This window comes from Centroberyx affinis, unplaced genomic scaffold (assembly GCF_046629955.1).
Source record: "Centroberyx affinis isolate AG114_WGS23_722 - 3 ecotype Tasmania unplaced genomic scaffold, CSIRO-AGI_Caff_v1 ptg004764l_1, whole genome shotgun sequence".
Taxonomy (NCBI): domain Eukaryota; kingdom Metazoa; phylum Chordata; class Actinopteri; order Beryciformes; family Berycidae; genus Centroberyx; species Centroberyx affinis.
Window position 1 is genome coordinate 4,064 of NW_027282309.1, and position 72,089 is coordinate 76,152.

A 72,089-nucleotide genomic window follows, 5' to 3' on the forward strand; every position below is an offset into this window, starting at 1 on the left:
AAGAAACGCCTTTAGCAGCTCAGAGGGCCGATGCTTACCGAGGCATCAGTCATCGGTCCTGTTGTCGCTGTCCAAGCTTGAGCACAGTTTGACCAATTGCTTCACACTTACCCTTTTGCTATTGTTGTTTACTCCAAAAACAATGGTTTGTGGACTGTTTTGTTTTGTCTTCTTTTATTTCCTTCTTCTTTTTTTTTTTTTTTTTACTTCTTTGTCTTTTTACTTGAATTGAAAGTTTATGTGATCCTTTATATACTGGCCAAGTTCTGTGGGCTCATGATACCTGTTAAACACTCATTGGATATTTTCAACGATTCATGGCTCTAATCTGGCCCATCTGACCTGATCTAAGACCATTTTTTAAAATTCCTAAATAGCTGACTTTTTGGGGTTTCCAACGATAGGAGATTCAAATACTGCATTCAAATACTTGAGCATTCTGTTTTCAATAGTGGATGTGTATCAGCACAGCCAAATGCATCTTTCCTTTGTTGGCTCCATGCGAGCTATCCAAATATATATTAGCAAAAACAAGGACAAAAACAGTCATTCTCAGAGTCCAAATGCCAGAAAATAATTAAGGCATTATCCAGTGCTTGTTCATTAGGAACCCAATGTTAATGAATTGCAGCCTTTGGCCGCATGTGTACAAAATAGCTTTATGTTTCTTGGCTAGCCTCAAGAAATATTCTCACACTGTTGGGAGATTTAACAGGTCCAAATATCACATCATCAATAATGGAGGAGGTTAGTACAAATGGATGAAGTCAGAGCCAAACATTTTCCATGCTCCGACACAAGGTGTTAAGATTTCTGTTGCAGGAGAGGACAAAAAGACTCAGTGCATGTCTTTTGGGATTATATCAGTTTTAGTTTTTTTTCTTTTTGACAATTTCTTGCCTCCTCTCTCATCCACCCAAACTTGTCTGGACCCCCTACTGTGATTCGGATGACAGAACTTCACGTTAGAGATTCATAGGGAGCCTGACAGAGAAGTGTAGTACTCTGTATTACACTCCCCTTGCTAGAGTTGCCTCCTTTTCAGACGAAAAGAAAACTCACTTTAGAAAGTTATATTCCGGTCTGTCTTTGATTACTCCTTCCTTCAGCTGTTTGAGGATTTTCCTACAGAGCACAATGAAAACACACAACTAATCATGGTACTCAGTAGGGAACTATAATAGTAATAATAATAATAATAATAATAATAATAATAATAATAATAATAAGAACTTTAATAACTGATAACTGACTGTCCAAAAAAAATCCTCTATCTTGACATCAAAGAATGCAAGGGGAGTGGAATGCAATCACAATGTGAGCTGTTTCCAGGCTTGTGTTTTTTATGAACAACATTACATCAGAAACACAACATACTGGCTAGGCTGCAGCTTTCCAGTGGCTAAACTGTTATTTACAATTATTATACAATTATTATTATACTATACTCTTATTACTGAACTATTATGGCTGTACTATTTGTGAAAACAAGATTATCACATCCTCTGTTTGTTTATTTCCAACAAATCCGTCAAACCGCTCTCATTACAATGAAGAGCAGCTTATATTTTAATCATCGTGAATCATCAAAGACTTCCCAATTAGACCAGTGACAATTAGCTGGCTAAATAATCTTGGTAAATGATCACTGCGCACCCTGCAGAGATCTCATGCAGATGAATAAACTCCATTTTTGAGAGCGAGAGAGAGAGAGAGAGAGAGAGAGAGAGGGAGGGAGAGAGAGGGAGGGAGGTAGAGAGATAGATTGGAGCTCAGCCTCAGAGGAATAAAGAAATGTGTCAAAAGGAAAGCAACTAAAACGCTGGCCTCAGACTAGTCAACAAAAGTTGCTGGTTGATTTATGCAATAGTTCCATCAAGTGGTTGCATGACAGCACTGCAACCAGTAAGGACCCATCGACTCTTTTGGGGCGTTTTCTCCTTCAGTATTTCCCACTGGCAGTTCTTGTAAATACGCTGACTAAACCAACCAGTTCTGATTGCTGGTTAAAGAGCTTCTCCTTTTTTAAAATGTAATTCCTCTTTATGGTGATTTTTGAATGCAGCACAGTCACTCACAAACTCTTGCAATTGTCTTTGCAGTGCGGTGAACAATGGGCAGTGGCATGTAGAGAACTATATTTAACATGTTTTAAATAACTATCAACCAACCCGTGAAACGTTTTTTGTTCTATTTTGCAAATAAGTTCATGCAGGGAAGTGAATGAACTATTTTGCACTGTGACATGCACACACATGTATTACTGTTTGTTGCAGCTCAGTCTGGCTGGTGTATGAGTTTTGCGGAATAGTTCATTCTGATTGCTGGCTGAGTCTGGCTGTCATTTCTAGGTGGAACTTGGTAGCAGAACCAGTTTCACTTTCCTTTAAAAAAAACAAAACTGTGGAATGAGGAAGAGAAGCCATAAATTTACAGTGTTGCAGCGTCTCTGCCCAAGTGAGAGATGAGGATATGACGAAGACAGCCGTGTGCTGAGGAGACTTTGATGTGAGTGTGTTGTTGTATGCCTTTAGTACGTTTTAGAATGAGTATATAATATGACGTAGCCTACACATAAATAGCGTTGGTGTGTTGGTGCTCATTTCTACAAAACAGGTTTGGTGTTGGTAATGATTAATTCATTTATCCCGCCGTATTTGATGAAAGGTTGTGACTGACAATATGAAAGTAAATGAGCATGAAACGCTTCGTGGGTAGCAGAAAGATGATGACATATGGGTGCTCGTTGCCAGCAGTGGTGACGCCGGAGGCAGTGTGTGTCGGAGGCCCCTGAGGATGGAAGCTGGCAGTCAGGAAGCATGTTTGCCCAGGAGCTGGTGCTGAGACAGCGAGCGGAGATACTGCGCGCCCTGTGCAGCAGCGGGTCAGCTGAAAGTCTGGAGAGGGTACTGGACATGTTGCTGGCCCATGGAGTACTTGTCTGGGAGGACTACCAGAACATACAGGTAGCAGGCAGGGCTCTGTGCACCAACGCCCGGAAGTTGCTCGACCTGGTATATACTAAAGGTGTGGATGCCTGCGGGCTCCTCCTAGCTGCTCTTAACCAGGTCCTACCTGAGGCACAGAGAGCTGGCCTCTCCTTTGGAGGGTGCTGCTCAAATCTAGAAGAAACAGAGGAATTACATGGCACAGCTACCCTGACCCTTCTGACCGAAAGACCAGGTCTGGTCAGCAAGCTACGGGAATGTATTGATGGTGCTCTAGAGGCCCTGGTTGAATCAGGAAGCTTCACCTCAACGGAGTGTGACGAAGTGCAGCTACCTGTCTACACACCCTCTCAGCAGGTAAACACCATAAACTTTATATACACCATTTAAATATGAACTGGACAACTTCCTATGACAAATTAATGCATTTAAATTATTGTTGTTGAAATTGAGGATTTTGTCCTTTGGTTTCAAGCCTTCAAATTCACTAGCAAGGACCACACCATCAACAAGATGCGTTTAAATGATTTATTGAAGAAAGAGATTGATGAGCGTAGTTTCTGCTTGCTGAATGCGTTGTGGGGAGGCCCGCAGCGCCCGGGCGACAACGGACCCCCTCAGGACCCTATGAGGGGGAGGAAGGAGAGGAAGAACAGGAAGAAAGAATAGGGTGGGGGGGGGGGGGGGGGTGCAGAATACGAGAGCGATAGGGGAAGAGAGGGTTAGTTTGGTATTTAAGGGATGCTGGAAGAGGCGCGGTTGAGGTGTGGTCCTGCTCCTGAAACTCGCTAGATGAGCTTCAATAATTGAGATTAATTCCTTATTTATATGTTGCTTGACTTTTATTTTTGTGCCTGACCATTTTATGTATTGAGCTACCTGTCTTATTCATAATACATGAAAACCATATGTGGCAAAGCAGTGTTTTTTACTTGTTCTACTGCCTTGGCATTGTTGCTCTGTTCCTTCTACTCCATATTATTGACTGCTTGTAATGTTTGTACATGAATTTAAGCTTTTTCTAGTTTTATGTGTAGCGTTGGTCAAACTGGACAAGAGCATATACTTGAGTAGAAGTCTAAAATGTAAAGATACCATTTTATTTGACGATGCGTTGAAATGCATTCAGTCCATTGCTCATTTCAAGTGGGGGGGGGGCATGATATGTTGAAGAAATAACTTGCTGATGCCATTCATATGTCAATCAGGCAAGGCATTTGCTTGACCATGTCAGATCAAAAGGTGAGTCTGCAGCAAAGGTCCTACTGCAGTACATTCAGCAAAAGGAGGAGGAAGGATCACCAGTGAACCAAGAGAAATGGACTCCTCCTCAAGGTATTTCATTATCATAATCACACTGAAAGATAAAGCTGTGTAAGTATGTGCAGTCTTTCGCTGCAGTATTTCTATTGCATATGCCAGGTCTTCCATAATCATCTAACTAAAATAAATAAGCAGAAATGGTCTTCTCAGCTCATCATATAAAGTAACAGGAACTATATACTGTACATGCTATATTATATTCTGAAGTGATCATTTTGCCGTGCTATTATCGTTCATTATAGTTTATCTCATTTGTATGTCTGTCACAGAGTGCTTAAAGTATCAAAAGAAGCTCAGCAGTTCTGTGTCTGCCCAGTGCTGTTTTCTCAGCACTTACGGAGGGACTGGCAACATGTCTCTGGATGACATCTACACCGAGGGCCAGCTGGAACTAGCTCACGACTGTGCTGATGTCCACGGACCTTTGGGCCTGGAGGACATAGTTGATGTGGTGGGTACATTGAATGAGGAGGCTGACACGGTGTTGGTGTCTGGGGAAGCAGGCTGTGGGAAGAGCACCCTACTCCAGAGGCTGCACTTGCTGTGGGCACGGGGGGCGGCCCTCCATGACTTCCTCCTTCTGTTCCCATTCAGCTGTCGCAGACTGAACTCAGAGCACAGGGAGCTGTCGGTCCAAGAGTTGCTGTTTCAGCACTGCTGCTGGCCAGACAGAGAGCAGGACCAGCTTTTCCAGTTCATCCTGGACCACCCACATCTCATCCTCTTTACTTTCGATGGCCTGGACGAGCTCAAGCAAAGCTTTTCAGATGAGCACCGGCACTGCTGCCCCACCCAGCGTGCACCTGTTCCTATACTGTTGTTCAACTTACTTCAGGGTTCCTTGATGAAGGGGGTGCGGAAAGTGGTAACTAGTCGCCCAGAGGCGGTGGGCCCTGCACTGAAGAAGCACCTTCGCAAAGAGGTCCTCCTGAAAGGATTTTCCCCAGGTGGGATTGACTGTTTTGTGAGGAAGCATCACAGTGACCCCGCTGTAGCCACCAGGGTTTTAGAGTCCCTACAGACCAATACAGCTTTACTGGGGCTGTGTCATACTCCAGTCCTCTGCTGGATTGTCTCACAGTGCCATAAGGAGCTGCTTGGCTGTGGAGAGGGCAGCCCACAAACCATCACAGATGTTTACTTAATGATCTTACAGCACTTTTTCCAGCACCAAAACCCTCAGAAGAACACCTTGGGCATAGGTTGGATGCAGGGGCACCTAAACACAGCCTTGCATCTGGGACAGCTTGCCTTTGAAGGGATAGGAACGTCCTGTTACATCTTCTCAGGTAAAGACCTGCAGGCAAATGGTGTAACTGAAGAGGATATCTGCATGGGCTTTCTCATACAAAACAAAGATATCCCCTCCACCAGCTGTAAACGGTATGAATTCCTACATGTGACCATGCAATGCTTCTTTGCTGCTCTGTACATTGTTTTGACCAATGACATGGAGCGTTCGACCATCCCTAAGCTCTTTCAGCTGCAGGACATGAGGCAGACAGGCCTGCGCAGCACATGTTTTAGTCTCTGCTTGCCCTCCACTGTCCTACAAGGGGTTTCAGAGGGTGAAGCCATGGCAGCGGAAACACCCAATCTGCAAATCACTGCCACCTTTGTGTCTGGGCTCCTATCCCAGCGGCATCAAAGCCTTTTGCTCCAGTGCTGCTCCAGTCCCACCCTGAAGAGCAAGGTCAGACAGGTGGGGAGGTGCCTGTCCAAAGGCATGCAGAGGCACTTTAAGTCTATCCCTAAGCCAGTGGAGGGGGAGAAGAAGAGCATGCACGCTATGCCAGGCTTTGTCTGGCTCATCAGATGTATCTATGAGATGCAAGAGAGCAGGATTGCTAAAGATGCCATGACTAAGCTAGAAGTGGAGCACTTGAAACTGACCTACTGCAACATTGGCCCTGTGGAGTGCACTGCACTGGCCTATGTGCTCCAGCATCTGAAGAGTCCTATAGGCCTCCAGCTGGACTACAACTCCGTAGGTGATGTCGGGGTGGAGCAGCTTCTTCCCTGCATGCATATTTGTAATTCCCTGTAGTGAGTATGAGAGGATTTGTACTGCTCCTCTTTCATTAATTCATCCATCTATTCATATCTAGTGAACAAGGTCTCCACAGTAGCTTTTACTGTAAGAGCAGGAAAATACAGGATATGCTCAAGCCTCCTTTCATTTTTTCCTCCATCAGCCTCAGAAATAATAATATATCAGATGAGGGGATCCGCAAACTGATTGCTAAGGGTATCCAATGTGAGAGCTTCCAGAAGATTGCGTGAGTATCGTCAAGATGAATTAATGGCATCATCACAAAGTTACAAATGACATTTGATGAATTACCTTGCATAATCATTTTGTTTGTCTCCAGGCTCTACAACAACAAGCTAACCGATGCTTGCACGCAGCACTTTTCTCATCTTTTGAAGACCAAGCAGAATTTCCTCGCCCTAAGGTCAGCAAATGTTTTCAGCACTCGTTAGATGTAGCGCTAATAAAGAGCTATAATAATTCAGCGTTAGTTCTGTGCACTGTAAAAGGAATAGCAAATGAGCTCCTCCAATATGTTGTTTCAGGCTAGGCAACAATAATATAACATCAGAAGGGGCAAAGCAACTGGCAGAGGGACTGAAATCCAATCAGTCACTGATGCACTTAGGGTAAGGCAACTTTGTCTGTTTGTGAAATCCCACCCATCCTATTGATTGTATATTTCCTAGTGCTAAACTTTGTTTTTGTTGTCAGGCTTTGGGGGAATAAGATAGGCGATGCAGGTGCAGAGGCCCTTGCCGGCGCCCTAGAGGGTAGCAAATCTCTCGTGTGGCTTAGGTAATATTCACTGTAAAATGTGGTACATACTGTATGAGGCAGGCATGTAATTATGGAAAATGTGTTACAAACACTGAAAGTATTAAAATAATACATTTATATTTCTGAGGTCACATATGACCACAGTTGTATTGACAATATACAGTATTTCTAGTTGTGAAACTGGTGTCAACTTCCTGCAGATAGAGATAGTGTACTTGACAATTTAAGTGAATCTGATTCTGATGTCATCTAACGGCAGCCTGGTAGACAACGGTGTAGGGAGTGCAGGAGCTTGTGCCCTCGCCAACATTATCAAGAAAAGTACCACACTGACAGAGCTTTGGTAAGTGTTGGAGTAGATGTTCACAATAACTTGTACATTTTTATCCGAGTGGTTGATTTGACAGTTCACCATTTATGGCATTACTATACTCTCTCCACCCTCATATTTCCTCGAAAAGGTTAACAAAGAACTGCATAACCAGAACAGGGGTGGAATGTCTGATTGAAGCCCTAAAACACAACACTGATGTGAAATCAGTATGGTAAGCAGCATGATGAGCCATAAATCAGCTGAACATATTTTAGCGCCTTGCAAATACAGTTATTTGCAGTGTTTACGCTGTTATTTTATGTAGCACTCCTGCTTGGGGGTTGTTTTAGTTTTGGCTCCAGATCCATCCTTGATTTGGACAATTTATGGTTCTACTGCTGGTTTCAGTGCCAACAAATGCTGTTCTGTGGATACTACATTATACTATTTATCGGCTAAATAAATCGTGATATAGAAGCAAGTGCATTTCGATTGATTTGGTATTTTCGTATTACAGGTTGATAAGCAACGAGCTCAGTGTGGAGGAGGAAGAGGAGATGACACAACGTGAATCACGATTGATCTTCTAATTCTGGCAAAAGTGCACAGTCAAGGAGAGAATGTCTTACTTTGATGACAATGTTTGTAATTTATTAGAATATTTTTATTCAAGTGTGAAATTTAAAAGGTGTTTGCTAAAGTTTATTTCAGTTTTCTACTCACAAGATTAAATTTGTTGTAAATCTACAAAGTATATATCTTTTTCTTGGGTTTCTTTTGGGGTGGTGGTGGTGGTGGGGTCACAGTATAGCTACCTTAACACCACATTATTGTGACAATAATAATAATGATAATAATAATAATAATAATAATTTATTATTATTATCATTATTATTATTATTATTATTACAGGCTGTTAATGGTGCTTGTTAAACAATCACCATTATCACCATCATCATAAAAATAATAATCTCTATACTATTACTAATAATAATAATATTTGTTGTTGTTGTTTGTGGTTCTCTTTAATTAAGCTGGGGTACATTTTCTTCTCAAAAACAGACATAGTTTGTCGTGCAAAATAATTGGCTGAAAATAATTGGCTTCTATCCCAACTCGGCATCATCTGTCTTGGCAGCTACACTCCAACCTAACTATCTGCCCGGCTATGGGAAACCCCCATACAGAGGGACTTAATTACAGACGCAATGAACAGCCACTTAGCACTTGAGAAAGACGCGAATGACCAATGCCTGAGCAACGAGTGCGAACACGTCAAACCTTCATGTTTAGTTTGGTCGTCTTCTGTAAATAATCAATTTCATAGCTATATACACCATGATTTCGCATATTTCTCTGGGAGTAGAGATTGATCTAAATGCTGTCAGCATATTGTAGAGGTTGGCAGTTCTCTGCCAGCCTGCTTACTGTTGATCATCTAGCTAGCTAGGCTAACTTTAGCTTGATACTTAGTGGCTAGGGCGCTGACACTAGCTAGCCAGCTAGCTAATCATAGGCTATCACTAGTGGAATCTAGTTTGTTTTCAGCAACCTAACGCTAGTTGGGATGGACATTTGACATGACAATCACCTCTAACTTCTAACTGAACTGAAGCGTATCTAAGGTAAGGAATACATACCGTTAGCACTACACGTAAATGGACATTTGTGTGCATTTTAGCTAGCTACTTCCTTCTCTTGAAGGGCCTTTGACTGGCAGCCTTTAACTGATGATGACACTGGTTGTCAGTGAAAACGTTTATTAAAACATGGGTAGTGTCACTGTCAGTGGCACTGATGGATTGTACAAAACTTGTACTCGGCTTGATAGTCGTAAATTCAAAGAATTACACAAAATATATTCACAAGCAGCTTACGTCAGGTCAGCGTTAGCCCATTTCAAGTGGAAATGATTTAAAAAATTTCTGCCTGTGTCTTTAGTTAGCCTTGTACCTAAGTACGACGTTAGCCAGCTAACGATAGCTAATGTTATGGACGTAATGATGCTACAGCGCTACACCAAAAACCAACAACATAAGTAACGTAAGCCGGTGTGTGGTGTCATGCTTGGTATAAAACGCTCGATATAATGAAGATGACTGCCATACTCTGAGCCCTTGTACTTATTTGACTGGGTGGCTAATCATCATGTCTAAGGTTATAGTGTCATCAGGGGAAATCCAGATGTCTGCTATCTGCACCATGCCCTGGGTGTCGGAATAGGTCACCTGCTTGCTCACCATCTATTTATAGAAAATATTCAAAGCAGCAGATATGAACAATATCACACTGGGGTGGGTAAAATAATGAGAGGGCAGCAGAAGGGCAGAACGCACATGGGATGGGACCTCAAACAGTATCCACTGTGGGTTTGAAACATGAGCCATTTACCATTCAGGGTCTCTCATCTCCCTTCCAATATCCCCCCTTACAACAAGAAGTAAAACCAGGGATCAGTGATCAGCAAGGCTAACTCGGATGTATAGAACCCAAGTGTAATCAGGAGGTTAGGATTACCCTACATAACATATTTGGATCTATTTTGCAAGTATTTTAAATTAATTCTCCATGAAAATTCTATACATACATGTAAATAAGCACTCACAATTCAGAAAGTATCATTGGTGTTAATTCTACAGACTGTTTTAACAAAGGTGCCATTATGGTACCTGTTGTTTTTTGTTTTGTTTTTTTACCTGTTGTTGTGTCTAACTAACCAGACCTGACCTACAGTCTAAACTACCGTATAATACACATACAGGCTGTTAAATAGTATTAAGCATTTTCTGCTGGCATGCCTGCCAAATGATTCAAGAACCACAATGGAAAGTCATTTGAATTCAGTGCATCTTGACATTTTCATAATGTTGTTTTCTTGGTAGAATATTGTATTTTAATTTATCTAATAAAATCAATTAAACAAGCAACCAATTAACCACTTATTAACAAAGTATCAGTCTATCTATCTGTCTTATCTACATGGACTGTCCTGATGAAATTTTCGCAACAGAGACAATAATGTGTGTTATCCTTGTGTACAGACCACAGGTCAAGCTCGCCTTGACGTGAGACCCCGTGTCTAGCATGCAGCCATGAGCTCTGCCCTGTGGAGCCAGGAGAAGCCCAGCGGGGGCTTCAGGGAGGACTGGCGCTTCTACATGGTAGTGAAGGAATGTACGGTGGAGAAGCCTCCCCAGAAGACCCTGAGGATCCCCCGCGGCAGTCTGGGCCAGGCCTGCCAGGAGCGCAACAGCCTGGGGCGCACGTTGCCCCCCTGCAAGGGCAAGAGGAGTCTGCGCATCCTGGACCAGACCAACGTGGTGCTGAGCCTGGACGAGCGGGACGTTCTGGAGCTGGACGAGAAGCTGGCAGAGCTGCTCTTCCCCATCACCAACTGCGAGGAGCGGTACGCCCTGCTCTGCAACAAGGCTCGGCTGGACCGCGCCCGCGACATCGACTGTGGTTCGAAGGTGCGCGTCCAGCTGCGCTCGGGAGATGAACCCCTGCCCGGTGTGGTCCGCTTCAAGGGCTCGCTGCTCCCTGACAGGGCCCTCTCTGGAATCTGGTTTGGAGTGGAGCTGCTGGTGAGAACCCTTGTGTTGGAGACAGTGATCCGCTAGATGTTTATTCAGTGTTTCCTCTGTGTATTCATGCTGCAGGAGCGACCCACTGCATAGATATTAACACCACTACTAGAGAAAATGTTTAAGTTAAGTTAAAGTCATATAAAAATTGTATAAGTTAGCCAAATCTCCATCTTGAAACATTGAAGATGTGTAGTTCTGAAAAAATTGGGACCGAAATGGGGACAGATGTCGACCCAAAAGTAAAATTGGAAAAAATGGGACCAAATGGGGGACAGATGTCAGATGGACAGATGGGGACAGATGGGGACAGATGGGGACAGATGTTGAATCAAAAGTAAAATTACAACCAAGCATGGTACTGTACATAAATTTGCATAGGAAACACTGTTGTAAATGGCATGAATTGAATGATGGCAACTCAACTGTCTTAATCTCAACACTAAATCCAGTCATACAATGCATTCTGTAATGTATGTAAGTAGCGAGATACAAAGGCTTGTTTATTGCAGCACAATGTTGTGTTTATTCTACTGAGTTCAGCCGTAGGCTCCAAAAGTGGGCTGAAGGAGTACAGGCGGTCTGACCCTTGCTCAGTATAAAGGGCTTAGAAGTGAGCACATACTTATGCTTCAGATCAACACCCTGATTTCACGTCCCTTATCAAATGCAGATTACTGTGGCATGGCCTGTCATAATGTTTGCTAATATATGCCATCAGTTTGAGAGATTTTGCCCTTTTTAATATGTAAAGAGCCTGCCTGAGAGAAAAGAACCACAATATCCTGCGTCTTGTAACGACATCCTTGTACTAGACATTATCGAAGGTAGCTGCCACAATAAGTCAGTCGTATGCCACTACTCGGCAATTAGACATTTGCAGCAAGCCGTTAAACGCCTGCCGTAGCAATCGATCAGATGCCCTCACAGCTGTATGATGTTGACTTCCCTCCCTTCCCCTGCAGAATGCTGAGTAAGCATCTTAGCTACCTGCCTCCCTGTTATGACAATAAGTTGCACATCTCTCTTGCTCTGCCCCTCTCTCTCCCTCTGTCTCTCTCTCCCTCTTTCCTTGGCTTTATTCCCCCAGGAGGAGGGCCGGGGCCAGGGCTTCACAGAGGGCTCCTACCAGGGCCGTCAGCTTTTCCGCTGTGAGGATGAGTGTGGCGTGTTCGTGGCCCTGGACAAGCTGGAGCTCTGGGAGGACGAGGAGGAGGAGCTGGGCGAGCTGGAGGTGGACCATGTCACCCTGGTGGAAGAAGAGCAGGACTTCCCCCCGCTGGAGATCAACTCCAGGGTCCTGGTGCAGACCAGGGAGGGACCCGAGAGAGGCACCATCATTTTCTGTGACCTGCTGCCAGGCAACGAGAGCCTGGGGTACTATGTGGGAGTTGACATGGTAAGGGCACCTCTAAATAAGTAGAGGAATTGCACCCACTTCCCAGACAAGCTTCTTTCTTACTCTAGACAGGTGTTGGAAAAAGTGGTAAACCATTAATTACAATGAAGCTAAATGCCCAAACTGTAAGGCACCCAGCGCAGTCAGTTAATTAGCACCAAATGAAGTTTAGGGGCACCTCTAAGCCTTTATTGAGCCCCCTGAGCATTTGTGAGATGATTGTTTGTAGCTTATTTTTCCCTGAATACAGATCTTTACCTGCCCCTGGTGGTGGAGGAGGGTCTGTTAGCAAAGCATTATTGTACACATTAATGTAGTGCATAGAACCAAATGATCAGGGGCAACAAAAGTATACTTTTGTTGCCCCTGGATCTCAGGCTGTCTGAAAGCCTCGTGCCGTTTACAGATCAGGTTTGTATAACCATATGAGCATATGTGAGGGAAGGTGTAGGCTTGGCTTGCAGTTGCCAGCGATCAGAGCAGCTGGTATCTATGCCTACTGTTGCCAGGCGGGAGTGATATTGTAGTCATGGAGAGATTGAAACACATAACTGAGGCATTTGACTGCTGATCGTTAGCAGCAGCAGCAGCAGCAGCCCACTCAGTGCATCTGAGCCACCCACACAAAGGCAAGGCAGTCACGCGGGGAGTGAGGTAAAGACTTAGCGCTGTATGACCCAACAACATGGCAAGGGGCCAGCAGGCAGCCGAGGAGAGCCCACTGCTCTGCCTCACTCTGTTTCCAGCCTCGCCCTGCCTTTTGCTAGCTAGTAGCACTGGCCTCACGCTCATCTTCGATTATCCTGCTGGAGCCGAATCCTCGGACCCTCACTTAAAGAAGAATACAGTGGTTGTGTTTGCAGAGGAAGTAGAGCTTTGGGGGGGAAGGACTTGGGTTGGACGAGGTCTGTTGCTCAGCTGGAGTAGATGAGATGAGCTGGGGTTATCACAATGCTGGGGATCAAGCTGAAGTATCATTTTTAGATAGAGTGACAGGACGATAGATACTTTATTGATCACCAGGGGGATATTGGGGAAAAGAGTTGCTGTGACAGGCAGGCACTTGCATGACACCATCTTGATCAGTTTTACCGAGATGAGGAACGCCTGCGGGGGGTTATAAGGTTCTCACGTCTCCAACTCTTTCAGGACAATCCTATCGGGGACTGGGATGGTGTGTTTGACGGGAAACTGCTGTGTAATTTCGCCAGCTTGGAGCACACACGTCTCGTCCCCATCTGTGACGTAATGCCAGGTGAGCCACCTAGTATTTATCCCTGTTTAATGCCCTGCAATATATTGTCAAATTGAAGTGTTTTCCGCAATACAAGTCGTCCGGCAGTGCTTCTCTTAGAACGGCTCTTCCATCTGAGAGTTGTGAGTTTGTGTTTTGCTTGCAGCAGGAACAGAGAGCCTTTTGTGTTGATGGCTCGCTTGTTTTTGAAAGTCAAGTGAGATACTCAGGCTCTTTGTTCTCCACATTGGCGTATTGATTTGTTTATGTGTACTGCTGTCTCCCCTTTGCCGATTTGCCGACTTCTAACCATGAAATGTCGAGGATGGGGATTGTTAATTTTACTAATGTGTCATCTCTGTTTGAAACCCTCCTTTTGTGCTTACAAGATTAATTACAGCCCTATGCTCTGTAGATACGCTTCATAAAGTTTACTTTGACACTGAGTGAAGCTGTACTTCAAAATCTACCCTAAAACAGAGTTTATTTGTTGTTTCTTAATTTGTCAGTCCTGTGATATTGGACAGTTCAATCTTTATTTGTGAACATGTATCCAAAGTTAGAGGCAAGAGAGCTTAGACTATAACTCCTGCACATCACTTACTTGCAGTTAAAGTACATTTTGCGGGAAAATGTACAACAGTCACTGTCTATTAACAATGAGTGGGACTTTGTAGACACAGTGACCATATCCATGGTGATTTTTGTGGAGATGTGAGCATATTTTCTTTAATATTTTCTGGCTTAGCTAATTGTTTTAGGCCACATCTCACTTCATTGCCTCTTGCACTACACACTGTTCCACATGGCAGACCACATTAGCTAGTGTATCCTAGATTCAAATGCTGTCTCCTATGACTCAAGAAACTAACATATTGTAAGGTACTGTGCCAGAGTCATAGATGAGAGATATGTAATGCATTAAATCTTTAAGCCTTTTAGACTAGTTGTTTTAATATGACATTGCTTCATCAGAATTAGAAACATTTGCAAAATACAATTGCACCAGTGCAGTGACATATTGAGAACTTAAGAAAAATGGTACAGGGACAATACTATATGACCTAACATATATATTGCAAATGGGCTGTAGAAGACATATAGTAGACATTTGGTGCATGGTAGCTCAATGTGTGCTGATGGGGCTGCTGTGCCTCTAATGTGGGTGTATTTCTGGGCTGTGCAGAATATTCCATGCAGGACCAAAGGCTGCCAAAGCACAGTTTTGCCCCCAGAGGCACCAGCAGTGACAAGTCCTCTTCTGGCCAAAGCAAACCAAAGAGCAAAGGTACTGCACTGCTGTCATGATACCAACCTAACAGACTTACCCACAGCGTGGTGTGGTAATAACTCTTAAAGGGGAATTCATTTGAAATTAAATTTTAGGCTGTTACTCTGCAAAAGTAGAAATATATTTGTCTACAATTTTTGTTTTAAGATGTTTTGATTGACCAGAGAAGAGAAAACAATTCCATGGCATTATCAAAAATGGCTCAGATGGTTGAGAGGAAATTTTATGGAGTCATTATTTGTGTATCAATATTATACACAGGTACAATTTTAATTCTAGATGCTGAATATAAGTGTGCAGAAAATAACTCATCTTTCTTTGTTATGGGGAACGTTTTAGGAAAATATCTACTTTTGCAGAATAGCAACCTAAAAGTCAATTTTGGTGGACTTTCCTTTTAATCTCATGTAACAGAAATACAACGATAACAACAGAGGGCATGAAAACTGCATTTTAGGTGAATTCAAGAGATTCCTGTTGCAAATGTGCTGATTTGATGTGAATTGTATGGAATGTGTGACTCCCTGTTTAATGTTCTTGTAATTGGTTTCTTGCATGGAGAAAACTGCCTACGGTTGCTGATTAATGTGCCTCTTTCTTAGTGCTATTCTACCCTTTTATTTCTCACCTATTCTGCTGTCTGCCATGAGTGAGGAACACACACACACATACACACACATACACTTTTCTTATTATCTGTGTTTTGTTTTTTGTTTTTTTTCATTTACTTGTGCTATTTACAGGCTTAGGTCATCAGTGTGGCAGTAGAAGCAAGTCTGAATTTTACTATACTTTAAATGGCAGCTCTGTCGATCCCCCAGCCCAGTCCAAATCCAAAAGCACATGGTACATTGATGAAGGTAAAACATGAGCACTCATGGGACATCGACTGTCTTAATGGCAAGCTCCTGTTCATGCAAAGCTATTCACTAACTTTTAAAGGTCCTGTGTAGCATGATAACACTAACAGTGCCAGGGGTAGGAGTTTGATTCTCACTGGATCCACCCGTGCTATAGAAAGTTTGCACTCATAGTACTGTGAGGTGCTTTGAATAGAAGTCTTCACAAAAATTGCTGATTTTTTTTGCCAGTTACAAACCAAAATTGCCATATACTACACAGTAAATAGTTTTTTTGCAGTCCAGCACTTCATCTGAATCAACTTAATAAACTTTATTTGCATAGCTCTTTGCAAAACAAAGCACTTTTGCCAAAGTCCTTTACAGACAATAAAACAATAATACAAATGATGGCCCTAAATGTATTTATGTATGTATAGGCTATATGTTTATGCTGGGAGACAAAGAAGTCCCCTTTGGTTCTGCATAAGGAGGATGACTAATATATCAGTTGGTTAAAACTGAGGTTAGCAGCCCTTGCAGGCATTTATGGCCCAAGCACCGATTCCAGAAAAACATATTCAGTAGTTTGATGCAGTAGCTTGCTATCAAGACCTTTCCATTTGAGTCTTGTCTTTCATTCCCATTCAGTGTGAGATTCCACCTGCATGGAGTTATGGATGTGGCACGGTTTTCATCTGAACACAATGGCTTTTAATAATGCTCAGTGCTGGAAATTTCTCACTGCTTACTCACAGCTCACGGTTGTTGTTTGGCGGAAACAGAAGTCAAAAGATTTGGCACGCTTGTATCAATGCAATTAATGTGTTGAATTTTGAAAAATTGCATTGAAAACTGTGCAGAAATCTTTTACTGGTAATGCTCAGTGCAAAAGTTCAAAATTTAATGTAAGCAAAGCTAAATTATGTAGCACCTGCTGAATTAGGCTCATTGAGTTTCTGTGTAATAGGACTTGCAGGCCAAAGCATTGGTAAAAGCCTTCATTTCTGGTGGGGGAGGTCTAAGTGTTGCGATCAGCACATTGTCACATTGTTTTCATATGTCTGTATTACAGTTGATGGTGTGGGGAGACAAGTATGATTTATTAGAGGCTAAGAGGAAATTCCATTGCTCATGTCATCAGCAATACAGCATGATCTGATGCATATCAGATGTGAACGATTTTATGAGTTCCATGATAATCAAATCATATTGTGTCCTGCAGTCTATTCCATTGACATTTGAGTGGGATGTAGAGTATCAATGAGTGTATTTACATGCACACAGTATTCTGGATGCTAAATCATTACCCTGGTTAAGGTCATATTGAGGATAAGCTGTATAGCTGCATCTTCATATTCCAGTCATGGATAAACACAATTAATTTTATTCAAAACAGGACATGCAGACTTTAAAACAACAAAAAACAAACCCTAAGATATACAGAAAACCTTTTTTATGTATCAGTATCATGGCTAATATTGGCATGTCCCAACTCTCAACTTTGGGTTTCTCAGAATCAAAATAAGGGGTTTTCTGGGTTACTGTAAATGGAATATGATATTTATATCTGCCAAGCCAAAAATAGAATACTTTAGTTCCTGAAATAATTTAGGGATGTCGATGCATGTGAGCACACGTAGACTATCTGTATTGAAGAGTGAGGGGGAGCCCAGTCATCTGGTCACATGTGTGCAGTTTGATCACAGCTGCTTATTCATCCTTTCAAACTGTAATCATTTTCATCTTCCTCAGGACCACTTTTCACATTTTGGGTGAGGGTTACTTTTCTTTTATAATGTTGCTTTGATTTTTGTCAGAGAGTCATCTGGCTTGGATCCAAACTCCTCTGTGATTTTGTCAATGTGGAAACAGATTTAACAGTTCAACAACTTTCATTTTGCCCAAATTTGCTTAATAAATACATGGAATTAAAGAGAATGCTTAATTAGTGTTCCAAGAGGTGCCATTTGGCCTATAAAACAGAAAATGATCAAATAAAGCTGATTTGAAGTCTGACATCTCATGAAATTGTGAATTTGATACTGCGCCTGTGTTGACTAAAGGCACTAACGATTACTTTGGGTGCGGTGGGACAAAATCATAGCTCAAAACACCATCAGAAGGGCAAAGGAGCCTGCACACAGCCAGTTAGGGCATCAAGCCTCAATAAGGGACATTGAGAAGCTGGGTAGTAAAAAAAAAAAAAAAAGTGCTTTTAATTTGAAATGGTAAAAAAAAAAAAAAAAAAAAAACGTGCTCCAAAGGTGCAGAAATGCAAAAAATGCAAAAAACTGAACTTAATTTTTAAATTGTTTACACTTTTAGAGCACTTTTTGTACCATGTCAAATTAAAATAACCTTTTTCCTTTTACTATCTTAGCTTCTTGATGTCCTGTCTTGAGGCTTGATGGTTCAAGTGGCTGGAGTGTGGGCTCCTTTTTCTCTTTTTGTGGTGTTTTGAAGTCTGACATCTCTACATCGATAAATTCAGTCTATGTTACATAGCACGCTGTTACCATACAGTGGTGATTAAGTTTCGGTCTCTCGTTCTCTCCTGCAGTTGGCGAGGACCCTGCCAAGTCGCTCACAGACACGCCCCCTGACTTCAACCAAGCCTCCCCGCCCTCCAGGGCCCCACCCTCTGCCTCTCTGTCCAGCGACAACAAGTTCCACTCACTGCCCTTCAGCCTCAACCGCAAGACCGGGCCCAATGGCAGCATGAGTCATGGGCCCCTCTCCCTTTCCGTCCAGTCGGTGATGGGGGAGCAGCCCGAGCCTCCGTCGCCCGCCGCCCCTCCCTCGCCGCGGCCCCCCACGCCCCCCCGCGGGCAGCCGGGCCTGGAGGTGGGCTCTCTGGTGGAGGTGAAGGAGAACCCCCCTCTGTGTGGGGTCATCCGCTGGGTGGGCCTGCCCCCCGGCCTACTGGAGCCTTTGGCTGGCCTGGAACTGGTGAGACACCACAGTCACAATGAAACAGCATTTTGACAGCATCTCACTTCCTTAATGTGGTGTATTTTCTGTTGAAACAGGATATTGAGGCGAGACATAATCCACGGAGGGATCATACAGAAGTGTAAACCAATGTTTACACTTCTCCGTTTGTGTCTCGCCTCAATATCCTGTCTCTGGCCTCAATATTCCAGTTAGGGAGTGAAATCATTTGATGGCAGGGGCAGAGGCGTGAGATTATGAAAAATCTGTGATGGTTTTATTGGTTGGAGTTTTTATGTGCGCCTCCTGGTACGCAATGAGGTCACCACTAAAGATTTTCCATTTTCCAGGAAGTAGAAATAATTTGATTGATGTAAAATACAAATGTCCAGTAAGTGTATGGTATGATAGTTACAATGAGCTTTAAAGGCAAAAAAGTCATTTTTCATTTCAATGTGACTTTAACGCCAGATTGATATAGGATTTCAATATCGATAATTGGGGAAGAAAATTCCAGATATTGGATTTATTGGCTGACAATGGCTTTTTTGGCTGTCATTGTTACTCAGCATAAATAACCTTTATAACCCCTTCCAAATTCTCCTTTGGAGTGCTAAAACACACCTTTTCTTGGTAGTGTTGCATGGAGTATTGGTGAGTGAGAAACATATACTAGAGTTTTTCTTGGACCATTCATGTATTTTGCAGTGTTTCATACCATATTTATTTCCAATTCAATTCCAATCCAATTCTTGGATTTTGTTTACTTATTTTTCTCAAAGGTCTATACTATAGCAAACATAAAAATAAAAAAAAATGCATATCAGTGGTGGAAATGCCAATACAGTAAGGGTTGCACTGATCTATTGGCCACCAATCATATTCAGCCGATTGACGTTCTAAATAGGTCACTGGTGATCAGCCAACGTCTCAACTACTCGATCACATTACAGGTGCACATTCGTTATTTATGCTCATGTACTATTTGACAGTAATTGAATATGGTCTTTTTTTTTTTTTAATAGAGAATGGGCCCATCCGTTCTTTAAGTGACCATGCTGGTTTTAACTTCAGGAGAGACTTGGTCATTTAATTTTGCTCCTTTCTGAACAGAGTGTTTTGAGAGAGATTATTGCATTTATTTGCTATTTTCAACTGTTAATGAATATTGACAGCTCACATATATGGATTTCTGACATTGTGTTCTAAATTCCTTAGCCTATATTATTAGAAATAGTTGATTGTATTGGACAGAAGGCATAGCCTATGCTGCCTTAATGAAGACCATTTTCATGTGCTACCGGTGGCAGGAGGTGAGTAAGCACCTCAGTCATCAAGCATACTGACTGCTTGTTCACACTGTGAGCAACTTGGTTGATGGGTTGCTCTATTCTGATTGTGGGCGGTGTGAAAGGCTCTGATTTCATCTATGTAGTGGTCTGCAGCTAAGTTTTGACCAAGAATGTTAAGCTATGTATTTATACATTTCTGCATATTCTCACAGTGATTTTAGGTTGTTTTGTTTTGTTTCTTATAGAACAGTTATCTTTAATAGTATAAATATATATATAGTAAAAATATACTTCACTTCCAGTTAAATTATTTTCCTCCAAGATTAGGTCATTTTGAAGGGGGAATTTGCTATATATTGCATTGGGAGCAGGCTCTAGCTCTCTTGTTTCCAAAAATAAACTGAAAGCAAAAGTTACTAGCTGTCAGCTCCCCATCCATTTTGGATGGGAAGCTACTGTTCACAAACAGAACTACTGTTCACAAAACGGAACTACTGTTCACAAAACAAAAATCACATCAGTAGGGAAACATGGGAGTGTGGAGATCTGATTGGCTGATGACCACAAAATATTCAGAAATGGCCAACTTTTCTTGACCAACAAGCTTGTTCACTGTCCACACATCTGAGTTTCCCTGGTCACTCAAGAGTGGACTTCTGGTAACTTGTTGATTATTTTGCTAGCAGTGTGGGAGCATGGTAACAATAACTATGTTTGGATAAAAACTATGATTTGTTTCCACAGCAATTTCACGCAGCCATGAGAATAATTTGTTAAAAACACAGTACTGTTTTGAAATTTCATTGTTTATGCTTGGTAATAGAAGGTCTGGGTAAACTGCATCATTTCAAACGGTGATCAGCTTACCACACTGTTAAACAAGTAAACAGTGGACAGGTCATTTCCTATGAATGATGCCAAGTTGTAGTGGGGCAATAAGTAGAAAATATGTTACCTCATGTTTCTTGATTGTTAGTGGCAACAAAACGGGAAGAGGAGGTGCCATTCATTGGCATCCAAGATATTGTGCAGACAATAAAACAAATCTTGTGCTGCCCCCCTTAGGCCAATCAGTGTAATTGCTGGAAAATGCTGGAACAGAGCAATGACACACATCATTCCGAGGAGTTTCATCAAAATCTGATCAGTGGCATCCGATATATTGTGAATGACGTTGATTTCATTGTGGGGGACAATAATCAGTTATCAGAATTGGCACCAAAATATCTGATCATGCATTCCTAAGTTTATCTGTGACAGGCCAATATCAATCAGTAAGATCAGCACAACCGCATATCAGTCCGGCCCTAGTGTAAACCGCGACTGATGTTAGGGTCAGTGTACCACTCAGTGTAATGTGAAGGGAGGGTGAGTAAATTAATAAATGAGATTCCCTGGTGTAAGTTTGCGTTATGGTTTGTGTTGTTTAGTTTTCTCTCCACTCTATCTGCTGTAAAGCACATGCACTGCCTGACAGTAATATGGTGATGTGATGTTGCCCTGCCCTCCCAGGAAGAAGAGTGCGTTGGCTGCACGGACGGCACCTTCAAGGGTACGCGCTACTTCAGCTGCCCGCCCAAGAAAGCTCTGTTTGTGAAGCTCAAGTGCTGCCGGCCTGACTCCCGCTTCCCCTCCCTGCACCACTCCTCCAACCCCATAGAGCGCTGCAACTCCATCGGTGAGTCACTGGGAAGGGAAGGGAGCGAGTAGGCGACTCATCAGTTTAATCGCTGGATGATACAGTAATACACAACTAAAGGGCTCCAAGTTAACCGGTGCTCCCAAAAGGCTTCGGGTTTAAAATTCCGCTTTGTGTGTTCATGCAGCATTCGGAGGTTACCTGAGCGAGGTGGTGCATGAGAACACCCCTCCCCGCACAGAGAACGACGGTCTGGATGTCATGGTGGGAAAAAAGAAAGGCATCCAGGGCCACTACAACTCCTGCTACCTGGACTCAACCCTCTTCTGGTCAGTACTCGTTTTGCCCATCCACTTTTGATCACATTTCTTATGCTGCATTGTTTTTAAAGTGCTCAAAACAAACGGAACTAAAAAAAAAACAGGCACAAGCTACAAAACTACTGCACTCCGTGAGCTGCTGTGCTCTCACTAGGGTTCGACCAATATGGGTTTTTGATGGCTGTCACCGATGGATTGAAGTTGGATTGAAGCTGCCAATAGCTGATATTTACTGCCAAATATTCAATAGCTTTGGTTGCCAAAAAATTCAAAAAATGACAAGTATTCAGTGTGCCCCAGAATTTTATTCTTGGCAGGGTTACAAAGCATCTGAACAACATTTAGACTGTGAGACACGAAGGGTTAGGGATATCTGATTATTAATGAAAGGCCAATATCGGCTCAATATATGGGTCAAACCTGTGACTGTGTGTTTAGGAGGGCTATCTAAAACGGCAAATTCCAGTTGACTTGTGCACATTAGCAAAATAAAGTAATTTTAATTTGAATCTGTGTATCCTCTGCCGCCCTCCCCAGTCTTTTCTCCTTCAGCTCCGTCCTGGACACAGTCCTGCTGAGGCCGCGCTTGAAGACTGATGTGGAGTATTACAGAGAGACCCAGGAGCTGTTACGCACAGAGATAGTCAACCCCCTGCGCATGTGAGTCTCCAGCAGCTCCTGAGCAAGGCACATAATACACTTGTCAGATTGTAGTGCTCTGAAAACACACTGTGCTGCAAAGGTTTTTGACAATGACACACTGATTTTGGCTTAATGTTCTCATCACCTTTTATACAGGCATTTGATTTGATCTATACAGGGAGCAAAAGACTCCTATTCTAGACTATGATGCCAAGTTTGACAAGCAGTTTTAAAAAACAACTAACAAAATTTGAATTGAAATTAAACAAAACACAACGCAGAGTTGTGGTTTTTAATCTCAAATATTATTGGTTGCATTATTCACTTATTCAAACCCTGAATGTAATGTCTCCCCCTCTGTTTGTCCTCCAGACATGGGTATGTGTGTGCCACTAAAGTGATGAAGCTGAGGAGGATCCTGGAGAAGGTAGAGGCTGCGTCTGGGTTCACCTCTGAAGAGAAAGGTAGGAGAATGACACGGGTTTCTGCCAGTCCGTCTTAGTACTATCCTTAAACATTTTATTGTGCTCTTTCGTCCATGTGAATTTGACTGTATTGTGCTTTTGTACATTTTTGCAGCTTTTTTTTTTGTCTTTATGCTGCTTTCTTGGTCAGGTCTCCTTGAAAAAGAGATTCTTGATCTTAATTGGATCTACCTGGTTAGATAAAGGATTAATGAAAAAAATAAAAACCAGCAGTTTTTAAAAATACAAGGAAAAAAATAGACCTCAACATACCACATAATTTCAGCATTAGTGCACCACACAACTGCAACCAACAGTAGACACATACTGACTTTACATAGAGAGCACAGTTGCAGCATTTTCACGAGCCTGGTGGCCAAGAGTGTTACTTCCTAGTGTTTAAAATCTCACTTGTTCATTTCTTCTACTCCAGATCCTGAAGAGTTCCTCAATATCCTTTTCCATCACATTCTTAGAGTGGATCCCTTGCTCAAGCTAAGGTTAGTGGGCCAACTGTCATTTGAAAAAATTAAAAACCCTTTTGTATATGATTTGTGCTTAAGGCCACAAAATACATGATCTAGGCCTGGCACAATTTTGCAGCTGTTAGTCTAGTATTGTTTACAAACACTCAGTACATGGAGATGTTACTACTTGGATCAGTTTTGAGGAGTAAAAATAGCAGTTTATTTGGTGACCAAAAACAGGCAGAATTGCTTGGACCCTGACTGTGTACATCTGCAGTTATAGTGGTTTTCTATCTTCACAGTCCCTCTGGGATCAAAATGATACAGATGTCATGGAAATTTGCTCATAATCTTTCAACCAGTCAAGTGTTTAAAATCAAGCTTGACTGCTGGTTGATCTAAGTGCCTTCAAAGGAATAATAAAATACCAAATTTCCTGATTGCATGAGTGATAGCTGTGGTGAGCTAAAACAAGACCTGGGATTCAGCAAAGAATCTTGCATTTGAACATAGATGCTAACAAATATTGATCATAGAAATTAAAGATAGGTCATGACAGAGTCATAGAAAAGTCATGGAATTTGTGGGAAATGTGGAAGAATATGTAGAGCCTTGTATCTTCCAAACCTTCATCAGTGGCTGCACAATCATTTTAAATCCTGGGAAAATTCATTGTACCAGATATTCCAAAAGTAAGCCTGCAGAAAGTGTTTGTGCTCCATTAAAAATAAATTTCAGTTAGACAAACCATGTTTTGAACTGGTCTTCATCAGGTGTTGACTATGTTTTCATCACTCGACAAAGTCCTATTCAGCTCAAAACCTTGTTGGTTTTTGTGGAACAGTAATGCCATGTTGGCCTACTGTTGAAAATTCTCAATTTTATCTTTGTCTGATACCAGTGATGTGAATAAAATTTAAGATAAATGAACAAAGAACTTGTTGGTGTCATCCAGGTCAGCAGGGCAGAAGGTCCAGGACTGTTACTTTTACCAGATCTTCATGGACAAGAAGGACAAGGTTGGCGTTCCAACCAGCCAGCAGCTCCTAGAGTGGTCCTTCATCAACAGCGACCTCAAGTTTGCAGAGGTGAATTTTATTTTGTTTAAAATTTTCTTTTAACCAGGTTAGCTTATGCCAGTTAACAAGTAATTCTGGTAATGATCATGGCTTTAGTTGTCTGACTGCACCTCTCTTGAGCTGTTTTATAGAGGGCTTCTGCAGTCTAGGGGGGAATCATCAGCTAACTGCAATAGATGCACATAGAGATGTTGGTTGGGTATTCTCTTATTCCCAAATCATAAATTCCCAAGTCACATATTTTTAGATTATCTGTGAACCAAATCGAAGTAGGCTATTTGAAATACTACTAGTAGTATTTTTGTGAGCATGTCATATTGTTAACCATGTTAACTTTTGCATTTTTGGCTGTCAGTAAGCTTTCAGTTGCCTGTCCACTGTCAATAGACTGTAAAATGCTAAGATTTACTGTTGTAATGATTACAGACGTAACGTTAAACTGCTAGCATTCCTAGTGAGCTAGCTGTACCTCAGAATAGTTGTTCTTGTACATCTATCAAGAAGAAATGTAAACATTGGAGAGATGAAACTCAACCAGAATTATGACCTATCTTTGGACAATTTACTGTTATAAAAATGAAAAGACTAGTGCCTTTTCATAGTAAAGACCAATATTGTAGATATCATGTACATAGTGGAGACAGTCCTCTTCTGGGGAACTGCAGCCCCTTTTGCCCGAGTTGTCGTTTCCTCTGAGCAGTGAGATTTGCTGATGTGTCATGCTTCTTTGTTGACAACTACAAAAGCCCTCTCTGTTTTTACTGACCACCAGGCTCCCTCCTGCCTTATCATCCAGATGCCCCGCTTTGGCAAGGACTTCAAAATGTTCAACAAGATCTTCCCCTCGCTCGAGTTAGACATCACAGACCTACTTGAAGACAGTGAGATGTAGCCATTATTTGTCTCCACTGTGTCTTAGTTTGATGTGTGTGTGTCTCTGTGCGTGTGTGTGTGTTTGTGTGTGTGTGTGTGTGTGCATAATGGAGGCGTTTGTGCAGATCAGTGGTGATTCGGAGCTCTGTCACATTTTGTAATGAAACTCCATTGAGTTGTCACTGCAACTCAAACAAGATGAAGGAACAATCCTGCTCTAAACTTTTCAAAGCGCTATACTTCTGTGCAGCATAAGTGTCAACCAGAAAGGCCTAAAGGCATGTGTTTTATTCTCCAGCTCCAAGGGAATGTCGAATCTGCGGAGGCCTGGCTCTCTATGAGTGCCGCGAGTGTTATGAGGATGGGGATATCACCGCTGGCAAGATAAAACAGTTCTGTGAAAAGTGCAATACACAGGTAAAAGACAGAGGGCATTATTGCAGCATCAATAACACATGGAACACATTGTAAAGCATGGGCCAGGATGAACCACTTGGTGGCGCCAAATGCCAAGGAATAATACAGTCTCATGGCATCTGTTACACAAGAGTGCAATGAAAGCTTCTACAGTAGTCCCTTCAGTTCCTTACTTACCAGTTAATGGTGCATTTGCTGAAATACTGTAGGCTTTATATATATATATTAGGTTGTATAATGTATATGGTATGATTATATGGCAATATGATTAATTAAATTCAGTAAATAGTTTTTATTTTGATCTATGTTGTGCTGTTAATTCCCTGAAAAGTGTTTTTAGACATCTTGTGTTCATCAAAAGGCCACAATCTATAACTGATAACTTTGTGTGTTTGTATCTGCTTGCTGATTCAGGTTCACCTCCACCCGAGGAGGAAGGCCCATCGGCACGGCAAACTGTCCGTCCCCAAGGAGCTACAAGAGGGCACGGGCCGGCAGGGCAGCTTTCCCCGCCAGAGGATGGAGCTGTTTGCTGTGCTCTGCATCGAAACCAGTCACTACGTGGCCTTCGTCAAGTATGGCGCCGCAGATTCCGCCTGGCTCTTCTTTGACAGCATGGCCGACCGTGATGGTATGTGCAGCGGCTTTTAAAGGCTTCTTTACATTTAGCTGTGGGATAAAAGTAACTCTTGAAAAGAAGTTATCAGGCAAACAAGAATTTTTTAAATTGCCAAGTACAATAAATATACAGTAATTTGACTTGGGGACATTGGTGCAGAGGCATTTTGACAGCAGGGTTTCACAGTTCGTACTGACACACATAGTACAAGGATAATAGGACCTCACATGCAGTATAACGGCACAGTGCAAGAAACCAATGAAGAATAGACTATAACTATTAATCTCTATACAGAGTACATTTGGCACTCTACACTACACACTGCAATTTGTGTTGTGCATCCTAAGTCACACTTTGAGCCAAAGTTATAATGGTTTGTCATATTATAAAACTTGGGGATATATTGTGACTATATACACATACAACATGACTACGACTGTACATTAAAGTGAAGTTAGTTCTAATCTGACATGGGTATAAAAGCATTTGCAAATGTGTTTAATCCACATATCCACAAAAGCCAGATAAGACAATCGAATGATTGCTGGAAAAATTAAAAAAATAACAGGAAAGTAAAAAAAAAATAATAATTTGTTATGCATATCTGCCATTGACAACTTATGTGATGCTATCAAATTTGACCTGATGCAAGAAACCCCACCCATCTAGTATTCCAAACGCTAAGAATCAATTGTGACTACAACTTGACCTAGGCCTGGCTCTAACAATGCATTGTGTTGGTTCTAATGAGTGTGTGTGTGTGTGTGTGTGTGTGTGTGTGTGTGTGTCTCTACAGGGGGGCAGAATGGCTTCAACATCCCCCAGGTGTCTCCTTGTCCGGAGGTGGGGGCCTACCTGAAAATGAGCCCCGAGGAGCTGCACGCTCTGGATCCCAAGAGCATCCAGGGCCAGGCCCGACGCCTGCTGTGCGACGCCTACATGTGCATGTACCAGAGCCCGACCATGAGCCTGTACAAGTAGCACCCCCTCCTCCCCGACCCCCACCCTTCTACCCCTAACCCTCAGCCACCCACCTACCCCACTTCCAGGGCAGGAGATTCCCAGAAAGACCAAAAAAGAAAAAAAAGAAATTGACAGAAAAAAGACTGCCAGCCACCAGGGGTGCAGTCCAGAGTTAACCCTTTCCACCCCACCTCTCCTCCATGCCTGCCCACGTCTCGACGTCGAGAGACGGAAGAGAGGAGGAGGAGGAGAAGCCTATTTGCACTGTGCATTAGTTGAAGTGTTGTGTTCTTCACGTAGTCCTCTGTAGCTTCCCTGTGCCTCGCAGCTGAGCGTTGGTGGCCGACGATGAAGCAAAGATAGGCCAGATATGAAGATTCACTCCCCATCGGGGGGGGAGAAGACGGGCGGGAGGGCGTCGTTCGCCTCGCCTCGTCTCAGCTGACCAAACACGTGCAACAAAAACAAGATGAGCTAACGGGAGGACCGAGGCCACCTCATTTACCTTCAGAAAGGGGGAGTCCTGCTTTTCTTAATCAGTGTAAAAGACGGGAGCTTTCCATAACGCCACATTTAGGAAGTAATGCAGTGCGCAAACCCTCATCCAACCTGTGTGTACTGTTCTAAAAGCTTGTGTAAAATCTATTAGTAGCATAGGATTCTCCATGTGTACCATCAACAGTATAGATGTCAACCTACTGTACAATTGCATTAGGACCAGAATATTCTGCTCGTAGTGAACCGGTTTGCATATTCCCCCATCATGCTGCGTCAATGTTTTTTACAATATGTTTTACAAAAACGGACAATGTACAGATGTAGCCATTGTAGAAGTCTCACTTTGTACTGCATGCGTGCCGAACTAATGCTGCACTTTAGCTCTATCCCGAAAATAGAACAGTTCTCTTCTCCCATTAGAAGTCACAAGGAGTGGTCTGGTATTTTGTTGGTTGGGAGATATTAGAGTTTTGTGTTAAAGAATACAAATTTGGTTTCACTGTATAGCTTTAAAGACAGAATGGTCTGCAGGACGAATGCAGAATAGATGCCGGATAAATGCATGAAGGGCGATTTCTACAATGGCTACTGCTGTAAAGCTGGTTGTTCCGAGCTCTCCATGCATTCACAGGGTCAATGAGGTGAAATACTGGAAAAGCCTGGCAAATGTTTTTTTTTTTTTTTTTTTTTTTTTTAAATTAACAGTTTGATGTGAAGAATTTCAAACGCAATGTTCTTTTATTTTTAAGTCTTTGACTTAGTGTGTTGAGAACTAAATCTAAATTATATTTTATGTTTACGGTTGCCTTCTCAGAAGGTGTTGCTCCGCCCGTCATGGCAGGCCTGGTTACCTTTGGGGTTGAGAGGAGAATCTTCAAGCATTTGCTCTCGCTGCCTCTGAACATGTGACATGCCATGTTTCCAACCATGCATCAGATAACTTAAAAATTTGTGATCGAATACTATTTATTATATTCTAATCATATATTTACAAACTCATATTTCCCTTTTTAAGAAAACGAAAGAGGGGGTAGATTATAAGCTTCGGGTACTCCCTATCCTCTTTCACTGTATATTGAAGTGAGTTATTGTAGTTTACGCTGTCCCATTGGAACTACTGAATGTTAACAATAGTGGCACGTTGAGCTGTGTAGTGTTAACTAAGGATGGCAAATGAGGAGGTACAAGGCTGGTAACCTTGGGGCCTCATATATAAAAACAAAAATATATATAAAAACTTTACCCTTGATTCCATTGTATGACATTTTTGAAGAATATGAGAGAAAAAGTGAACTAAATCTGTAGTATTTATGCCTTGGATCATGACAGAAGTAGTTTTTGGTTTTGATATATCACAGAAAATTGGCTAAAATTAATGTAAGCCTTTTTTTTTTTTTTTTCTCTAAATCACAACTTTACCTTGGATTTGGTTGTGAGCACAAAATTGTTGTGTAAGAGCCTTTTATAAATGAGGTCCCAGATGACTACAAACTCCCAGTTTGCTTTGTGATCGTTTCCCCTCTCCCAGGGATTCTGACAGGGGGCCTTTCTGTGTGAACTTTTTCTGCACTGCTGAAGTTTAACGCTTGTCACTGACTGGAGGGACGTCCTCTGCCAGAGAACACCGGAGTCTCAGAACAGAAGATGGGACTTTGACTTTTTGTTGCATCTGTACAGTATAGACATATGTAACGGATGGAAATTAATGTCAGTGATGTTCCTGTAAATGTTAACAAAATAAAACCCATTTTGAAGGGTACAAAGCGTGTTGTGATTAAACTGGAGCATGTGGGCATGCCTGTATTTGGGAATGTTGGCAGTGTTAGTGCCTTATGCTCCCCAAAGGAACTCCTAAACAGCAGTGACCACAAGGTTGAGTGTGACCTCATCTGTTGCAGGTGTGTGTGTGTGTCAGTGGAGGCCAGTCTTTCAGATTCAAACATTTCAAATGGGATTCATTTTCCATATTTAACACCCAACACATGGCTATAGGTTCAGTCTGGACATGATAGTACAGCTCCTTGTCAGAATCATTTTATATAGGATAATAAATGAGGAAATCAGGAAGTCATTTCAGCGGGTGACATGGTGTAAAGACAAACTGACAACATACAAAGTTTCACTTTACTAACACACATGATACAAGAACCCCACATTCACTTGAAAGAGACTGCAGACAGTAAGTATCACTCTACATAATACTGTACATTCAATGTTATGTGAATGTCTACATTCTTGCAATGTAGTGTACACTATGGATGTAGCAGGCACACCAGAAAGGCACACCGCCATGTTGGCAGTGACAACAAAACAGACTGTAATGTTAGCGCCTCTTCCCAAAGAAACAGTAATTTCTGTGTGGTGGTCGGGTTTTCAAAATTCTATTATAGAAGGGAGAGAAGATCAAAGAGGAAGAGGTGATAACATTTAAGTCTTTACGTTTGATGTCACACCATTTTAGTCATTTTAACATGAACTGACTTTTAACATATTTCATTTTGGCAAGTAACTGAGGGATGTGATCATCAGCACAAAAAAAGAATTGTCATCTCCCATCAGAAATACTGTAAATAGGAGATGTATGACAAAAAAAAACCTCACATCCCTCAACTTAAACATGAAATATTTTTTTTAAATACTTTTTTTTAGTATTTACCAAAATGATTCTGGAAAACAAACAAAACAATGATTTTAATCACTTTTACCATCTTTTTTGTCACTACCATGGAAGTATGGTAGTAACATTGTACATAAACGTTACCATAATAAAAACAAAGAAATTATAATTAAAAAATATAAAAAAATATGAAATATACTATTCCCAAAAAAACATGAGGTGCCATCATAATGACCAAAAGGCGTTTTTCATTATGTACTGTCATATATATTTTTTATTGGTAAGGGATGGACTCGATCATTTGAATTAATTATAAAACTAAGTTAAAATCAAATCTATTATGACACTTAAATTTATAATTATATATATATATATATTTTACTTCTATGTAGCTCCTCCTAGGATTTGGAAGCTGGAACAGTTTTAAAACCTGGAGAAACGTGGCCTTTCTTTGTATTTTCAAATCTATGAAGAGTGTATTATCCATTACTGGAAAGAGTTGATTCTTTACTGATAGGATTATTATGATCAACCCTAATTAAGGCCTGTGAAACATGCGATCATCCACTGCTCTGTAAACACATAACAACACAACAATATGATCACAGCCTGTTATGCTTAATGTTCTGCAGGAGGATAACAAAGATTAAGGGAAGTCTGTTTTGACCACTTGGTTGGCTTTAGTTCTCTATCTGCCCTATATGTTCGGATTAAGTTCCACAGCCTGTGACCCAATTCCCCAGACAATCTTGAACAAAAAGATACCCCAAGATAAATCAGCCCCCCCCCCAGGAACCCTATCCATACCTTGCCCCGTTTAGTTTTTAGCCAAACTTGAAACCAGCTTAGCAAGCTGACTTCAGAAGTGCCAGATAAGTATTTGTCAACACAACAGCTGGCACACAATGCCCTCTTGTAGCTTTATGCCACAGCATATGCCAGCCGCTCGTAGCGTGTGATAATTTAGCCGGGGCTGGTTCTACAGGAGCAGATGGGCTCAAGTATTGTTATTCTCACTCCAGCTCTGGGCCCCTGGGGGGAATCGCTAAATAAAATCAAAGCAGATGGACCTCTCTGGGCTAGGCCGTGTTTATGATAAACAGCCAGTGTCCATCTCACCATCTCACCTTAACCCCGCCCCCCAAACAAACAAACTAACAGGGAACAGGATTACAGTAGAGTTTCACCTATCCTGCCCAGGGCTTCAGCTTTCCCTTCACCAAAACAGCAGGCAAACCCAAACAAACAGGAAGACAGGAACGTCGCAGCTTTACCGATCCAGTCCAGGGTTCCAATAATTTTCATTCACCAAAACAACTCCTGTTTTTTACCCCCTCGACCTTAAACGGTAAAATTCTCTCACAACAGAAACTCAGGCAGTCTCATTGTTATTTTGGTGTGGATTTGGAAATATTGGTCAAATGTCAGACTTCCCTGTTCTTTCTCACTAATGTAATAGAGGACTGTTTTGTTCTTTTATAGCCTTGCCAAGATTGCCTGGTGTGATTCTCACATCCACGCCACGGACGGGGCCTTGGAAAAGACGTGGCGGTATGGTTCATAGTAAACACCGTCTCTTGCATAAGGCAAAAAGGCGTCTGCCGCTGCTGCCATACATAGGAATGCAGAGCGGTTTCCACTTAGCATTGAACTCCAAACCTACTTTCATTCCCATGGGAAAAGACAGCAGTAAACAAAGAAATCCTATCAGCGCAGAAGGAAGGTAAATGTTTAAGGCCATTCAGACAACAGGAAAGCAGTGATTTCCGGCACTAAAGATGAAAAAGAGTCGAGCGAGAACAATTTCAAGCCAATCAGTCCTAACCCAATATACCACTTAGGCGCTGTTTTAACTCCATTGTGATAACCGGTTTTATTTAGTGGCTTCAAAGGTCAGATTCTGATGAAGTCAAAGTAGCGCAATCAAACTAAATGTTTATAGCCAAAAGTATTAACTCAGCAGTTATTCAATCACTTTAAACTATCTTGAAATCTGTGTTGTATTTTTTTATTTATTTTTTTATTTTTTCAGGCTTTACCAGAGACTTATTTTTCATCATTATCCAGATCTGTTTTCTTGTCGTGGATACATGCCCCTCCAAAATTGCTCTCAGTCAGACATTTATCTATCTATTGAACTCAACAGTAGAATGACACAAGTGCCTCTGGCTCAGACACAAAACAAGCACTTCTGTCTCCTGTCATCACCTCTTGCTTTCTAAAATCAGCGTGTATGCTCACTTACAGTAGACTGAACGGCTGGGAATCGCTGACAGTTTTTACTGGTTACTGATACCGGTTCTGAAACAATATTTTTTCTTCGATACCTTTCTATTTTGAATGAATTCATATTTGATTATGCAGTAGATTTTCAATAAGTCATTTTCTGTTGTAATTGTATATCACATAGGCATTTCTTAGAATAAGACCCTTTCCTTCATTTTCTCCATGAAAGAAATGAATTGAAATTTGAGCTCTCATGGCAAGAATCCCAAATTCTTAAGCTTTTCCATGCCCTAAAAGTGATAGCCATACCAAAAATTGTTTATTACCTGGTACTGGTATTGTTTATTGATTTGAAGCCATAGTGAACAGCATTATAGTCTTAGTATTTGCACTCATCTGAGTCCTTCTCGCAGATTTTCAGAGAGGACCCTGGTCGCCTGGATGAAGAATTAATTGCCTCTAAAGCAACTGCTACCAGATGTTGTTGCTCCTAAGAGCCAGGTGTGGATAAATTGCATATGCAGAATGTGTGTAAAATATTTAAAGTCGTATCTTTCACTTAAGGTGTGAAGTGTTTTTATTGCCCATCACTGCTTTGAGTATGGCGAGAGGAAAGGCCGGCGGCCCCCTGGGCCTGCCGTGCTGGAGCTCTGCACCTGTGGTGTTAATACTACGGATGGTGAGGCTGAGAGTGAGACTGAGGGTGGCAGTGTGTCATGGTGGGGCTGCTGTGTGTGTGTGTGTGTCTGTGTGTGTGTGTGTGGGGTGGGGTGGGGTGGGTCCATACACCTGTTTGCCTTCTAATCGCCTCCTGGCTGCCACCTTTAACACTGCATTATTTACAGGTGCTCACTGGATGGAGACGCAAGCTGCTGTCTGCTTTAAATATGGATGCTTGTATGTGTGTGTGTCTTTGTCTGTACTGCAGGTGTGTGAGTTCGTGTCTGTGTGTGTGTGTGTGTGTGTGTGTATTTGTCTGAGAGTGAGAGAGAGAGAGAGAGAGAGAGAGAGAAAGAGGCAGAATTTTTTAAAAGTTATGACCTTCAGAAAAAAAAATACTTTTGTGAAAAGACGGCATTGCATGATCAGATTAAAATCCACAATTTTAATCCAGCAAACAAATACAATACAGTGGATAGATTTGCATCTAAATGGTTGTAAGGTGTTTATGTTATATAGCTAACCATACATCTATATTTATCAATGTTGTCAGCAAATAGTAGACACTATAAGAAAAGTAATGCAAACTGACTAATCACTAATCTCAATGATAAACAAGCAAATAGTAAACATGTTGTCCCCCACCAGTGATGTAGTTCCCCCCTTGGGTCAGTCGGTGATTGCTGAGTGTACTTGAAATATGAGTGAAATTGTATAAGCATTTTCGTATGGGACAATGAAAGGACAGATTGACCATATATTTCTGTTGCCTACTCTCCTCAGAATTAGGCTTACAAGTTATATCTTGAAATGTAGTAACTGTAATTGTCCTGTTTTTACTCAATACAGTACAAAATATAAGAACTACAATACGCAATAAATACAATCCGTACATTACACAATGTACACTACAATACAATTTATAACACAATATACAATATAACATACAACACCAGGAGCGATGTTATGAATAATATAAATGCTAAATGATAAGTGATATATGGTATTGCACAGTAGGTAAGTGGTAATGTAATATAAGTAGTCAACACTGAGGCACAGTGGTAGTGCAGTGATGAGTGCAATAACAGTACAACAGTCCAACAACTGTACAATAACTACAGTGTCTTGTGGTTAGAGGTTTGCCCAAAAATTCTCCATTGACTCTCACTTCAACACATCGACCCAGTCTGATGTCTCCAAGTGTGTAGCGTTTGTAGACTATTATGTTACTGTATTGCTTTACGAGTCCCCATTCATTGTCAATGTCGCCCCCTAGCGGCACAAAGTCAACATTACAGTGTGACTAACTGACTAACGAATGAACGAACGAACGCACGGAGACCGATCCATAGTCCCCCCTTTGGTGGGGGTTAATTACCACAAGCAGGCTAAAAAGCTAGCAAGCCCATGTAGCTTGCTAGCGTGGTATGCAGTCCAGACACGGCTGGTGTCGGGTAGGACGTCACTGGGAAAAATCCTCTGGCGCACAGGAAGTGATGCATTTTACGCTTTCGGAAGTGGCAAGAGCAGTTTGTTTGGAATCAGTAGAAGAAGAACTGGGTAGTTAGCATGAGCAGTGATAGCCACCATGGCTGAACAGACAAAGAAAAGAGCGCCACCTACATAAACTCAAACTGCATCAACAGAAAATCCAACAATAAAGATTAATTAATTGCTCAAAGGAAGACAAGTGTGCTAAAAAGGGAAGCAACTGTCTCCGACTCTGAGCCAATAAAGTAGACTGAACATCAGCGCCGGCTTTCCAAGATGAGAAGGAACTGAGGAGAGATGCAGATGTGGCTCTTTTCTTTTGGACTGGTAGGTTTTGCTATCGTTTATTAGCCGGAGTCTACATTGAACATCTTTATTATGTTGGGCCAGTGTTGCAGCCTTTTAGCTATCAAGCTGGCTGGCTTATTAATCAACTTGCCAGGGGCTTGGTGAAGATGTTATTTGGTGAAATCCACTTCATAGTTAGCTGTGGCCTTGTGTTGTTTTCTGTAGTTTTAGCTGCACACATTGTGGCTTTGTCTTCAAACTCGGGTTGTGTATTTACAACATGGCAATTGATTCAACGTTATAAACAACTTTTCCATTGATTACACAGTTCTATCAAGTTCTATCAAGCTAACAAAGTTAGCCAATTTGTGAAAGACAGCTGGCATTTTTTTGGTAGTCAAACATCGAGTAAACGTTTCACAGTTAATTCAAATAACGATAAGCTTGTCTGTTTAACTCAGGAGGGATCATCGCAGGACAAGAGTGGTCAGTTGCTCAAACCCATGACTAAAGGTCCTGGAGCACCATGCAGTACATACAGCAAATCCACTCCACTTACAGTCAAATGACCCATGGAAATACCAGTTGCAGTTAAAATCAAATCAAGATATGAATTATTGTGAGGACAACATGGCAAGTGATTTGCCTTTGGCTTTAAATGGTGCATAAAACCAAAATAACTCCTGTTTGGGTTCTATGCTCTTTCATGAATTACATAATATCATCCACAGTAATGAGCACAAACTGATTGTGAGGGTTAGATTAATATGTCCTGCTCTCTTGAGAATTTCCCTCTTACATAATGTCCCTTCACAAAGAGCAACAATGGTCAGATTGGGCAGACATGCAATCATCTGAAGCAAAAAGCAGAGCGGATCAAGGGCCAATTAAGTGATCAATCTGAAGGGCACTTCTATGCTTTAACTTGGCCCCAAACCTGAGGAAGACTGTTATGTTTTCAGCCTCCTGTAAGCGGCGTCCTAAAAGGATACCTTCACATTTAATAGATTAAAAAACTGATTCGGATGTAAACGTTCAGGCAGCTCTGCGCTGTATAAATCACACATTAGAGCCTTAGTTTTTCAGCCTTGGGACAGAGTTATCCATGTTTATAAACATTAAATTGTACTATAATATCATAAAATCTCATCTATTCTCTTTAAAGACAATGGTTGAAAATCATAATTCTTCTCTCAAAAGTCACCAGAAATTAGTTAATAAACAAACAAACAAAAGAAAACAGTTTTCCCCTACCCAGAGGACTATGCCATCATGTCATCTCGATTTTTTAAAGCAGTACCATTTATTACCAAATCGACCCCCCGCCCCTTCGCTCCACTGCCTGTTGGACGGACTGGGTACACCCTCCCCAATGCACAGATAAACGCATAAACACTCCTTGTACCCACACAAAGGCATCAAGCAGGCATTTCATTAGACCATTGTGTGATATGGCAGGCCACTACTGTGAATGTATTTATTAGTTTGCGATACATGCCTTTTCCTGTTGTTCCCGGGGCAGTGGATAATGCCGGTTTTGTTCGTGGCCCAGTGTGAACGACGCCTCGGCTGCCAGCTGTCAGGGCTGATACCGTCTCATTTGGATTCCCAGCCTGCCTGCTGAATGGCTAATTAGATTTGCCATTTTCAATCCACTGATTGCTATACATAGTAGGACAAAGGAGCTGACAGCATGTAGCATTCAAGTCCAACTGTAACAATTAATAACAGCGGTAATTAACATGTGTGTTGGGCACCATTGATTATGACATTACCTGCATAACGGATAGCCTGGCCCCTGCCATTTCATTAAGGAGCACAGATATAGATTGTTATTAATAAACTGCTCTCCGCGGCTGAGAGGAGGTTATTAATTACACAAATTAGCGGGTGCAAGGGTAATCAAGTTAAAGCGGTTTCGTTTGCGATAATTGATCTAATTTTTACTGACCATTCCTGTTGGGTCATGTCGTACGCCCCCGTGTGAAGAGAAATCACCTCATTAGCAAAAGTTTAATCCTAATCATAGTTCTTGGTCTGCCTGGCTTTAAGGTCATATCTGAATGTCAGAACCATTTGAAATTGATTGGTGGTAAATTGAATCAATGTCATGTTTAGGGAAAACAATAACAACTAATGGATGGGGCTGAGCCAGCCCAAAACAAACAGGGTTATTGGGAGGTGTGGGAAGGGATGGGGAAGATGCGCGTGCACGTGTGTGTGTGCGTGTGTGTGTGTATATGTGTGTGTGTGTGTGTAGAGGGAGGTGGGGTCTGCCACTTTCATAATTCATTATGTCCATAGTAAGAGAAATGTCAGGATCTGGGCAATTAGCAGCAGCTGCAGGGACCTGTTGGCTGTAGGGGTGGGGAGGGTGGGAGGTGGAGGGGGGTGGAGGGAGGGGAGGTGGGAGCTGAGGGCAGAAGACACTGAGGGATGGAGCCGAAACTACTACAGTGAGACTGATTGAACCCTGAAAAAGAGCTATGAATTGACAATACAGTTTTACTTACAGCTAAAAAAAAAAACTACTACTGGTACTAGTAATTTTACAACTAGTAACATTTATCAACACACAACATGTGATGTTACAAACCATATGTGCCATAATACAAGCATTCATACAGAAGCCCAATTCGGATGTCAGAAAAATTATGTAACCCGTAAATGGTGACTATAGAGGACATCAGACTATGCCCCCATAAATCTACAAGGCCATCAGACAGGCAGCACCATTCACTAGGAGTAGGGTAAGAATGAGGATATTTATTTTTTGACCCAGCTAAAGCAGTTAAACTTCAACATTTGACATTTGGCATCAGGCTTTAGTTGGCTAGGGCATTTCTGAACCTTTGAGGTGCCTTTCCCTTAGTTGGCTTTTCTGTTTCAGGTGACTGGCAGGCCGCCAACAGAAACAAATCCTCTTGATCCTTACAAAGCTGCAAAACATGGAGAGAAATGGCCAGTGTCAGTGGTTCCGATGGCATGGTGGAGTCTATACAATGAGAAAAACAACTCCCAGCCCACAGCACTCACTGCCTCAACCTCTTTGCACACCAACAAATATGCATCAGATTTCCACTTCTCCACCTGGAAAAACAGCAGCCATTTTCATCATCCGGAGCGTGCGAAATTTCACACTTGTTTTTCACAACACATCTTTTAATATGCACTGTGCCTTTTTTCTTCCTCTCCCCTCCGCATATGAAATCCTTCCATTCCTGGCTGCCAACACCAAACATGCTGCCAATCATCTCCGAGCGATGGCAGTTACAATTTTCTGTGAACAATTTGCTCCCTTAAGAGGAAAATTGCTTTCAATATAAGCTCCCTTTGAAAGACAACAACAATAAAAAGATACAACTGTAATGCCGCTGCCTCTGTCAGCACTTGGCCGGGACAGCTTCGGCAGGAACGTATGACTGGGGGATGAGGTGCTTACAAGTCAGCCTTGTAATATCAGCATCTGTGTGAGACAGTCCCTGCAAATGAATCCCACTTCGAACATAACAGCTTGGCATTGCGTGAAAATGACTGCCATGAGCAGTAGTTGTCAGATATGCTCTTGCCATTGTGATGGTGAATTGTCATTTATTATATGTTGTGCCTGCCTCTGTCAGGTGCTGTTGACTGTGTGTATTGATTTGCAAGAGCAGAGGGGGACAAAGGTCACTTTGATCAACACTCTGCGACACGCGGGAATCACGCCGAGCTGACATTCCATTACCTGAGAGAAAAGGACTCAAAACAAAGAATATGTTAAGGAACGGTGGACTTCAATACGGCGATATGACTATAATTAACAGAGAAATGGATGGCTTATGTTGAAAGGACGAGGTGCTTTCTGCTCCCGGAGGCTATTGTTCGCTGGAGGCAAGAGCGCTGTCTCCTTGATATTACATGCTTGACCTTTCTGCTCTGCCACTCTCCTAGCGGCCTTGTCGCATTTTCTGAGCTTCTTCAAATCAAATATTGTCCTTTCAGGTGCTTAAAAATCACCCGGCGGGCCAAGCAAGCAAGACTGTGATTGGACACATGCAGAGGCAGACCAAAAACACTGTTTTCATTTACTTAAATGGTTTATTCCACCCCAATCTCAAGAATACCTAAAAACATGCTACAGTCAGCAGCCCAGGATTTGGCTTGCGTTGTTGGCTACACAGACAAGCAAAATGATTTAAGGATGGAAGACAAATGGAGAAAAGTTCCCATAATCATAACAAAGCTTTACAGACTAAATTGAATGCATCATAGAGTCCATCAAAATCTTAATGTACACTTCACAAAAAGCCTTTTGCTAATTTCTGAATGGGATGTACTGATCCTATCGCGATATCAGTGCAGCTGCAACACAGCAATTTGTTTTTTCTTACTTGACTTGAACGTGTCCAAGGTCAATTACATGTTATATTTACATGGTTTATGTGTGTATGAGTTCCATGACCCTTGGTCCCTTGAAGCCTGTTAAAACCCCGTTGTATTTCAAAAATACGCAGGTGTTACTGAGAAAATAAGTATTTCTTCATTCCTGAGCATTTTTGCAGATACATATGTCTGAGCAAAATGAGATGGCAGGATATCCATGGAGGCTCTCCAGGCACAACCAAACACCCTGCGGTGCTGTAAAGATCTCATTGGGGTGCAATGTGGCAAAGAAATGATATAGTAACCAAGACAAAATGAGTAGCCTCTTATAATCAAATCATTTTTAGACTCTATTTACTATAAATTAACTAAAGCAATTATTTCACTAACAAACTGGTTTAAATTAGATGTGTATTTGCTGCACAGATAATGTCCCAACTGCAATAGGGGGAGGGGATGCACATTTTGTGAGGGAGTGGGGCCCTGAGGTAAAAAGGTTGGGAACCATTGTTATTAGGAAAAAACACAGTATCATGTAGGCACATCTTGGGGGCAATCTGCAATTTAAACTTTGCTAATTTTCTGCTTTCAAAATAACACCACACCTTGCATTGTGGCTTTCCAGATGCAAATGATTCTCATCTTAAAGGTAAAGTTTCAAAGAAATCCCATTTCTGATTTTCATGTTTTTACTTGAGCTGAAGATTTTCATGTTTCTTAATAGGGAGAGCAAATTCCATGACCTTTGTGCCCATGAAATCCATTCAAAACCCATGATAACATTTTAAAAATGCATGCTTGTCGATCTCAAAATAGGGCTGTTTTTCTCAAATCCTACAAAAAAAGAATTTTGGAAGATACACACTTCAGCTCCGACAGCAGCAATATGTTTTTATTTATTAACAAGCTGTTGGTAATGAGGGACATGATCGTGAGCGGAGGTGTTTGGTTTGATTGCGGTGCCACAGATGAAACACGTGTCTCGGCGGCATGGCTGGAGCGAGAGCCAGGCTGACTGGCGTTATTGCGTGGGCCGGCCCTGCCGCTGTCTGTCGTGCCTGTCAAAGTCATGAGAGGATCACTTTATCATCGTTTGTCTGCGGTGTCTGACGCTATTGAGTAGGAGGCAGCCCTTAGGGAAATGGGGGCAGGCCTCTGTATTTGCTGTATGCTCCATTTTTATTTGGTTGCTTGCTCGGCTTTATCAGGATTCTTGTTCCAGCCTGTCAATCGCCGGGTGAGGTTTGTTACACGGCTCTCAAAAACCTGCAGTCTGGCCTCATGTGGTGTTACACAGGATGATGGCTCTCCAAGTCCTGAATAGTCTATGGCTGCATTTACACACAATCAGAAAATCATATTATACAGACAAGCAATCTAATTGGTCAAAGATGCATTCCAACTGTGCTGATGATTGCCATTGGTTGCTATGCCAACTCTTATGGTAACAAGGAATATAGTAAGCGATGTTTCTTGTTTTCCCCTGGATTGTACTCTTATATACAGTTTGTATACTACTTTGAAGGAACATTTTCGGACAATACCCATTATAAAAGCCGTATTTACTGTGTTTATGGGTAGCTGGCTGGATCACCATCATACTAATAATCACAGAAAAGAATGGCCTCTTAAGTATTATTACTATATTTTTAAATCTTTGTGGTATAGCTCTGTTTAGACAGCCATGAAGAGAGGAGCTCAGGGCAAACAAGCAGATGGACATACATGAATTGAATCCATCTCAGCTTATAAGGTTCTGTAACAAGGCCAAGGGCAGTGTTTCACCATCAACACCAGATGATATTTGGAGCGCCCGCCATATGAAAACATGACACAACGGTGGGTGCTCATTAGTGCAACATTTTGATGATGGAAAGCAAATTACATGGGGCTATGAGCTTAAGCAGAGGAAATCACATTATTATGCCAGTACATTACAGTCAAGTGAAATTGATGCAGCTTCCTGTGAAACTGAATAGTCACGCTGCTGCCCAGTGGAATGAGGTTAATGAGTTCTTACTGGTATTAACATTAACAGACCATGTCAGCTGAAACAGACCAGTTTGCATGACTCAGACAAACTTCACCCTGCTTTGACAGACTCTCACAAAGGGCTCGATAGGTATTAGGAACCCAATAGGCAATGCCAGTCATAGCTGTGTAGATATGGATGATTCAACATCACTAAGCACACTTGTCACTGCCAGTAAATCATTATCATGCCAGCTGGCTCTGAAGATTATTTGTAATCATTATATCCATGAAAAAGGTCATATCAACAGCTTTAGGAAAGTGTGGATGTATGGAGTGTTTCCCAGTGAATTCCATGACAAGCAGGGAAATTGATTCTCTTCTCTTCTCAGTTCATAATAGAAGGCTTAAGCAGGGATGCCAGGAGTGTAAAGGTGGGAGAAGCAGGCTTGTGACTGAAAGGTTGCCGGGCTGAATCCCTGGACCTGTGCTGGATCTGGGGAAAGGGAATTAGTACCGCTGTCTCCTCACTCAACGGCTATCCCTGAGGTTCCCTTGAGCAAGACACTTGGCAGCTGCTCCAGTGGAGCTGCTCAGTGTCCAGCAGTAGAAGACTGTGGTTGCACTGGGCAGCTCCCAGGTGTGAATGTGTGTTAACTGTGTGAATGTGAAGCAGGCCTATGCTGAAAAAGAACATGCATGCAACACTTCCCCGGATAAATAAAGCTAAAGACAAAGGGGCATGGCAGGGCATCGGTGCATTTAATATGATAACGCTCAGTGACAGTGAATCTTCTGAACGGTGCGGCCTGTTCAGAGTTATCATCAGAAGTTTGAGTGAAGCGTCTGTGCCCATCCATCCCCGCGCACAAAGAAACAGCGCAGTATCATGTATTACGCACTGCTTCAGGGCAATCCACGATGCAAAATTGATTAATATTTGCTTTCAAAATGACACGGCTTGATGCATGGGGGCTCTCCAAATGCAAATGAACACTTTAAAAGAGATGAATAGCCTCAACGGAGGATTGTAAAGTTCAAGCAGGAGATTTGCATATTTATATTACAAGTTACTGATAATAAGCGAGGCAGGAAGAAGTAAATGCAATCCGTTTGTCAACGTACGCCTCCTACATTACGAAACTAGACCTTATTAGCTTCTGTGAACTGATATGTTCAATTACTTGCCACAATAGCCATGCTGAAGATGTATTGTACTGCGTTTTGACTGTATAATACAATTTAGATGAAGGCAGAGACATGAGACAATTGATGATGCTTCAGTATGACACAAAAGTTGCTGTGAAAGAAAATAATCTCATAGCAAGATTGTTATTTCTCACTAAAACTGTCTATAAAAACAAGCATGAATTGATTTCAACAATTTGCCAGTATTATGAAAAAATCTATAATTATAATGAAGGTGCATTTGCTTTTTCCTTTTTTGTAGACAATTTGTTTTTTGTACTGGTGCAAAATCCCGGAGCAGCTCAGACTAACCAACTATGACATTATTTCACTAATTTAAAAGGGTTTTCTCCATTCTCTGCAGTCATCACTTTCTGTTGGAGCGCCACAGTTTGCCTTCACCATGGATTTCCTTGTCCTGAGGAGAGCTACAAAGACCGGACACCACGAGGGACAGAAACCGCTGTTATGCTTCGTAAGAGGAAAAAACAGGAGGCTAGTGGTGTCTAGTGGTGTCCAGGCTGATGTCACTTCTCTGCTCTTAGCTAAGCATTATCCCAGTGCTTCTCTTCCATTGCTTTATCACACTGTGGGAGACAGCTGCATGCAGCAACAAAGAACTTCATTGGTTTTTAAATATTAATAGTTGGGTTAGGTTAGGGTAGTTTAGGAAGAAGAATAGTAATAGATATAATAGTAATAGAAATGCTGATACTATTACTATGAGCAACACCATAATAATAATAATAATAATAATAACATATCACTTTTTTTAACAGTTCCAAAAGTTTCACATTTTGTAAAATAAAAGGAACAAACAAATCTCAGCATCTTTACAATCAGCTCAAATAAAGAGAAGACTTGTACAGCAGGAATGAAACAGGTCTATAACAAATAATAATAAACAGTAAATATTGGACAGTCTTGATGGTCCACACAACAATTCAGCAACCGGTGATTACCATCAAATTGAAGCCAGAAAGACAACTGATACTGCTGAATACTGCCAGCTCATAAAATTCAGAAACCGTATTGGACTCCCAACAACTACTACAGCATAATGAGAGCCATAACAAGTTATCAGTTAAATCAAAGTTTATGAAAATTAGTTTTTGTTTGTGTCTTAAAAGAAAATATGGATGGGTAGGGTAGGAAGATTAGAGCAAGTAAAAAAGACAATTATGAGAGAAAGTTAAAAAAAACAAAAAAAAAAACATATAAATTGTTTATCAAGGTGGTTTTGTGCCAGTCTGTCTGTCTTCTGAGTCAAAGAGCTTCATAGATGAGATGTATTTGGACAATTTAGATTTGTGTTTAAGATGTTTGTTTTTTTTCCAAAGTATGTTTATTGAGTTTTGTTCTTTTTTTTTTTTAAACGCACAACAATAATAACAGTGTTTAAGATGTTTTTAACATATAGGCGTATGAACACATGGGCACATGCATAAACTCTCACACTTATAAGCTTTGGATTCATACCGCAAAGCACTGTGATTAACTTATTTTGCTAAAAGTGCTTAATAAGGCGTGACATACTGTGTTTTCACCATTTCTCCTTTCTACTATATACAAGATCCTGTATATGATCCTTGTTCCATGTGTGGGTCACTACAGTGTATCTCATTAGCAGCTATATCAAGTCAAAATCCTTGTGTATGTAAAGCTCTTTACTAACACAGGCGATTTAGACTGAAAAGGCATAGGCCTTATTCTGACACCTTCTCTCTGAATGTTCACTCTTGTTAAGTGGAATTAGCCTTTATTAGAAGAGTGGAATTAGCCTTTAAAGAAGCAGGCTTGTTACCAGAAGGTCGCTGTTTTTGAATCGCTGGGCCTGCTGGGAAGATCTCCTCCCTCAACAACTACCACTGTAGTGCCATTGAGCAAAGCACTGCACCCCTACTGGCTCCAGGGAGGCTGCTTGGTGGCAAGATGGTCGTAGTAATGGCAAGGTAGCTCCAAGGCAAAGAGGTGAAAGTGTTTACTCCTCCTTCCCCCCGCAACTACTCCCCCAGGTCGCCGCTGCTGTAAGTAAGACTGTGCTCTCCGTTAACGTGCTCGGTTAAATAAGGATAAGAAAAACCTGTTTGTTCAACAGAGCTTAGTGGTCTTTTATGCAGAAATACAGTACTATAATAGCTGGTATCAGGTGCCTCCCATGACTTCAATAGCATATGTGATGTGAGAAATGGGAGCGAACATATGTTGCATGAAGCCTACTGCATGAGAAAGATGATACAGCCAAAACAATACACAGTATATGAGTAATCTAATATGTGCCATATGTTGACCATACATATAAGTCCTCCTCTCATTGCTGAAGCGAAAAATGAAATCAAATATCACAAATGCGGAGAAGCCATTAAATTAATATGATATAGACCAACGGCAGTGTAACACTACCTCGCCATGCTCTGAATGGGCCATTTTTGTGTTCGGCTGACACTCAATATCTCAACTTGTTTTTTTTCTTTCCTCTCTTTTTCATCAGGTGAATTGCCCCTATTGAGCTCCTTAACAAGTCATTATGCTGCGGTGCTCAGAGAGGGCCCGGCCAGGACTCCAGGTGTTAAAATGCACTTGGCCAGGCCAGCAGGCCAGACCACCGGGCCAGTCAGCCAGCCAGACCTCCCTTCCTGGCCTCCTCCTCTCCTCACCTCCTCCCTTCCTCCTCTCCTCACCTCCTCCCTTCCTCCTCTCCTCACTTCCTCCACTCCTTTAACGGAAGCCAGGTCTGCCTGCCGCCTCATAGACTCACTGCCAGGTCCCACACACACACACACGCACACACACACACACACACACATGCACACGCGCACACACACACACACACACACACACACACACACACACACACACCTACACACACCTACACACACCTAATCTTAACCCTAACCCTACACTAACTTTAACCTTGATCCTAAACCTAATTCTAATTTTAGCCCTAAACCATAGTCCTAACCCTAAACTAGGACCAGCAAAATGTCCTTACTTTGGCTGATTTTCCTCCTCTTTGGTCCTCGTAAGTACAGAAATACAAGATCACACACACGCACACACAGACACACACACACTCACACACGCCCTGCCAGTTCTCAAATTTACTGACACCAATATGCCCATACGTGGGAGGCCAAGACTTGTTGAAAGTGCTTATTAGAGCATTAAACATGTTTCCTACCAAAGCTCTGAGCAGGCAGCCGCTCAGTCAGAGCTGCACTGTGCAACACATCCACCCTCCATACCTAATAAGAGTGTTAGTTTTGCTAATGAATTGGACATAAAAATCTAACACGGGACAGATGCAGATTTAATTTAATTTGCTGTAATTGCTTGTGACTATTGGAGAATGATTTTTATTCTAGTTGGTTTATTTAAGAAGCTAAAGAGGCAAGGACAAGGCAGCGGCTGAGGCCTCGTGGCGCGGCACGGCCATAAATCTCCATCATTTTAACAAGAAGAGACAGGAACCAATTTGTGAGATTTATGTTTTTTTCTCTCAAATATGAATGAAGAACAGACATATCTGTGAAGCGATGATGATGATAGTAAATCTAATCAGAGCGGAAAATGGATTTTAAAGGGCTTGTCGTTACAATTTAAGTCTCATAAGGAGCTGCCCCTGCTGTCACGTTAATTCAATTCCCGATCACGATGATCTCCACAGAACGCAGAAACTTCTGAAACATAAAGAGCGGCTTTAAGGGCAAGCAGTGCATGTTCGACAAGGAGAGATATGTTCTGTAAGTGCATAATAAACAATGTCTAAATTGCATTATAGCCTGTAATCGGATTACAGCAAAAATGCAAGTAAATCACATAATAATAACGCATAAAGAAATGGATTGAGAGCAGTATGCTGGTCATTGGTGGGACAGGAAGGGTCTGTGCTGCACACTGCTGTAACTCTCTGAATGTGCCACTTTTAGCCTGCCTTGTCTACAATAGAGGTTTCATACACAGGCCAGTGAGCGTGGACAAGCTCGCTCACACATGCATGCAAACATAACACACACACACTCACACTAACTGTAAACATAAGCCTTCAAAACTAACTGTTAACTTCACGTTCTGCATGTGGAACACACTGCACCTTCACAGGTTCCCTGACTCGACTTGAACATCCAGCTAATATTATTACAGCAGAATCCTTAATATATTTATTCCTGTGAAGGGAGCATTAGAAAATTGTGTTACAGATGAAAGAAGACTCTCTGACCTCATTGATTAAATATATCTCTCATGACAAAATAAGCAGCTTTCCCAAAAGAAAAGGAAAAACACAAAACCATAAAACAATGTTAACGGATTGAGCTGGGAGAAAATCTGAATTGCTCAATCCAATCATTACACTTGGGGAGTCATACAAATGCGGTGGAAATAAATCAATGAGGGATCGCACCAAACTTAGACTCCAGCAGAAGCTATTAATTTACTCGAGTCAAGCAATGTCAGCTGCCAATACATTTTTACACCTTCTGAGGAGTGGGTGATAACTGGAGTGGCTGGGAACTTGGAGTTCACACACATTACACAAGGATTCAGAAGAGGAGCAGTGCCAGAGCCTTCAGACCAGAGGTGGAAACTCCACAGGAGACGCGCAGCATGGGTTCAAAGAAGATGTAACCATGGGTTTAGGAAATGCTATCATATTAGTTTTATGGATAAGAGTAATTGTTGGATATTCTGGTAGAGGCTTGAGTTTAAAGGCTGCTAAGTATTTCTCATGCTATCTGTATGAGCTTTCCCTCTCCCGCCCTGGCCTCTTACTCACTTACATACACATAAACATGCACACACACACACATACACAGCCACATGCACCCACCCCACAGACGCACCGTCTTCCCACTGGAGGAATTAGACAGGCATTTGACATCCAGAAAGAGTGAATACCTCGGCCTGGCTGGTCCCAGCATGCCTTGTCGTGCACGGCGTAATCTGATAATATCAATCATAATTGTGTTAGATGTAATCCATCTGACTTTCAGTTTGTCGGGGTCAGGGAAGGAAGCAAGGCCCCACTTGCCATCAATTATCAGACATAAGAGAGTGGTGGATGGAGCTCTCCTCTATAAATAATACGGTGGGGCCCCGGCTCTGCCGATCGATGCCGTACAGTTCCACTGTCATGGCTTTAATGGCAGCTGGCTTTCTTGGCGGTGCGGATCAATAGCGCGTCTCCTCGGGGCTCAGTCTGGGCCCAGGTCACGCCCGGTGACGGGGGTGTAAATGACACCTCTGTTGTGATTGGGAAAATGCAAGCCTTTTGGGTTATTTAGTCAGAGTCCCACCCCTGGGTGCTCAGGGCCTAGAGGGGACACCTGTTGAGACAAGATGAGGAGCCGCTTCTGATGATCTGCTTCTAATGAGTGTTTCTTCCCGACTTCGCCACACAAAAACAGAGGACCAAGGCACTCTTCATTTCCAAAATAAAATGCTTGGCATTGTTCTATCTGACATTTGAAGTTTGAAATTTCAGTAACATGTCAGGAAGTATGAGTGATGAACAAAGGCATTTTATTTAAAAGTGAAGAGTGCCTCGGTTCTGTTGTTTTTTTGTTGTTCTTTTTTGTATCCCATTGAAATCGTCAATACCAAAGAGCATCTTCAATCATTACTTAAATGCGTTTCATGTGTATCCCTGTAGCAATCTCTTTTATTCTTTCTTTTTGATCCACCAGTGTCTTCCCTTGTAGCCCTTATAACCAGGCCGGCAAACATCAAAGAGGTACCCTCCTCTAATATTAATATGAATAACCAAGAAAATGTAGTTTATTTTAGTTTCATTATACAGGTTTTTCATCCACTTTATACAGAGACATATTTTTCAATATGTCTCTGCACAAGAGTTACCAAGAGAAACTCCTTTACACTTATTGTTGTTTGTAATTACAGTGAGTCATTCTGACAACAATTTCACAAGTGAAAAAAAAAACCTATGCATGTATATTTTCAGAACAATTTGGGTCTCTCAAACCCCAGATTTTTATTCTCTGTGTTCCCAGTGTGTGTAAACAAGGAAAGTGAGCCCTTTAAATTCCAAACAGGGTGGGTTGAAGTGATGTCTAATTGAAAAACATGAAGAGGCACAGCTGCTCAGTCTGAATGTCAATGGAGGCAGGAATGACGGACAGCACAGCAGGCAACCATGCCAAGATTGCCTGGCCAAGACTTACGAGACACATAAACAAACACACGCAAACCAAGTTAACATGGAGACGCAGACACCGAGCCAAACTAGGTGGAATCGACTAAAAAAAAAAAGGAGGCACAGACACATAAAACCAACGAAAGGGGGGAGACTGCTAAAGTGTTCCTCCTTCCAAAGAACACAAGAATAAATCTTTAACTCCAGGCTAAAAAAACCTGAACCTTGAAAACTGAGAAATATATATGTTTATCATAGAGACACAATGTCAAATGGCAAAGTTAGTCACATGTAAACTACTAAAGCTATGTGTACAGAGTTAATTGATGTTGCAGCAAAACTTCTAAAGTATTCCTCCTTTAAAACAACAGGAATAAATCATCACTGTAAGGCTGAAAGAGATGAAACTTGAGAAAAATATAATCTTTAGCATGGAGAAAGTGTTCTCAAATGTCGATGTCACATGTTAAAATACTGTAACAACGCCTCCGGAGTGAGCAGAGGTAATTAGCATTGTGATAAGAGTTCTGCAGAGAGGCCATGTGTCTGACAAGAATCTGCGGCCATGTGAAGCGTTTTTGCAGAGGAAGTGGCCTGGCTGCAGGCGCTGGGGGTGTGAGAGATAAACCACATTTTGTAATTAATAGAGATATGGGTCAGTGGGCAACAGAGGCCGTGTCTGCCAAGCGGCCCGTTTCTGTTGTTCTTTTTCCTCCCTCGTTATTCTAAAAGGAGAGAAAGTGCGAGGCAAGGGTCTCCTCTTACAGAATATGGAAGACGTTTCTGCTTAATTTTGACATGAAGAAACGCCCTGATGTGAATGAATCAACCTCTGGTGAACGGCTCAGGGCGGGGAGGAGCGCCTGAGAACATGTCCGACTTTGATGTTAACACGATCCTCCATGGAAAAATGCTCTGCTGGACAACTTCAGTAGCAGCAGTTCAGATGCTTAGACAAAACAGTGTTAGCAAGGTCCTTTATACACTTACACTGATACCATGAGTGGTGAGTTCTCAGAGTGAGTGAGTGACTCAGGGCAGCAGGTTCTAACGTTACCGTTTGCAGAGCTGCTTTCTGCTGCCTGCATCTGCTTCATTATACAGTCGTGTCGCTGTAAAGGACAGAGCAAAGTCATCAGATACTGAAAGACAGCAGTTCAGCTTTCATTTTGTGACTTGACCACAGTGTGTAGACCGAGACACGTCGTAGCACTTTATCGACTCTGTGGCGGGAAATTCCTTTATCAGTGATACAATACTCAGAACAAAGCACAAGCTCGACACTGTTCACAGTCAACAGACTACATCAATAACACACACAAACATACAGTTAATAACTATCAGAGCCTTGGCCACGGTGAGAGGAAGGCTCAGGTACAAATCCAGCGTGCTCATTAGGCCTCATTTCCCTGGGAACAACAAGAACCTTGTGCAAATAAACATCAGTGCTCCATAGCCTGGACCGCGAGGCTGTGTTCACTGAGCATGGACCCCCTTCCCGGTGTTGTAATTGAGTGTGGAGGGTCGGTGATGCTGGGAGAGAGGGAGAGGTGTGCATTAGCTCTGGGTGTTTCTGCTCTGCTGCCGCCACAGGCCACACAGGGCCTGGGCTGCCCCTGGAACTAATGGAGCTTCCTCTGGGTCGCTTTTCCCCTCAGATAGGCACAGCTGGGGGAGATCCGCCACCCAGAGCTGGGGTTACACCCCACCTCCACACCCAGCTGCCTCCTCCTCCTCCCCTGCCCCTGCCCCTGCCCCTACTTCCCAGTCCTGCCACACCACCGGTGGGACATGAGGCACGGCCTTCGCTCTGCTCCTCCCTCCTGGGGCAGACAGAGGGAGGGGTGGGCGTGGGGGCCCCAGACGTGGGTGGACCACCGCGATGAGCATAGTCAGGCTCGTATCTGCCCTCAGAGGGGCCGTGGATGAAGGGCAGTCACATTTCTGGCCCGTTTCTACATAGGTCCCCCCACAGAGGCCAAGAGACAGGCATGCTTAAATAACACGGCCATCTAACGAGGGCAATGAAGCTGGCTGTGAGTGCTGGACCAGGGGGCGGTCGGCCCTTTGATATGCCTCTGTGGAGCCTACACACTCCTCCACCTCCCTGACATTTTACATGGCCTGGGAGACAAGGCCAGGGGAAGAAAGACCCTGTGTCGTGTCATAAAAATGTTATAAAAGTGCTGTAAAAAAGGCACACAGGAGTGTTTGATGTTTTCCTCCTGCATTCTTTGTCAACCAAAAAAAGATGTCCACTTGACTCTGGACTGGATGCCTGTCTACTTCCATGCTTACCAACCTCTCATCTATGAGCGCTCTGTTTTTTGGTACACATCTGGTGCAACGCATGCAGTGAAGTGCCAGGGTCTTGCGCAAATTATACATCCATTAAGAGGAGTAAGTAATGATATACAACTATTTCATTCAATTTAAAACCGTCACACAAAACAACAGCCTGGCAAAGTTTTTCCCAGTCTTGAACGTCTGCGGCAACATTCTTGAGTTTCCAGAGCCCTCAGACACACTTTCGCTAACAATACGAGGGAGCAAGGGCTCCCCCTCCCACTTTGTGTGTGACGGATGGTGCGTGTGTGTGAGCAGGTTATAAAAAAGTGTACTTCCACACCGTGGAACTTGTAAAACATAGCGAGGGCTACACCCTCTGCAGCCACACAGCAGGATCCAATTAGGACTCTTATCTACTAATTATGTCCCTTACACATCTGCATTCCAGAATTTAAAAAAAAAGCCTGCTGTCCTCTCTCCGTAACAAGCTCTCGAATTAATGAGATTGCTCTGTAATTGAACCTCTTCATGGGTCCCTTGGCAGGGAAAATACGCTAAGTTAGATTTGTATTAACAGAGCATCAATCATAGCTGATCAAACGATAAACAGTGTTGATGATCACAGGCGCAAAGTGTTTGCACCTTTATGTAAATGTGCTGTCCACCTTGGAGCCGAGGCACTTGTCTGGGTAGGCAGTCAGGAGGCAGAGGAGGAGTGGTACTGGAGGTAGAGAGGAAGAAGAGAACGAGAGCAAAACTACTCCACAATACAAGGAGAGGCCACTGTGGGGCGCTGTGCTCCAGATCACAGGCTCTAATCCTCCAGATCTCACATGAATACACAAACACATCCAGTATGTACATGTTTGTGCGACTAAATACGCACACACACACACACACACGCACACACACACACGCACACACACACGCACATACTGTAAATGGAGGAAAGTTGAGCCTTTTTTGAAGTGGGATGTAGTGATGGGAGGGGGTCTGATCCCTATTCGGTGTATGTCAACATTAAAAGCCAATGTAATCGTGCTTTTTTACAAATGCGTCTAAAAGGAAGACTGAGCTGGAATACGTCCTATTCTGGGTAATGCAATTAGCTGAAAACATCGGTGTATCAACTTTAGAGGCCACAGCGTTTTATTCATTTATTTATTTATTTTGTAATTAATTAATGTATTTTTTGCCTCAACTATATCAGACCACAATATATCAAACAAAAACAGCTGCTATGTGCAAGCGGATGAACAACAATGAACACAGAAACTTTAAGCACAGATCAATTTGAATCCAGTTTTTAAATAATTAAACTTTATATTCCTTAGATGGAAGCATATATTTGATCTTACAATATTAGGTGGATAATTCAGTAATTCCATATAAAAAACATCCATATTAGATGTTCATTTTTTTCCTATATTGTAGTAGGCTATACATTTAAAAAAAAATATATATATATATTATTCATGAATAATGGAATTGTAGTTATGATAAATTAATTATGCACTGAAAGGTATATAATTATGTTAAGTACATATTGTATATATTCTACATTAAAGAAAAGACAAACATCTACAAGAGATCAAACCATAGCAGAGAAAAGGTTGTAGGTCCACATACGGATGCATGTTTGTGCCTTATAACATGAATTTGATCTCCAGTTAAACAAAGTCACAAGTTTCAGTATGACTAAAAGAGTAGAGTTCATTCAATTTCCTTGAACCTTTATTCCTGGAATTTAGATTTAATCTAAAAGGGCTTGTGTAACTTGACCTCTGGGTGCAGATCCTGACACTGCTCTCAGCAGGACTGCAGTATGTAAACTAGACTCAAAACAACTTGTTGTTACAGAAGACAGTGAAGAATTGATACTATTATGTTCAAAAACTAAATAGAGAATGTGTATGTATGTATTTTTATTGTGACATTTGCTTTTTTTATACAAATTATGAAACAACCAATATAAAGTTTTATATTCTTTAAAAAGGCCATTATCTCTCACAATTTTACAAGTACACTTACACTAACATGCCATTTAGCCTTTCCACGGTGATTTAGAATGAGTGTAACAGCGGAACAAGCTTCAATTTCTAGATTCCCACTGCCAACATTACAATTTTCTTCAGTTTCTGGTGCACATTTCATTCTAACCCCAGAACTATTCTGATGCACACAAAGACATTGCGCTTTCCCAGGCAAAGCGGCTATTTCAAGAAACTTTTTTGAGAGCACAGTCATGCAGTCAAGTGTTTTCAGAGTTTAACAGGTGCTTGAGACTTAAGAGAGGGAGACATGCTTACGGTGTAGAGGTTAGCACAGGTATGTAGAGTGGAGTCCCTGTGGTCAGCACTGGAAAAACACCATGACAAGCAAATGGAATGATTCAACACCATGCATGTCACTATCCCTAACACTGTGTTATTATACTGTACTCCGCCTGCAGTTTTCAAGTAAACATTTGAATAGAATAATCCTGTCTTTTGAAAATTTGTAAATTATGAGAACCATTTTCATAGTCAACACTTTTTTTTTCCAACTCTACTTTTCATACTGTTTCATACCACTGGTATGCTAAACACTATGAACCATACAATTTGAAAACATTTTCTTGGAACACAATGGGTTGATGTAACAGTATACAGACAAATTATATTCTGAGTAGAAAGTGTCATCTTGAATTGTTTTGTGTGAGGGAAAGAAGTGTGCTTTCAATAATGGAATACTTGGGTATGCAGAGCCAGAAAACATTAAATCCATTACAACTACTCATAAAAGACTTCCAAAAAAAGCGAAAAATCACATTTAGCTTATTTATTGTATGTGCTTCAATAAATAACTGAGATGTGAGTATTGCATCCAGTCATTTTCCTTTCCCCCAATTTTGGATGTGCTACCTCACTCTTTTTAGTGGCATTGTCATCTCAAAGTATTTTGTAATTGCAGCAGTTGTGCTGTGAGGAGGAAGTTGTCAGGCTGTTAATAGATATGATCACTGACCTGGACCTTCTAACACTGACAGTGCTATTGCCACTGACATGGCTTGCATATGACTGGATGAGGAAGACAGCACATCTAGAGGTGAATGGAAGGAGCGGAGGCTTTCTTGTGAGGCTGAGCTCACTTTATTAGCATTGATTCCCTTTTTATGTATTTTGTCACAGCTAATGCTATCGATCAGAGCTGCCACAAACTATGCCCCCTTTAAAACTTTAACAAATTATGTTTTCTTTTCTTTTTTTGCCTAATGCTCTATTTAGTCTCAAAAGTGTCTGATGGCTTTTAGAGGCATTAATCATCCTTGTATCAAAGTCACTGCAACTGAGTGACATCAGGACACAGAGAGAAATTGTGCTCTTGTTAGATACAGCTGAAGCACAGTGGAAGTCCCACTGTTTAAAGCGTATTTGATGGGCTGCTTCTGCTTTGTTGCACCGTCTCTTTGAGGAATTATTTGGAAAATATTATTCACTTTTCAACCATGAGATGTCAGTAAACCAAGCACAAGATTTGGATCACAATATACTTATTTTGATTGAGTGATTTCTACTGTAAAACGGTCGATAAAGAACGGTTTATAGCAGCTGCTGCAGTATTAACGCAGGACAGATGCAGCATGGGAGACTACTACGACTACCACTGTATCTTGACACTTCAGTAGATTCTGAAGATTCATCACATTGTAAAACTAACACTGACATAAAATTTGATCAGCCAGACTTTGTATAAAACTGTTGTATATCAATGTGTTGACACCTACTGTAGCTCCAAATCTGGTTATTTCACGAACCTGAACAAGTTCAGAGTTCACTAGCGATTGCTGTGTGCAAGCACTCTGAATTCACACTTTCTATACAATCAATGCCCTTGAGAAAATAAACCACAAAACTCTGCAGAGGATAAAGCCGTCTGATTCCCATTTCTATTCCATTCCACATCCTTCATCTCGTATCGCACGTTTGCGATGCTAACTTGTGTTTGATGGTTATCTCCAGCACACGCCAGTGGAGAGCCGGCTCAGAAACCAATGGAGGGGAGAAGATAATGAAGTCGCTCTCAAAGGCAGGGAAAGGAGAGGAGAGGAGAGGAGAGGAGAGAAAAGGAAAGGAAAGGAAAGGGAAAGGAGAGGCAGGGTTTAAGGATTCCCGGATAGTGTTGGTGTCAGCTCCCCTCTCCTCCCCATGGCCCAGCATGTTGACAGCGCAGCCAAGAGCAGCACGTCTGCTAGGGATCGAGCGGAGTCCGCATGTCCCCTCCATCTCAAACAGGCTCCCCACTGAGCAGGAGAATAGCAATTAGCATGCTAAAGGTAGCACTAATGTGAGACCATCTTTGAACCCCCTCTGAACCAATCTGGCCATTACCGAGACTGGCTTGCTAGCAAACAGCAGCGGGAGGATCAAGCATGGGGAGTTTGCGGAGTGAAAGCACATTTTGGAGGCTGACTTGTGTTAAGAGCAGGTTCAGAGTCAGACTGTTGTTTGTATGGAACTAATTCATTTGTAATTAATTTAAAAAATGTCTTGGATGGGTCTCAAATTTCACATGCATCCACATTAGGGACATTTGAAGATTTCATGAGCGTGTTAAATGCTACAGGAGACAAGATACAGACCTGCTTAATGTTGAAATCTTTACTGTTTTATTTGCTTTATTGTTTTAAGAACCAGTGGAACACAGATTACAATCAGAAATGTATTACAAGGGGAAACTGTTCTTTCTCCTGTCCGCAGATCAGAGCCACTCGGAGTGTGTGTGTGCCGAGACGAGTCATGGCGTTCCTCATCAGCTTATGGTAATGCTGTGAACAGTGTGACTGCTCCAATAGAAGGCCAGCTGACAGCCAGTGACATGGCCTGCCCGTCACCTGACACCTGCCAATAGAGGGGGAGGGCCTCTCTCTCTTTCTCACTCCCACACACACACACACACACACACACACACACACACACGCACCTGATAATCATTGAATTATACACAGCGCGCCTCTTTCACTAACCTCTCCTCTCCCGGGACCCAGCTGTTCATGAAATACCTCCCAGTAAGACAGTGGGGATGGAGGAGAGAGAGGGAGAGGGGCAGCTGGGGGGAGGTTGCGAGGGAAGGGGTGGAGGGGTGGAAGGGTGGAGGGGAGGTGGAGAAAAGGCAAAAAAAAAAAAAAAGTCACGCCTCACCGGCTCCCAATACCATGCACATTTTTAAGAGAGCCAAAGTGAAAAGATACAATTTCACCCAATGAGGCGGGCTGCAAAGGCAGGCACAAAGGAGACAAGATAGTGCAATCTAGAGGTCACTGACACTGCCTCTGCTATAATTACTACACTTCCTTTAATACTTCTGAAATGCAACCGTGCACCCGCCCCCACCCCCCGCCAACCTTCACCCCCCTACCCACACACACACACACCTCTTCCAGGCGAGCATCTATGTATCGGTAAGAGAACAAGTGTTCACTGTTACAGCCGCATTGTGTGAGCTCCAGGCTGACTTCATTTTGTGGAGATCGGGCTTTTTAATGCGCTGCTTGTTGTGACGAGTTGACGAAGGGCAGGTTTGTGACCCTTTAGCCCGACCTCTGCATCCTGCTGGAAAACTTATTCGCTATACTTACTTTTCACTCCACTGACTGCCAATAGGTTGAATGAGATAGATAATGATAGTAGCCGTTTGGACTCTGGTAACATGACTGTGGCGTTACGCTACAGGTTACACTGAGCATCACAGCTGAAATGGGTGAACCAAACCCGAAGACACACAAACTCCGATGAACACACAAGCTATCACAGAGCCATATGGGTTTACTCTGGCCTCGACTGAAAGTTTAAAGTCTGTTATTTGGCCTTATTCTGTGTTTGTTCAAAGTATAGGGCTAGTGCAACTTTATTTCAAAGCACAGGGTTACGGCCAGATTTATCTGCAACAGTTTTCAATTGCAATTCAGGTTCAAATTTGCAATTTCCAAGCAGAAGAGCAACGTTAAAATCCAAAGGGCTTCAAAGAGCGTCTCCTCTTTGTACATTACTTGACACTTTATCATTTTTCAAATCAAAGTTCACCGCCACAGAGAAATTCAAGGGGTGAGCGGGAATGAATCACATCAAAAGCGATGTATTTGTCTTGGGTTAAGTTTTGATGTGTGTGCTTGTGTTGCTGTTTTAAAGGATTGCAGGCCGGGTAAGAGAAAGGGCTGCAGTCAACAAAAAGGCATTATATACCGTGCCCAGCCAACCACTTAAGATATCTTTGAAGATGAATCAATCACTATATTATAGTGAAAGTCCACAAGGTGCCTGGCTCATGATCGAACACTGTGTCTGCACTTCATAGCAGTCTGCAGGGCATTGATGCTCTGATTGATCGCAGAATGGAAGTGACTGGAAAGAAGAAAAGGATTACGCTTGTCAAACGCAGTCAATACACCAGGCCGGTTGGTCAAATGTTTGCAGTAAATCTCAAATAGTGTCTGCAAAGCTAAAAAGGAAAAACAGGCGAAAAAATTCGGTTGCACAGAGGACCATCCTCTTGCATCCCCACTCAAACTGACAGGCCTGCAAATATGCAGTGGGATGAGTAGCCTAAGGCTTTAGGAGATTAGCAATGCTTTAAACATCAAAACAGCCCTTTCTATTATCTCTAGAGGGACCTGCCATCTAAAACTGAACGGATTCCACTCAGACCAAAGAATACACTGCTTCATACACAATCAATGCGCATTATTGTTTGACTTCTGGAAGATTGTGATTTCAAACTTTTTTTTAATGAAGAAGACTCGGTTCTCTGCCTTACAGCGTGAGTTCAGCGTGTGTCTCTTGACAGTGCTGGTATTAAGACCTGCCTCACTTGAACAAATTATACGCGGAAGTCAAAGCATCAAATCCCCGCGTTGGCATGAGGATATTGGAAACAGGTAACAATGATATCTGCACATCAACCGGAGCTCAGCAGAGCCGCTATTGGGCTTAGTGTATTCAATGCGCCAATAGCCCGAGTGTTATTTACAGCGGGTTTTTCTTTTATGGAAAAATCAAGACGTGATTGATTCAGGTTAATGTGACTGCGAGCCAGCACCAAGCAGCATTTGAGTGCTCAGGTTAACAGAAAACACTAACTTCCATAAAGTGCTATGGAGATAAATCACTGTTATCCTGGCAGCGCTGACAGCAGTTTAAGCAGCGGCAATCATCGAAAGCATCTCGGGAGCCCCTGCGCTGCGCTTTGCAAAATGTCATGGGGGGGTTGATGGGAGGGGAGGAGACGGGTGGGCTGCCTGGCAGAGAGAAGGGGGGACACTGGGAGAGATGGTCATATCAACCACCCATCAGCGTGCAGGTGCTTTACATAAACATCCCAGAGCAGTAAGCAAATTCTGTTGACGAATAAAGGCAATAAAACAGAGAGAGGTTGGAGGGGCGACTGGTCCCCGGTGTATTCCCTTCGCACTGCTCGCTCGCTCACTCACCAGCTCACCCGAGTGAGATTATGGTGTTTGCTTTTATCTGTCAGAGATCAATATTTCAAACGTCCGATAAAAGAGGAAATTGAACTGGGAATAGACTGAAGTGCTGTAAAAGTACAAAGCACAATTATCAAAAAGCACTTAAACTGCCTAATAGGATACACATATTAAAAATGCTCAAATGGATGTCTCAGGGCCATAATGAGAGCCGATTCTGGTCTCCCATCCCCAATAGCCTCACCGCTGTCTTTTGATCACAACACAGTGCCCTTCTGTATGCAGCCACAGTGGTCAATGCACTCTGGGCGGTATATGGACCCCTGGAGGCTGTACTCACTGTGTTTTAACACGGCGCCATTAGGTGTGATTGGGCACTTTCGGCCTTTATGGGATGTGCATTACGGATTTAAACTTTGCGTGAGAGCGCTAACTGCGGGGATACAAGGACAATATGAGAGGCATTGTGAAACAAACAGAAAAGGAGGCGAGTCCATAACCCTCTTTTGTTAGAGGAACTTTACTTAGTTTACTCTGCGTAATGGTCATTCCGCTGCCAAGAACTCTATTTCGACTCATAGTCCCAACGCCTCATAAGCCTGCTGTGGTTCTGTGTAGCTCAGTGGAAACACTGGCTGACAGGGTTTGGGGGTCCATTCCCACTGTAGGGGAGTATTTGTTACTTCTATTGTCTTAGCTGCTTATAATGTTGGTGTTTTATGAATGTAAGCCTTTTCTGCTGCTGTACTTATTGTAACTTGCTCTGGATAAGTGCATCAGCTAAATTCCTTAAATGTAAACATAAATGTCATATATACAGTATTTACAAGTTGCATCAAGTATCCATCTGAAACAAAAGTACCCATTCTATCCATCTTTACAGTACGAAAGATGTTCATCATACCTTCACATGATCATCCCATGTGAAGTTAAATCACATAGCAGCGCTACAAAAGCCACCATGGATACCGCAGCAGCCGATGGGTCAGCAGTGAGTCCAGTAAATGGACTAATTTTATCACTGCAGCCATTATTGCTAAAGCTGACTAGCTCTTCTCTGGGTTCAGGAGAGTGGCCAAACTGCTGACCTTTTCACCCTGATCATTCTCATATTGAACCGACTAACTATCTACTAGTTAAATATTATGCCATGAGCGGCCTACTTAATGTTTAGCAATAATGAGGAACAACAGACAGGCAACATATATTGTCAAACATATTGATTCCGAGTCTCTTAAAATTAGTTAGGCGATGGGCTAATGGCTTAAAATACGAGTCAGTCAGATGTTTTGTGTCATGTTTAGTGTAACAAAAGTGTGGTGTGCAATAGATATGAATAGAAAACAGTTTAGAATTTCTTGCAAAATCCCTATTGTGCTAATATTAAAAACTTAAATTAATAATCTAGTACTGCAAATAAAAACAAAGTCTAAGCTGTTTTGGGTTTGATTTCCAGAACAAATAGAACTCTATGGTCATGCAGGAAAAATGCAGGAATCCTGGTGCCATTATGCAGGAGCAAAGTAACTGGTAGAAGTGACGGGAAATAGCAAGGGCACGACGGGTAAAGTGATGCCAGAGTGTATTTTGCTCAGAATATCTCCTTAAGCAGAGAACATGAGATGATGAGACAGAGGAGCAGGTTTCCATTATGAAGATATAGCAGGCTCGCTTTTACTGATATCCGGGAATCTTCAGATAAAGACATCCTATTACTCCTCGACATGATATGATACGCCGGCCTATTCTTCTCAGCCCTATCGGAATGATCCTTCATTAGTAACCTGATCAATAGGCTCTCTTGATTAAGTGGGATGAGGGACACTCATTTCATTTTCAAGCATTTTTACAAATCGATGGCGAGATTATCTTCTAACAAATGACAGAGATGCAAGCAAGGCATTCTGAATGGAGGCCAACAGCATCATCCCTCACTCTTGTTTTTTTTCTCGACCTGCACCTCCCCAACACACACACACACACACACACACACATAATCACTCCCAGCAGCCTGACTTCCGGATACACACGCACACTTCTTGCAAGCACATTCTCACACAATGATGCACCACATTCACACATAGCCTACATGAACATTCATACACACATATGTGCACACGCACACACACACATGCACACACACACGCACACACAGACACACACACACACGGTACACAGTTGCAGAGTAAATCATGGAACTCGGTAATCACTGGCCCAATATAATTGCAGACAGAGCTTTTAATCGGCAACGGTAAGACATTAAGTAAATTAGTTTTTAAAGATTTAAGATGTTTAAAGATTTTATTTGCAGATACCTCTGATTCAATGTAGCAAGGGGAATCACCGTTGATTGAAACTGATAGATGGTGGAGCTCTGTAAAATGTAATGCATTAAGTCTGTCTCTACACAGCACAGCCAGGCTCCCTTATGGAAGCGCATCCAGCCTGCACTTCCGCTGTGTGGTATGTTTTTAACCTTTATTTATCTAGTGAAGTGTGTTGCTCTTTCTCAGTAACACCTTGCTTCACATTCATATAGTTTCACAAAGTATAAACACAGTCTCCTAGTGTTGGGCTCCACTGGAATAGCTGGGGGTTCAGTGCCTTGCTCAAGAGCACATTGATTGTAATTGTTATGGGAAGTAATAATGTTACTCAATCATTTTCCCAGGCAGTCCAGGGATTCAACAAACTACTTTCTAGTCACAAGCTCACCACTCTGACCTTCAGGCTAGCACCATCCCCCCTGGCCTTATTACCAGGAAGGGCAGATACTTGTAGTAATAACACTGAAATCACAGGAAACAAGCGACTGCCATAATGTCATCAGCCCAGTTTCCCTGTTCAAGATGTTTCTTTTGTTATTCAAGTTCAGGAAGTTAATCAAGTGTCTTTAAGCCCGGAACACGACCGAGTTCCACTCTCAAGGACAGGAACGAAGAAAAAAAAAAAAACACATAGCCCCCATAAGAGGATACATTTTTTCCCATCGCTGTTCAGAAATCCAACATTTTATGGGTCGCCCCATTAAAGAGAGGGCACTCGAGTCACTCGAGGGACTTCAATTAACCCCGGGGGCAGTTTGGTGCACAGCTCAGCGACTGTGGGCACAGCTTCTCCGGGGCTCGCCTCGCCCCGGCCCGCGCTGCAGCCAGCTGACAGTGAGCTAAACAGACTAAATCGATGGCTGTAAAACAGAAGCCAGCAAGGTGGTGCGTCGTCACCCGCCGCACCGCACTGCACTATTCCTCCTTGCGGCGTCCTTCAGCTTTAATTTTTCCCAGGATTCAAATCACATTTTTGATATTTGCTTTATATGATAGAAAACTGAAGAGAAAAATCTTGGGGGAAGTATTAGACTCGTTGCGCCGGCCTCCAGGGCACCGATCTGAGGTTCAGCCTAATTTGGAAAAATAGAAAGGTCTTGCTGTGTTATTATCATTTGTGCTGGTGCATTTGATACAGGGCGGCCTCTGGGGGTTGAGCAAACAGACGCTGGCGGCGGGAGAGGACACTTTAAAGTGATATTTCACTTTGGTGGACTATTTTCACTCGTCAGCATAGAAGTTCAGGAGCAGTCAACCTCCAACATTAGCTGTCCAGCTTCCACCAGCAACAACCAAATGTGTTAGAAGTTAAATTTTAGGTGATGTTGTCAAAATAAAGGATGAAAGTGGTCATCAGAGTAACCGATTTTAGTGACCATTAATGAACTCTTATAGAAGTATATACACTAAAATGTATCAGTAAAATTCACTTTAAGACATTGATTTGATCACAGAAACTGCTGTGGTAAATACACAAAATAGCATCTTATAGAATAGGTGGACAGCCTTAATGAACACTGTGAACATTGTACTTAACAGAAATCACATGGTGTTGATTTCTCTTTTGCAAAGTTGTATAAAATGGATTTCTGAGTTTCACACTGCCATCGGGATTGCAGGAAAGGGGACTGGGTATGATCTTGAACTGGGTCAGATCAGTGTGGGAAAATTCAGCCCCCAGTTCAATAAATTCAAACAGCTCCATGTTATGAGACGTGGGATAGTGCAGCTTGCACACACTGTCTTGGCCCCTGTGAGGATAATTCATTAACTTCCCTAATCCTCTCATGTGGTGTTGCAGCAGAAAAAAGATGAAAAGCTCACTGAATATCAAAAACAACGATTTCTGAGCTCCTCGCCGCGGCCCGAGCGCTCTCTCTCACAAGTGTCTCTGAAAAAGGACGTTGCATGTTCCAAGCATGCGCGTCCCGTGTTAATGAGCTCCGAAATACATTTTGTACGTAGCTTATGGCTGCCGCGCACCGCTGTGGGATGAGAACAGCTCAATAAAATATACACAGGAGGTCGAAACGGTAGGGAAATAAAAACCCCTTTTTGACAATGTTAAGCCTCGCAGCTGCTTTGAGGCAACTGAAGGGTTTTTATCAGCTCTTCAGATGTTGGATCATGGGGCGCAGAAAGCTTTCCAAGGGTAAGCAAAGTCAGAGGAGCCAGTACTGTACCAGCACATGCCTCCACCCACACGATAAACACAGATGTCATATGGTATTTTCTTGCACTGTCCCTTCGCGCTATATGTGAGGTTCTGTTGTCTTGATGCTGTGTGTCTGTATGTACTATGGAACTCAGTAAGTTGACAATATGCCTCTTCATCAACTTCCTCTACATTTATTCTAATAGGTGATTAGAAGTGATTCTGATTCTGACATTTTAATTTTTTAGACCTTTATTTTTCCAGGGAGAGACAGAAGCAACACCCTGCTTCAGATTTGTACAGTTGCACCCATTCACTCCTACTTGTGGCCACTGAGCAGCTCTACCTGAAAAGAGAGAGACCGTCCAATCACACGCCTGCATGTCTAACCTCTACGCTGCTCCCGCTGCCACACATGAGAGGAGCATCTGCTGGAACAGGCTGTTGGAAATCAAGTGCATGTTGTTCTCTTATATGGGAGAGAACAGAAACCTGCCAGGTTATGGCCACTGCACAAGTAATATTTGCAAATAATTCACAGCATGTGTTTTAATCTGCGTGGAAATTGGGTGCCCGTTAGGATAATGTACTGAGTAACAGAGAGTTTAGACCTTCACGGGAAAGAGAGAATACTTTTATACAGCTGGAAACTTACCCGACACCATCTGAGTTGATCTGATGTTGTAAACCCCAACTGCCTGCTACTCCAAGCAGGTTAAAACAAACACTAAGAATTACTTGCAAGTAATATATGACCTTGGTCAGGTGCGATATCTTCTTAGGGAAGAATGAACTCTCAAAGACAGTGAGGGAAAGGCTTTGACTTGATAAGGGATGGAGATGTCAAACTGCATTTGAAGAAAAGAAAACATCCCACGATGAAAGAGACATGATACTGGACTGGAGGCAGGTTATAGTTGAAAAATACATTCCTTGACCCTTCCTCGCTGCCCAGGGGAGAGGGAAATGAGTTTATTGATGCATGCCTCTGTCTGTGTAGATAGTGTAATAAAGGAGAGGTCAAGTAACAAAAGCTGCTCTCAGTCAAACGGTTGCTGGAGCGTTCTATAATGACCTTGCTCTCAAACCACGGCTTAGGTTAATGACTCTGCACCTGGCCTCGGCTCCTAACAATGATTTTTTTAGAGGCCGCGGTGTGATGTATGATGCGGCGATTGTTTGGGAGGTGTATAAATTAAAAGAATGGCGTCTCGTTGACACTCCGGATGATGAAATAAGAGGCACTTTAGGTAATTCCTCTGATAAAGCAGTCCGACCCCATGGCGCATGATAGAATCAAAAGCACTTGCGCAGGTCGCTGTCAGGATCATCTGTCTAGTCAGTCCATTAGGGCTGAGCGCAGGGGCTGCGACTCCCTGCCAAGACGGCATGAAGCTCCCCTGTCCCAGGTGGGAACATCCTCCAGGAAGAGAACTGTCCACATTGAGGCACCTAGCTGACGCTCCCATCCAGAACATCTTACAACAAGGGAGCAGGTAGGGATTCAGTGTCTTGCTCACAGACACGTTTATGGGACGTCCTGCAGCTGATGGACGCACATTGATTGTTGCAGCGATCAAACATTCGGTTATGGGACGACCCCTCAAACCACTAGGAGTTCTGACATCTTGATAAAGAAAACTCTCGCTTTCCCGGAGACAAATCCAGAAATCAGCCCATCCAATCTTGTAATATCATCTCTGGTAATCAACGGTTTTCAAAGGTGCAGTGCCAAAGTCCTCAAATGTAAACTCTGTTTTATCCAACTATAGCACTGACTTACCATGAAGCAACGATGTTTTATTGGTTTTTTTCCAGCCTCCACATCGTGCCCTCTGGAGAAGTGGGAGTCTATGTGTGTGTCGGGAAGGGAGGGTATTTAACATTAAAAATGATGATATTGCATCAAGGTGATAAATAAATGAATAAATATGTGGACAGGAAGCAGGATGACGAATAGCAGCACTTGCTGCAGCCCATTAGTTGTTGACAGCTTCTGCAAGGGAAGCAGTCCGGAATCTGTGGCCTGTAATTCTGTCTCATTACCACGCCAGTCTGTACTTCCTCCCCCGGCCCCTTAATTCATCTCTTATAGTTTGCCCTGTCGCTGGCCCTTGTTTTATTGCTAACTAACTCGCGTGCTATGGTGCCTGATTTATGGCAGGAATTGAGCGCCTGCAAATCAGGGAATATTTTCATTGATTACCACAAATTGTCTAATCTGCTCTATGTTCTTGGCTCCTGATTGGGTGGTATTTACCGATTGCTTCTTTCTAACTTAAAAATCAATCAGTGGCCACAACCAGAGTGGCTGGATGAATCCAGGCCAAGACAGCTGCTCCTCCTCCATCAAATAATCTCCGAGACATCAAGTGAATTCTAATTTTTGATGATGTTTATATAAGCGGCCGTCACTTCCCATACAATAGAGTAGAATTTATTGAAAACATTGTGCATTGATTTGGTATCAAAAATAGATTCAGTCCGTGCAGCACAATATATGTCAAAATGGATGCTCTATATGCTCATTGTGCTCATTGAAGGATCTTTTTTTAACCTTTATCTACCGCAGATAATGTAACTGAGCGTCTGTGCTCTTTTTCAGAATGCCTTGCTTCACACTGACAGTTACACACACCTTCCTACCTGGGAGCTCCCAGTACAACCACAGTCTTTTACTGTTGAGCACTAAGTAGCTCAAACTGGAGTAGTGTGACTGTACTCACTGCATTCATAACAAAGCGCACAACACATTGCACCATGATAAGTAGAACTGAAATCCATTTTGTTGTTTTGTAAATGTAACTATTCACCATTAGGAATGTTCTGATATATCATTTTAGTAAGAGAATTTCACCGTCAAAGGATGAGACAGGTGACATCAGAATCAGAACCACTTTATTGGTCAAGGACAGCAAATGTACACAAATTTGTCTTGGAAGCATTGGTGCAGGGACATATCAAAATCTCACACAGTACACACTGACACATGGTACAAGGTCAGCAGGACATCACGTACAGTGCAAAGGGATAATGCCCGCCATACATGCAGACAGCAGACGATACATACATCTACATCCAACATTCAATCATTGAAATGACTTACAGCGGCCCCCCGGTGCAGGCAGACTGTGTAGTTTCAGCAACACTACCTGCGTCTCATTTCACTCCTCTGCAGCTGCGTTGGCCCTTGTCACTACCAGACTCATTTTCCTGACAGTGACCCCAGCTTTCACTTGCACTTTTGACACCGGCTGACTTCCTGACACAAGGTGCGGTGGATAATTATAGAATGCATTCAGGGCAGCAGAGGTGTGCTGCGGTTCGGGCTAAATCAAATGCAGTCACATCTGTTTAGCTTCACCGTCCGGGAGCACCTACAGGTCTAGCAGGGAGAAAACAAAGCGACACCGAGAGACTGCCGGTGAGGCTGGACAGGTTTAACGCTCTGGCCACCGGCATCTGGGACGGGATCGAACAACAAGGAGGAATCTGCGTGTTTGCGGAGGGGACGGGGGGCTCAGTGTGTGTGATATGAGTCTGTGATGACAAGTGCTGATTTATATTGAGGCGGACGTGGATGTACAGAGCCCCGAGGGCAGCTCACCTACTCACACATTACCGTCACTGTCAGAGGAGGACAACGAGAGAGAGAGTTAGGGAGAGAGAGGGGGAGAGAGAGAGAAAAAGAGAGAGAGAGAGAGAGAGCTCTCATCTAGCAAAGTAACTAAACAGAGCAAGACTCTCAGCACCTGGAAACTAGATGCAGTTTTCTTCATTATGCATCACATTAAATTAAGACATTTTCATATAAATAAATGTCCAGTTTGCTACTCTGTATCACCAGCTGATATCACATAATAGACTCAACCTATATCCAGTTTATGAAAGCTTTTACAATTGCTGTTGTAAGCACCTGGTGTCTGGTAGGTCTTTCCTGGGAAAAATCCTCTGCACACAGGAAGTGATGCGTTTGACGTTTCTCGCAGCAACAGCAGCAAGTTTGTTTGGCTGAACAGAAGAGGAACTGGGTAGTTATCATGAGCAGTGATAGCCACCATGTCTGAACAGACAAAGAAAACAGCGCCACCTACAGAAACTCAAACTTCAACACGTCAGCATACAATAACGTCAACAGAAAATCCAAGGAAAAAGACGTCAGAACTGGACTCACCAAAGATGGAAACCAAAAAAAAACACAAGGTGTGAAGCATGATATTAATGAGCTGGAACTGAAAAATTTTGAAATATCTGTTATGTGTTAACTTTTATTGAACACATGACAGAGTGTATGCTGCATAACGTAAGAAACGAAAGGAAACACTTTTACAGACTGAGAGCTCCATATTTTAGAGATATTAAATGAGGAACCTAATTGAAGCAGAGACATAGACTATTTCCCAATCAATCACAATCTTTTTTATTTATTTTTTTGTCATTGTACTGTCTGGATATTGGTGTTTTGACCCTTCTACCCATTAGTGGCTGTTTGTATTCCAGATTCTAACGTATTATAAGTCACTTTGGATGACTGTCTACTAAAATCTGTATGCCTAAAATGTGCCTAAAATGTGAAAATGTAAGACAGACAGAGAGAAAGAGTGAGAGAAAGAGAGAGAGAGAGAGAGAGAGAGAGAGACGCGTGGTGTGGGAGCAATTACCCTCTGTAATTTCATCTGCTGACATACAGATTGTAGGATCATTTTAAAACTGCAGGTCTGAAATGGGAATTTTTAAGCTCAGCCCATTAAAAACTAAGAATTCAAATAACTTTCTTCATTGAGAATTTTATAGATTCCACATTACAGATGACCTTGAAAAGAGAGAAAGAGAAAAAAAAAAAAGAGACACAGAGACGCTAATGAAAAAAGTGCTTGGCCGGGATAAAGTTACAGAGGAGGTTAGAATGGTTTAAATTGGTTGATACAGGTACGGAGTCGGGATCGGGAGGGCTTGGTCTGGCTCCCACAACATTAGTGAGGTTCACTGTCTTTAAAGCTGTTGAACATACTGTGGAGCAGACTAAGGGCACCGTTATTAGGTAAAGGCAGATTGAGATTCATTATGTTACACTAATATATGCCATTTGGTCCAAAGCATGCGAGTACCACAAGCACTTCTTTGGGAATGAAACCCCTGGCAGTGGACGTGCTATGCTCTACCCATTGAGTTATGCAGGACTGGGCCGCAATTACAACAATCACGAGATCCATGTACTGTATTATGTCATCAGAAGATTTAAATTTATTACATGATTTTTCTTTGATGATAACAAAGGCTGTAATCTTTCAAAGGCAAAAAAAAAAAACAATATTATGAAGCAAAACGGTTCCATTGCAATCAGCCCCTGATGAGCGAGCCATCTTTGACTGATTAAAAAGTCCAGCATACATTTTTGATGGACTTCCTGTTTGGTCTGTCTCACATCCCTGCCTAAGACCAGCGCCCCGTCTGCTGAGTGTTTTTCTGCTCGCTACATTAAAGTCCTCTCAAATATTTACAGAGCCCCGTTTAATAACTGCATTTCCCTCGCAAGTTTTTTTTTTCTCCCCCTCTCTCCGCTCATAACCATCTCTGCAACAACGCCAGGCTGATTTTGTTAGATGAGAGATTACAGTGATTAGAAAATCTAAACATCCGCCAGGTTTATCCTTCATAGAATGTGTTTTCAATGGCGCACATTGTCTCTGACAATTAGCCCTGAGAAATGGAGTCCTCGCTTGCAGGCCTGGCCTTTATTGTATGCTGACAGATAATTCCCTCTGGGGTCGCAACACTGCAGCCATACAGAGACAATAGAAAGACAACAGAAAAATACAAAAATGAGCTATGAGAAACATCATTCCTTTTAACTCCTTTGGGGGGGGGAACAACTCCGCCAACAAGTAACGGCAGGTGAGATCAAGCTCATCCACTGTCACCACCTCGCTTGAGTGGCTATCTACTGTTTTCTCCTCATATCACCCCACCGACCCCCCTCTCCTCCTCGCCCCCCCCTGACTCAACCCCCACCCCCACCCCCAGCCGTCCAGCCCGTCAATAAATCCATCTGGGAGATCAATGCCTCAGCGAATCACTAAAAGTTATCAGCTGAAGCCCTGCCAAATCTGCAAACACAATCACTATGTAAATCCATCTTTACTTCTCCCTTCTTACAAAGACAGCCCTGTGAGGAGCCCAGGCATTAGCGAAGCTGCTTTCTCCCAGGCAGCCGGGCTAAAACATGTAATAGAAATGGACAATATTGGCAACTCTGGCTGCTTGTTGAACCACAGGACATTAAAGTATATGGAACAGAACATCGTTCGCAGCACAGTGCTGTTTTTTCCTTTTCTCGGAGGAACCACATTTTCTCTCACAATAAATGTGATGTGGGTAAGAATCAACAAACCCCCACACTCTCCTGCCTATAGGTGAATCTTAATGTATGGGATCAAATCATCACTAAGAAGTTTATTCTATCTTTATGACAACCATGACAGATACTTTGTACATTTCTTCACTATTTTTTCATGTTTACTAGAAAGTTGCCATTGGCTGGTCATTTATATGCTTAGATTGAGCTCTGATGGTGACATCTGTGCTTCTGTCAGTCATGATGCTGCTCCGGCCCCCCTCCCATCTCTCCCTCCCCATCGCCATGGGCAACCCAGCCTCCTCCCACCACTTCTCTCTCCCTCTCTCTCTCTCTCTCCCTCCCCTAGACAGCTTGGTCACCCAGGCCCGCTGGAGAGGGGACTCACCGTGATGAAATAGAGGTAGGCAGTTGTTCCTTCAGCCCCAGGGTCATTATTTAAAAAGTGACAGAGACTCCAGTGAGTGAACGTGAGAGAGGTGAGGAAGGAGGGAGGGCACTATGAGAGTGAAGAAGAAAGAGGGAGAGGAGAGAGAGTGAGAACGACAGTGAGGAGGAGGGGGGGAGGGCTCTGTTGTGCAGGTGCATTGTCCAGTGGAGGGAGAGGGTGCTGGGAGACAAATGAATCCAGCAGGCATTTGGTACACACCGGAGATTGCTTATCGATCCAGATCGCAGTATTCAGGCTGGCCTGGGAGAGCGCTGAGAATTTTCTGAGGGAGTTAATAACCTGGCAGCTCAGCTGTCTTGTCCAATTCACCAAAGGCAGAGGCCTAATCAGGGCTGGATTCCTTTTTCTGTCTGAGGAGGGGGCTCTAGCCCTCCGCCCTCTCTTTCAGCTTTGCCCTCTCCTCCCCGTCTCTCCGTCTCTTTTACCCCCCCCCCACTCTCGTCCCTCCCTCCACGGCTCCTCACTTCCACTCCATCGGAGCTCTGAAAGTGATTGAAATGACAGCCTATAGAAAGAGGCTAATCAAATTGTTTATTATCAGTCTGAATCAATATGTATGGATTGTTAAAACATCAAAGTCAGCCCCTGGAAAAATAATAGTCGCCGGCCGGCAGCAGCTGCTCAGCCAAGGCCGGGTCCCTGGGAGCCTCGCTCCATTTAAAGCGACTTTCACTCTTACTTAAGTCCTGATGACCCGGCGAGGTCAGTTGGCTGAAGGGGATGTACATGGTTGTGCAAAAGAGGCTACAGCCCAACTGCATAAAAACCATTCTAAACTGCCCTCTAGCTACTCACATACATGTCTGTTCAGCATGACTGATAAACAATCCATCAAGTTAATAAATGAGCCACCACGGCACTGAGATAAAGACCATCGCTCACCTACTCTGCTCCCAGCAATATTTTGGACGACTGGTCATTGCTTCCCTCAAATTCAATATTTTGCACCCATGCTCTCCTTTGAATCCAGCTCTCCTCTCTTCAGGAGAGCAGCCTGGGTTGCAAATGAGGTCAGACTGATGAATGAGTCAGCCGAGGGGATCAAATTGCTTCGAGATGGACATTGTAGTTGGTCTCGGGCTCCGAGACAAGCTGGCATGGAAGATTGATGGATAGCCATTGTCCATTCATTGGCGCTGAGTGTGACACCTGATGTTTGGCTGGGGTCTCCCTCCACCTCCTACACCCCGCAAACACAAGCCATGTCATGCCCTGATAGAATGATTAGACACTGAATGATATCTTCTTCTGCAGCTCTCCATCTCCACCAGCTTACTGCTAGCAAGCATCGAGACGGATCACACCGTCTCCAGCCATCGGGTCGAATCCAACAACAATCCCGCAGCAGATTTTATGTTTGAGCATTTAGGTTGCCCTGTTACACAGGGTTTAACTATGAATTTGTTGCTTCACATATCCCCAGAGGGGTCAGGTAGGGCTTCAGTGTCTTGCTCTAGGACATGTCAAAAGGGACAGACTCATTTGCCATTGCAGGGACCAAACCTCAGTCTCTGTAACCAGCAGGTCAGCCCATTTTGCTCCCAATTTTACTGTCACTCATTTCAGTGGAATAAGATTACCAATTCAATAGAGCCAGGTCACCTCTTCAAAACAGACACTAATCCATATCACTAAGAGTGGCTTCCTAATTGGAAGTCCACTCAACTCCTTATCATCAGCCCCATTACATGAGCCACATGAAAGCACAATCATCCATCATACTCCAAATTTGTTCTGTCATTTTTCTTTTGGATGTAAGATAAGGGCCAGGGGCGCCATATTGATTTTATAAAAAACATGAAGCTGAGACTCCAGAAGTGGAATGTTTGCCTGTTATCGATAATTGCTCTAATAACCATGACAGACAGGAAGAAAAAAACACATCTGGGCCTGAAACCCTCAGTGGGAGACATATCTGAGATCTGTGGAACAGCTTTTATAAGCTATATATTTTTTTTTAAAACACCTCAATTTTTTTTCTCTTCCCATGTCTTATCATTGTATTTTGCCACTTTGTTTTATCACTTCACTATGTTTGATATTGCAAACAAACTAAGACAACTAAGCATACCAACAAGGCCAAACGTGTTGTTCGCTCTCCCATGTACTTGATGATGAATGACTATGATGAATCCTTAAAGATGTG

At 42.5% G+C, this 72,089-nt stretch overlaps 2 protein-coding genes across 4 annotated transcripts; both read left to right on the forward strand.

The window, feature by feature from the left end:
- The first annotated feature begins 2,392 nt into the window (after nt 1-2,392).
- nod2 (nucleotide-binding oligomerization domain containing 2) lies at nt 2,393-8,114 on the forward strand. The gene is made up of 11 exons (XM_071545068.1): nt 2,393-2,508; nt 2,757-3,305; nt 4,157-4,283; nt 4,541-6,317; nt 6,467-6,550; nt 6,644-6,727; nt 6,849-6,932; nt 7,018-7,101; nt 7,343-7,426; nt 7,545-7,628; nt 7,914-8,114. The coding sequence occupies exons 2-11, from the start codon at nt 2,820-2,822 to the stop codon at nt 7,984-7,986; spliced, it is 2,967 nt and encodes a 988-aa protein (XP_071401169.1). The 5' UTR covers nt 2,393-2,508; nt 2,757-2,819; the 3' UTR covers nt 7,987-8,114.
- A 549-nt stretch (nt 8,115-8,663) lies between these two features.
- cyld (cylindromatosis (turban tumor syndrome)) lies at nt 8,664-29,691 on the forward strand. 3 transcript variants are annotated; one of them, XM_071545064.1, is made up of 17 exons: nt 8,664-9,021; nt 10,438-10,980; nt 12,071-12,379; nt 13,529-13,634; nt 14,800-14,901; nt 15,648-15,764; nt 18,307-18,695; nt 21,482-21,647; nt 21,796-21,937; nt 22,466-22,588; nt 22,943-23,034; nt 23,468-23,534; nt 24,457-24,589; nt 25,353-25,461; nt 25,752-25,870; nt 26,285-26,501; nt 27,286-29,691. In XM_071545064.1, exons 2-17 carry the CDS (start codon nt 10,489-10,491, stop codon nt 27,468-27,470), a joined length of 2,868 nt encoding a protein of 955 aa, XP_071401165.1. In that variant the 5' UTR covers nt 8,664-9,021; nt 10,438-10,488; the 3' UTR covers nt 27,471-29,691. The 3 variants fall into 3 exon arrangements, with proteins under 3 accessions (XP_071401165.1, XP_071401166.1, XP_071401168.1); XM_071545065.1 differs by lacking the exon at nt 15,648-15,764; XM_071545067.1 differs by lacking the exons at nt 14,800-14,901; nt 15,648-15,764.
- The last annotated feature ends 42,398 nt before the right edge of the window (nt 29,692-72,089 follow it).

Excerpts from the sequence above, each read along its gene's own strand:
- nod2 (XM_071545068.1), top strand. The coding sequence starts at position 2,820 with ATGTTTGCCCAGGAGCTGGTGCTGAGACAGCGAGCGGAGATACTGCGC. Across the intron at positions 3,306-4,156 it reads TCTACACACCCTCTCAGCAG|GCAAGGCATTTGCTTGACCA; the intron begins GTAAACACCATA and ends TATGTCAATCAG. Across the intron at positions 6,318-6,466 it reads CATATTTGTAATTCCCTGTA|CCTCAGAAATAATAATATAT; the intron begins GTGAGTATGAGA and ends TTCCTCCATCAG.
- cyld (XM_071545064.1), top strand. The coding sequence starts at position 10,489 with ATGAGCTCTGCCCTGTGGAGCCAGGAGAAGCCCAGCGGGGGCTTCAGG. Across the intron at positions 13,635-14,799 it reads CATCTGTGACGTAATGCCAG|AATATTCCATGCAGGACCAA; the intron begins GTGAGCCACCTA and ends TGGGCTGTGCAG. Across the intron at positions 15,765-18,306 it reads CACATGGTACATTGATGAAG|TTGGCGAGGACCCTGCCAAG; the intron begins GTAAAACATGAG and ends TCTCTCCTGCAG.